This window comes from Prionailurus viverrinus, chromosome F2 (genome assembly GCF_022837055.1).
Source record: "Prionailurus viverrinus isolate Anna chromosome F2, UM_Priviv_1.0, whole genome shotgun sequence".
NCBI lineage: Eukaryota > Metazoa > Chordata > Mammalia > Carnivora > Felidae > Prionailurus > Prionailurus viverrinus.
In genome coordinates this window covers 23,710,927-23,783,015 of record NC_062578.1, presented here as the reverse complement: position 1 = coordinate 23,783,015, position 72,089 = coordinate 23,710,927, and the positions used below count along the sequence as shown (strand labels likewise).

The 72,089-nt window shown below is 39.0% G+C and overlaps 1 protein-coding gene and 1 pseudogene across 1 annotated transcript; one reads left to right on the top strand and one right to left on the bottom strand.

The window, feature by feature from the left end:
- Window positions 1-28,044: 28,044 nt before the first annotated feature.
- Window positions 28,045-29,079, top strand: LOC125156183 (L-lactate dehydrogenase B chain-like; annotated as a pseudogene).
- A 12,559-nt stretch (window positions 29,080-41,638) lies between these two features.
- Window positions 41,639-68,917, bottom strand: LY96 (lymphocyte antigen 96). Its single transcript, XM_047842742.1, has 5 exons — window positions 68,672-68,917; window positions 58,477-58,566; window positions 51,505-51,633; window positions 42,733-42,785; window positions 41,639-41,768 (listed from the first exon to the last, which is right to left on the bottom strand). The coding sequence occupies exons 1-5, from the start codon at window positions 68,781-68,783 to the stop codon at window positions 41,670-41,672; spliced, it is 483 nt and encodes a 160-aa protein (XP_047698698.1). The 5' UTR covers window positions 68,784-68,917; the 3' UTR covers window positions 41,639-41,669.
- Between the last annotated feature and the right edge of the window lie 3,172 nt (window positions 68,918-72,089).

Sequence of the window (72,089 nt, the reverse complement as noted above, 5' to 3'; positions counted from 1 at the left end):
AACCTTACATTTGCAAATAACCAACTTGCCCAGAAAGGCATTTATTAAAAATCAAAGTCAATCATTTACTTAAATAAAAAAGCAATTTCCTAAGAAATGTATTTCAATGTGTTGATTATAAAAACATTATGAAGTTTGGCTAAAAAAAAAAAAAAACAAACTATACACACACACACACACACACACACACACACACATCCCTAAAAGTTAAGGAATCGGTTTCTAGTGTCCAAGACTTACATATAGTGAAAAGAGATTACCAGATGACTTTTCAGTGGAATACTAGCCTAGTTGTTTTAGCTATCTATTACTGAGTAACAATGACCCCAAACCTTAGCAGTCTTAAAATACATTATATATATTTATTTTTTCTACAGGTCATAAATCCAGGAGAGGCTCAGGTGGGTGGTTCTACCTCAGAGTCTCTCATGAGGTTGCAGTCGAGGGGACAGCCTGGGCTTCCGTTATCAGAAGGCTTGGCCAGAGCCAAAGGAGCATTTTCCAAGATGGCTCATCCATGACACTGCTGTAGGAGGCCTCCGTTCCTCACCACCTAGGCCTCTCCATAGAGCTGCTCGAGCGTCCTTACAACACAGTAACTGGCGTCTCTGTATGATTAAAGTTGGTCTACAACTTGCTATCACTGTAAACTGACTGAAAAGTCGAAAGGGGATATAGAACCATTACCACCATTACTTTTTAGAAGCTACTACGATTTATCAAAAAGAATTTAAGGGACCTAGGGGAATTCACCACTAACAAGTGGCAAAAACACATCAAAATCCTATCCATCTGACATCAAAGACTATGTTCATTCCTCTACCTGACACTGCCTTACAGAATTATCATTCTGAGCTGTTTTCACTATTGCTAAAAACATTTCCTAGCTGTTCTTTGTGAATATTTCTGAATCTTGTGATTTTCATCTTATACAAGCTCAGTATATGAAAATCTGAGTTTTTCCTAAAAAATAAATGGTGTAATAAGATTTTGAGATTCTTCATTTTTCAAAAGGTCTAACAAGATTTGTTTCCTTTCAAAAGAAAGTTTTTTGGGCTCATTTAAAATGTGATGTAACTTATGAAAAATTAATATACAGAGAACATGAGCAAAGACAAAGTAGAAAGGATAGGGTGTTGAAGGAAGAACGAATGATCTAATTTGGCTGGAATATAATGTATATGTCAGGAAGTGTGAGAGATAAACCTGGAAAGGTAATTTATTATAATTATTTATATATAATATCACATGTGACTGTGCCTTATTAGGTGACATCTGCTTAGTCTCAGAAGTATCTAATCAAAAGCACAGATACAAATCTAATTAAGAAGGTATTGATGTGTAACGTAAAATTTTCAAAAATGACTTTGCTCTAATTTAGATATTGTAAAGGACACTTATCTTAATTGTATAGCTAAAAAGATTTTATGCGTTTACTCCCACAGATCAAAATACAGAACAATTTTGGGGCGCCTGGGTGGCGCAGTCGGTTAAGCATCCGACTTCAGCCAGGTCACGATCTCGCGGTCCGTGAGTTCGAGCCCCGAGTCGGGCTCTGGGCTGATGGCTCAGAGCCTGGAGCCTGTTTCCGATTCTGTGTCTCCCTCTCTCTCTGCCCCTCCCCCATTCATGCTCTGTCTCTCTCTGTCCCAAAAATAAATAAACGTTGAAAAAAAATTTAAAAAAAAAATAAAAAAAAATACAGAACAATTTCAACACCCCAAAAGGCTTCTTCATACACTCTAGTTAAAACTCACCCCCCACCCCAAAAAAGAAACTCAATATTCTGACTTGTATCACCACAGATTAGATTTCTTGTTTGTTCTTTTTTTTTTTTTTTAATAATTTTTTTAATGTTTATTTTTGAGAGACAGAGCAGGAGAGGGGGAGGGGCAGAGAGAGAGAGGGAGACACAGAATCCGAAGCAGGTTTCAGGCTATGAGCTGTCAGTACAGAGCCCCACAGAGGGCTGGAACCCTGAGATCATAACCTGAGCCAAAGTCGGATGCTTAACCAACTGAGGCACCCTTGCATGCTCTTGAAGTTCATATAATTTGTGTGTCTTCTTTCACTTGCTTTTATGTCTGTGAGATTTACCTATGTTGTTACAAGCAGCAGCAGTTCTTTTTTTTTTTAGGTTTATTTATTTTGAAAGAGAGCATGAGTGGGGGAGGGGAAGAGAGAGAAAGAGACAGAGGGAGGGAGAGAAAACCCCAAGCAGGTTCCACACTGTCAGCACAGATCCCGATGCAAGGCTTGAACTCACAAACCAAGAGACCATGACCTGAACCAAAACAAAGAGTCAGACACTTAACCAACTGAGGCATCCAGGCACCCCAGCAGCTGTAGTGTTTTATTGCTGGGGGGTTCTCCAATATATGGATATGTATTTACAATACTAATATAGTTAACACCTCCATTCAGCTGTTGATGAGTATTTGGATTATTTCCAGTTTGGGACCATTATACATTTGCAACGAACATTCTTTCACATGTGTTTTGGTGTGCTGAATGTTTATTCTTGTTGCCTATGTACCCAGGAATAGAATTGCTGGATTATAAATGATATCTGGTTAACTTTAAATGTCTTCTACCGGGGTGCCTGCGTGGCTCAGTCAGTCAAGCGCCCGATTCTTGATTTTGGCTCAGGTCATGATCTCACAGTTTGAGGATTCAAGCCCTACATTGTGCTCTGTGCCGACAGCACAGAGCCTGCTTGAAATTCTCTCTCCCTCTCTCCCCAGCTTGCCCCTCCCCACACACACTCACACACTCTCTCTCTCAAAATAAATAAAATAAAATAAATGAATGAATGAATGAATGAATGAATAAAGTGTTCTACCAGTTTATACTCCCACCAATAATATAGAATTCTGAATGTTCCACAGCTTCCCCCAACACTTGTTATCATTAGTCTTCTTATTTCAACCACTCTGGTAGAAGTACAGAAGTACCTTGTTCTGTTTTTTGTTGGGGTTTTTTTTTTGTATTTATTTATCTGTTTTTGAGAGAGAGAAAAAGAGAGCACAAGCAGGGGAGGGGCAGAGAGGGAGAGAGAGAATCCCAGGCAGGCTCTGTGCTGTCAGCATGGAGTCCAATGTGGGGCTCGAACCCACAAACCATGAGATCATGACCTGAGCCGAAATCAAGAGCCAGACACTTAACCAACAGAGCCAATCAGGCACCCCTTTCATTCTGGTTTTAATTTGCATTTTCCTGATAACGTAGAGCACTTTTTCATGTTTCATGTTGCCATTAAGCTATCCTCTTTTGTGAAGTGTCTGTTCATGGAATGTAGACTTAACCCAAGGTTTGTTTTTTTTTTTAAAGAAATAAAGGTGTAGGCTTTTATACAACATAAAGTAAGCCCTCCCCCAAAATCCCCCTTAAGTATCTTTCTTTCTTCTCATGGCAGTTGCTTCATTTTTTCCCCCTCTCCTCTGTCTTCACATAAAGATAAAACTACATATAAGATCTTCTCAACTTCTCCCCCACACTTCCACTAAAAAAAATTCTTCATTCCTGCTCTACAAGATAATAGCTAATCAAACTTTACTCAGCAAAATGCACACTTGGTTCACATCTATTGAGTCATAAACTTGCTGCCTAGGGAACCTCAATACAGCTCATTCATAACAGGTCTTAAATCTACTAGACTATAAACCCCTCCCTTCAAACTCAAGTTATCTTGTTTATAAGTTAATTTACTTAATTTCTATCTGTTCTCAGTGGAAGTTGTTTTGTTCAATGTTGAAACACAAGTGCCTAGAAAGAGTGCCTAATACATAGTAGGTGCTCAAACACTTATTAAATAAAATGAAGATTAAAAAGAAAGTACTGATTACATGAAAAGATGCTCAACATCACTAATCATCAGGAAAATGCAAACCAAAGCCACAATGAGATGTCACCTCACACCTCTTAGAATGGTTGCCATCACAAATAAGCCATACAGAGAAAGACAGATACCATATGGTTTCACGCTTATGTGGTTGCTGAGAAACTTAACAGAAACCCCTGGGGGAGGGGAAGGAAAAAGAAAAAAAAGAGGTTAGAGTGGGAGAGAGCCAAAGCATAAGAGACTCTTAAAAACTGAGAACAAACTGAGGGCTGATGGGGGGTGGGAGGGAGGGGAGGGGGGGTTGATGGGTATTGAGGAGGGCACCTTTTGGGATGAGCACTGGGTGTTGTATGGAAACCAATTTGACAATAAACTTCATATATTGAAAAATAAAAAATAAAAATAAAAAAAGAACGGTTGCCATCACAAAGACTAGAAATAACAAGTGCTGGTGAAGATGTGGAGAAAAGGGAACACTTGTGCACTGCTGGTGGATATGCAAACTGGTGCAGCCACTGTGGAAAACAGTATGGAGTTTCCAGTAAAAGTTAAAAATAGAACTACTGTATGATCTAGCTATTCTACTTGTGGGTAATTACCTAAAGAAAATAAAAAGAGGAATTTGAAAAAATATGCACACCCCTATGCTCATTGCAGCATTATTTACAATAGCTAAGATATGGAAACAACCTAAGGGTACATCAATGGTTAAAGATGTGGTATGTATATTACATGTGGTTTTTTTCAGCCATAAAAAGAAGGAAATCCTGCTGTTTGTAACAACATGGATGGACCTTGAGGGTATTATGCTAAGTGAAATAAGCTAGGCAGAGAAAAACAAATGCCATATGATTTCACTTATATGTGAGAACCTAGACAAAGAAAAAGCTAAGCTCATAGATACAGAGAACAAATTGATACTTTTCAGAGATGGGGGAGGGGGAGCAAAATAGGTGAAGGGAATCAAAAGGTATAAACTTCTCATTATAAAATAAGTCCTATGGGAATGCAAGCTGGTGCAGCCACTCTGGAAAACAGTATGGAGGTTCCTCAAAAAACTAAAAATAGAACTACCCTACGACCCAGCAATTGCACTACTAGGCATTTATCCACGGGATACAGGGGTGCTGTTTCAAAGGGACACATGCACCCCCATGTTTATAGCAGCACTACCAACAATAGCCAAAGTATGGAAAGAGCCCAGTGTCCCTCGATGAACAAATGGATAAAGATGTGGTATATATATACAATGGGGTATTACTTGGCAATCAAAAAGAATGAAATCTTGCCATTTGCAACCATGTGGATGGAACTGGAGGGTATTATGCTAAGTGAAATTAGAGAAAGACAAAAATCATCTGACTTCACTCATAGGAGGACTTTAAGAGACATAACAGATGAACATAAGAAAAGGGAAACAAAAATAATATAAAAACAGGGAGGGGGACAAAATAGAAGAGACTCATAAATATGGACAACAAACTTAGGGTTACTGGAGGGGTTGTGGGGGGGGGTGCTAAATGGGTAAGGGGCACTAAGGAAACTACTCCTGAAATTGTTGCACTATATGCTAACTAATTTGGGTATAAATTTTAAAAAATAAAACTTAAAAAAATGGTAAAATAAAAAGCTGTATTCTATGCAGATCTAAAATAATGACATTCATTCACAGAAAAAAAATATATTAAAATCCAATACTTAACAAGAAGAGGAAGGCAAAGAATGGGTACAGTTATTGGAATTTGTGTTTTTCTTTTTTTTTTATTTATTTTTTTTTTTATGAAATTTATTGACAAATTGGTTTCCATACAACACCCAGTGCTCATCCCAAAAGGTGCCCTCCTCAATACCCATCACCCACCCTCTCCTCCCTCCCACCCCCCATCAACCCTCAGTTTGTTCTCAGTTTTTAACAGTCTCTTATGCTTTGGCTCTCTCCCATTCTAACCTCTTTTTTTTTTTTTCCTTCCCCTCCCCCATGGGTTCCTGTTCAGTTTCTCAGGATCCACATAAGAGTGAAACCATATGGTATCTGTCTTTCTCTGTATGGCTTATTTCACTTAGCATCACACTCTCCAGTTCCATCCACGTTGCTACAAAAGGCCATATTTCATTTTTTCTCATTGCCACGTAATATTCCATTGTGTATATAAACCACAATTTCTTGATCCATTCATCAGTTGATGGACATTTAGGCTCTTTCCATAATTTGGCTATTGTTGAGAGTGCTGCTATGAACATTGGGGTACAAGTGGCCCTATGCATCAGTGCTCCTGTATCCCTTGGATAAATTCCTAGCAGTGCTATTCCTGGGTCACAGGGTAGGTCTATTTTTAATTTTCTGAGGAACCTCCACACTGCTTTCCAGAGTGGCTGCACCAATTTGCATTCCCACCAACAGTGCAAGAGGGTTCCCGTTTCTCCACATCCTCTCCAGCATCTATAGTCTCCTGATTTGTTCATTTTGGCCATTCTGACTGGCGTGAGGTGATACCTGAGTGTGGTTTTGATTTGTATTTCCCTGATAAGGAGCGACGCTGAACATCTTTTCATGTGCCTGTTGGCCATCCGGATGTCTTCTTTAGAGAAGTGTCTATTCATGTTTTCTGCCCATTTCTTCACTGGGTTATTTGTTTTTTGGGTGTGGAGTTTGGTGAGCTCTTTATAGATTTTGGATACTAGCCCTTTGTCCGATATGTCATTTGCGAATATCTTTTCCCATTCCGTTGGTTGCCTTTTAGTTTTGTTGGTTGTTTCCTTTGCTGTGCAGAAGCTTTTTATCTTCATAAGGTCCCAGTGATTCACTTTTGCTTTTAATTCCCTTGCCTTTGGGGATGTGTCAAGTAAGAGATTGCTACAGCTGAGGTCAGAGAGGTCTTTTCCTGCTTTCTCCTCTAAGGTTTTGATGGTTTCCTGTCTCACATTTAGGTCCTTTATCCATTTTGAGTTTATTTTTGTGAATGGTGTGAGAAAGTGGTCTAGTTTCAACCTTCTGCATGTTGCTGTCCAGTTCTCCCAGCACCATTTGTTAAAGAGGCTGTCTTTTTTCCATTGGATGTTCTTTCCTGCTTTGTCAAAGATGAGTTGGCCATACGTTTGTGGGTCTAGTGCTGGGGTTTCTATTCTATTCCATTGGTCTATGTGTCTGTTTTGGTGCCAATACCATGCTGTCTTGATGATGACAGCTTTGTAGTAGAGGCTAAAGTCTGGGATTGTGATGCCTCCTGCTTTGGTCTTCTTCTTCAAAATTCCTTTGGCTATTCGGGGCCTTTTGTGGTTCCATATGAATTTTAGGATTGCTTGTTCTAGTTTCGAGAAGAATGCTGGTGCAATTTTGATTGGGATTGCATTGAATGTGTAGATAGCTTTGGGTAGTATTGACATTTTGACAATATTTATTTTTCCAATCCATGAGCAGGAATGTCTTTCCATTTCTTTAAATCTTCTTCAATTTCCTTCATAAGCTTTCTATAGTTTTCAGCATACAGATCCTTTACATCTTTGGTTAGATTTATTCCTAGGTATTTTATGCTTCTTGGTGCAATTGTGAATGGGATCAGTTTCTTTATTTGTCTTTCTGTTGCTTCATTGTTAGTGTATAAGAATGCAACTGATTTCTGTACATTGATTTTGTATCCTGCAACTTTGCTGAATTCATGTATCAGTTCTAGCAGACTTTTGGTGGAGTCTATTGGATTTTCCATGTATAATATCATGTCATCTGCAAAAAGCGAAAGCTTGACTTCATCTTTGCCAATTTTGATGCCTTTGATTTCCTTTTGTTGTCTGATTGCTGATGCTAGAACTTCCAGCACTATGTTAAACAGCAGCGGTGAGAGTGGGCATCCTTGTCGTGTTCCTGATCTCAGGGAAAAAGCTCTCAGTTTTTCCCCGTTGAGGATGATGTTAGCTGTGGGCTTTTCATAAACGGCTTTTATGATCTTTAAGTATGTTCCTTCTATCCCGACTTTCTCAAGGGTTTTTATTAGGAAAGGTGCTGGATTTTGTCGAGGGCCTTTTCTGCATCGATTGACAGGATCATATGGTTCTTCTCTTTTTTTTTGTTAATGTGATGTATCACGTTGATTGATTTGCGAATGTTGAACCAGCCCTGCATCCCAGGAAGGAATCCCACTTGATCATGGTGAATAATTCTTTTTATATGCCGTTGAATTCGATTTGCTAGTACCTTATTGAGAATTTTTGCATCCATATTCATCAGGGATATTGGCCTGTAGTTCTCTTTTTTTACTGGGTCTCTGTCTGGTTTAGGAATCAAAGTAATACTGGCTTCATAGAATGAGTCTGGAAGTTTTCCTTCCCTTTCTATTTCTTGGAATAGCTTGAGAAGGATAGGTATTATCTCTGCTTTAAACGTCTGGTAGAACTCCCCTGGGAAGCCATCTGGTCCTGGACTCTTATTTGTTGGGAGATTTTTGATAACCGATTCAATTTCTTCACTGGTTATGGGTCTGTTCAAGCTTTCTATTTCCTCCTGATTGAGTTTTGGAAGAGTGTGGGTGTTCAGGAATTTGTCCATTTCTTCCAGGTTGTCCAATTTGTTGGCATATACTTTTTCATAGTATTCCCTGATAATTGTTTGTATCTCTGAGGGATTGGTTGTGATAATTCCATTTTCATTCATGATTTTATCTATTTGGGTCATCTCCCTTTTCTTTTTGAGAAGCCTGGCTAGAGGTTTGTCAATTTTGTTTATTTTTTCAAAAAACCAACTCTTGGTTTCGTTGATCTGCTCTACAGTTTTTTTAGTTTCTATATTGTTTATTTCTGCTCTGATCTTTATTATTTCTCTTCTTCTGCTGGGCTTAGGCTGCCTTTGCTGTTCTGCTTCTAGTTCCTTTAGGTGTGCTGTTAGATTTTGTATTTGGGATTTTTCTTGTTTCTTGAGATAGGCCTGGATTGCAATGTATTTTCCTCTCAGGACTGCCTTTGCTGCGTCCCAAAGCGTTTGGATTGTTGTATTTTCATTTTCGTTTGTTTCCATATATTTTTTAATTTCTTCTCTAATTGTCTGGTTGACCCACTCATTCGTTAGTAGGGTGTTCTTTAACCTCCATGCTTTTGGAGGTTTTCCAGACTTTTTTCTGTGGTTGATTTCAAGCTTCATAGCATTGTGGTCTGAAAGTAAGCATGGTATAATTTCAATTCTTGTAAACTTATGAAGGGCTGTTTTGTGACCCAGTATATGATCTATCTTGGAGAATGTTCCATGTGCACTCGAGAAGAAAGTATATTCTGTTGCTTTGGGATGCAGAGTTCTAAATATATCTGTCAAGTCCATCTGATCCAATGTCTCATTCAGGGCCCTTGTTTCTTTATTGACCGTGTGTCTAGATGATCTATCCTTTTCTGTAAGTGGTGTATTAAAGTCCCCTGCAATTACCACATTCTTATCAATAAGGTTGCTTATGTTTATGAGTAATTGTTTTATATATTTGGGGGCTCCGGTATTCGGTGCATAGACATTTATAATTGTTAGCTCTTCCTGATGGATAGACCCTGTAACTATTATATAATGTCCTTCTTCATCTCTTGTTACAGCCTTTAATTTAAAGTCTAGTTTGTCTGATAGAAGTATGGCTACTCCAGCTTTCTTTTGGCTTCCAGTTGCATGATAAATAGTTCTCCATCCCCTCACTCTCAATCTAAAGGTGTCCTCAGGTCTAAAATGAGTCTCTTGTAGACAGCAAATAGATGGGTCTTGTTTTTTTATCCATTCTGATACCCTGTGTCTTTTGGTTGGCGCATTTAATCCATTTACATTCAGTGTTATTATAGAAAGATACGGGTTTAGAGTCATTGTGATGTCTGTATGTTTTATGCTTATAGTGATGTCTCTGGGACTTTGTCTCACAGGGTCCCCCTTAGGATCTCTTGTAGGGCTGGTTTAGTGGTGACAAATTCCTTCAGTTTTTGTTTGTTTGGGAAGACCTTTATCTCTCCTTCTATTCTAAATGACAGACTTGCTGGATGAAGGATTCTTGGCTGCATATTTTTTCTGTCTAGCACCCTGAAAATCTCATGCCAATTCTTTCTGGCCTGCCAAGTTTCAAAAGAGAGATCAGTCACGAGTCTTATAGGTCTCCCTTTATATGTGAGGGCACGTTTACCCCTTGCTGCTTTCAGAATTTTCTCTTTATCCTTGTATTTTGCCAGTTTCACTATGATATGTCGTGCAGAAGATCAATTCAAGTTACGTCTGAAGGGAGTTCTCTGTGCCTCTTGGATTTCAATGCCTTTTTCCTTCCCCAGTTCAGGGAAGTTCTCAGCTATTATTTCTTCAAGTACCCCTTCAGCACCTTTCCCTCTCTCTTCCTCCTCTGGGATACCAATTATGCGTATATTATTTCTTTTTAGTGTATCACTTAATTCTCTAATTTTCCCCTCATACTCCTGGATTTTTTTATCTTTTTCTCAGCTTCCTCTTTTTCCATAACTTTATCTTCTAGTTCACCTATTCTCTCCTCTGCCTCTTCAAGCCGAGCTGTGGTGGTTTCCATTTTGTTATGCATTTCGTTTAAAGCGTTTTTCAGCTCCTCGTGACTGTTCCTGAGTCCCTTGATCTCTGTAGCAAGAGATTCTCTGCTGTCCTGTATACTGTTTTCAAGCCCAGCGATTAATTTTATGACTATTATTCTAAATTCACTTTCTGTTATGTTATTTAAGTCCTTTTTGATCAGCTCATTAGCTGTTGTTATTTCCTGGAGATTCTTCTGAGGGGAATTCTTCCGCTTGGTCATTTTGGATAGTCCCTGGCATGGTGAGGACCTGCAGGGCACTTCCCCTGTGCTGTGGTATATAACTGGGGTTGGTGGGCGGGGCCGCAGTCAGACCTGATGTCTGCCCCCAGCCCACTGCTGGGGCCACAGTCAGACTGGTGTGTGCCTTCTCTTCCCCTCTCCTAGGGGTGGGATTCACTGTGGGGTGGTGTGGCTCCTCTGGGCTAGTTGCACCCTGCCAGGCTTGTGATGCTGGGGATCTGGCGTATTAGCTGGGGTGGGTAGGCAAGGTGCTCGGGGGCAGGAGGGGCAGGCTTAGATCGCTTCTCCTTAGGTGATCCACTTCAGGAGGGGCCCTGTGGCAGCGGGAGGGAGTCAGATCCGCTGCCGGAGGTTTGGCTCCGCCAAAGCGCAGAGTTGGGTGTTTGCGCGGAGTGAGCAAGTTCCCTGGCAGGAACTGGTTCTCTTTGGGATTTTGGCTGGGGGATGGGCGGGGGAGATGGCGCTGGCGAGCGCCTTTGTTCCCCACCAAACTGAGCTCTGTCGTCAGGGGGCTCAGCAGCTCTCCCTCCCTTTGTCCTCCAGCCTTCCCGCTTTCCGAGCAGAGCTGTTAACGTATGACCTCCCAGACGCTAAGTCGCGCTTGTTGTGGGAACACAGTCCGTCAGGCCCCTCCGCTTTTGCAAGCCAGACTCGGTGGCTGTGCTTGGCCGGCGAGCCGCCCCTCCGCCCCGGCTCCCTCCCGCCAGTCCGTGGAGCGCGCACCGCCTCGCCGCCCTTCCTACCCTCTTCCGTGGGCCTCTCGTCTGCGTTTGGCTCCGGCGACTCTGTTCTGCTAATCCTCTGGCGGTTTTCTGGGTTATTTAGGCAGGTGTAGATGGAATCTAAGTGATCAGCAGGACGTGCGGTGAGCCCAGCGTCCTCCTAAGCCGCCATCTTTCCGCTCCGGATGTGGAATCCTGTGTTTTTCTTTTTTAACTCACCAACCAAAACTAAGGTACTACCCATAGTTTAATGCTATATGGACAGCAAGTTGAACTCACATTAGAATTAGCCAGGTTTTGAACTGACAATCCAAGGACAAAGCAAATCTGATTGTCTGTCTGAACTCAGCTTTGGTTTCTATGTCAGTTAATTTGCTGTTGACTTTGAAAACTTTAAGTTGTTGCCATCCTCAAACCTTAAGAAATGAGTCATTTGTTTCTGTCAAGTGGATAAGGACAAAATCAGCAAGAAAGGAAATAAAATAAAATAAAATAAAATAAAATAAAATAAAATAAAATAAAATAAAACAAAATAAAATAAAACAAAATAAAATAAAACAAAATAAAATAAAACAAAATAAAATAAAACAAAATAAAATAAAATAAAATAAAACAAAACAAAACAAAACAAAACAAAATAAAATGTCCTAGGTTGTAATGTACAGACTACAGTGACTATAGGCAATAACGCTACATTACATGTTTAGAAGTTGTTAAGAGTAAGTCTTAAAAGTTCTCAGCACAAGAATTATAACTATGATGATAGATGTTAACTAAACTTACTGTGCTCATTTTGCAAATAGACAAATATTGAATCATTATGTTGTACAGCTAAAATAATGCAATGCCAGTTATACCTCCATAAAAAAATAATCCTAAAGCTTCAAGCTTTAAAAAAAAAAAAAAAAAAAAAGTACTGAGAATATTATTGTATCCTTCCTGACATCCAAACCCCTCTAATAGGAAGCCATCTCAATTTCAGACTAAGTATCCACATGTACCCAGTGAAGCCCATATCCTACCAGAGAACCCAATCCCACCCCTCTCAAGGGGAAGTAGGTAGCACTCTGAACCACATAATCCTATCGTCTGGCCATAGCTAATGGTCCTATGTCAGCTAATGGGATTGAGGGCAACACCAACTGAAGAATTCTAGATAAGAGTGTTCCTTGCTGTTCGAGAGACTTTCTGGAAACCATCTGCTCTCTCCCCACCATACAATTACCTCCACCTCAGATGTGGACAAGGAGGCAGGTAACTCAGGGGTGGTCAGCAGCTGTCTTGTAATGCCAGCCTTGGAATGAAGAGGACCCAATAGAACATGGAAAAGGAGAAATAGGGGTTCTTTGTGACATCACTGAGCCACTGAACCAGACCACCCCTGAAGCCTGTCCTACTACTTACATAAATCAATAAATCTTATCATTTAAACCCAGTTTGAGTTGGGTTTGTGTTTCTAAGAACAGAACACACCTGGTACAAGAAGGCAAGGGCATTCACTGTAGGTAAGAGGAACAGCAAGAGCAAAGGTAGAGAGGAATAGAATAGCATGATCCTTAGGGGAGCTATAGGGACTGCAGTATCTGAGCATAGAATAGGAGGAAAGCGAGGCACCTGGGTGGCTCAGTCAGTTGAGCATCTGACTTTGGCTCAGGTCAAGATCTCACAGGTTGTGAGTTCAAGCCCTGTGTCAGGCTCTGTGCTGACAGCTCAAAGCCTGGAGCCTGCTTTGGATTCTGTGTCTCCCTCTCTCTCTGCCCCTCCCCTGCTCACACTCTGTCTCTCAAAAAATGAGTAAAGGTTAAAAAAAGGAATTAAAACAAAATAAGAATAGGAGGAAAGCAAAGTCAGAATGAGACTGAAGATGTAGACAGAGGTCAGAATAGGACACTAAATGTGTGCCATGCCACAACACATTGATTTCATCCTATAGGTAGTGGCTTAAAATGAAATTTGAGGGGGCAGAGCTGTTGCCTCAGTTTTTATTTGAGATAGGTCACTAGCAGGTTTGAAATGGGTTAGCTAAGAAAGAAATTGTGAAAACCTGAGCAAAGACAGAGTAGGGAATGTAGATTAGGGAACAGGTGTAAGATTTCAGAAGGTTGAGCCTACCTAGTTAGTTCACCTAATGGATGGGAGTAGTAAAGGAGAGGGAGGGGTCAGGGCTCATGCCCACCTTTCTAGCTTGAATTTCCTGGCTGTCAGTGGCATCATTTACTGAAATGGAGAATACAAACTAATGAGTTCCTCTTTTTGCCAGATTGAGTTCCAGGAGTTGTGAAATATGCAAGTGTTGTTTGACAGGTATGATAATGTCCTGCATGGTGCTTTTAGCTTTTTAAAATCAATTGATGGCACTCTCAACAATAGCCAAATTATGGAAAGAGCCTAAATGTCCATCAACTGATGAATGGATAAAGAAATTGTGGTTTATATACACAATGGAATACTATGTGGCAATGAGAAAAAATGAAATATGGCCTTTTGTAGCAACGTGGATGGAACTAGAGAGTGTGATGCTATGTGAAATAAGCCATACAGAGAAAGACAGATACCATATGGTTTCACTCTTATGTGGATCCTGAGAAACTGAACAGGAACCCATGGGGGAGGGGAAGGAAAAAAAAAAAAAAAGAGGTTAGAGTGGGAGAGAGCCAAAGCATAAGAGACTGTTAAAAACTGATAACAAACTGAGGGTTGATGGGGGGTGGGAGGGAGGAGAGGGTGGGTGATGGGTATTGAGGAGGGCACCTTTTGGGATGAGCACTGGGTGTTGTATGGAAACCAATTTGACAATAAATTTCATATATATAAAAAAATAAAATAAATAAATAAAATAAAAGATCTTACTGCTATCAGAATAAACATGCCAAAGTATTTTATTTTAAACAAAAAAAAAACAAAAAAAAACAAAAAAATAAAATCAATTGCTGATATTTCATGATTGTATTTTTAGCATAAAAATCCAAATTAACCCCTTCTCTTGAAAAATCAGAAGATCTGACCACATTGAGCCAGTATCCCCACATGGTAAATTTAAATTGTGCATGTGCCCTTCCATTAACCATTATAGCATGCGTCCCATTGTCTTACACCCAGCCTGCTCCAACTGCCCCCCCCCCCCCCCCCCCCGCTTAGGGATCTGAACTCTCAGCCCCTCATACTGATGCAACTGATGTCAATGGAGTATCACCCCCTGAAGCAAGTTTCCATCACTCCCATGTACCCCACATTCTAGGTACATTTCTAGTGGCATCTAAAGCCCTTCCAGCAACAAACTCTCTGGTTACCACGTACTGCCACCTTCTATAGTTGGGTTTGCTACTACAGCTCTCTCCCAAAAAGAGTGCCTGGTTTCCAGGTCCCATGGCCAATACCTCTAAGCTCCCATCCAGCATTTCCCCCTTCCTTTGTCTTTTTTTAGTTCTTGTTCCTTCTGATAGCAGAAGGGTAGACCTCTGTCAAGAACAGAAGAGGAAGGGTCAGAAATGTATCAGCCTACTCAGGACAAACTGAGCTAGATTGGAGGAAACTAAAGGTTTCCAGGAAACCAGCCTCCCAGGAAACCCACGGCTGCCACTTTAACGGAAACGGTAATGGAGATGATAACACACTCACATGGTACTCTCCTGTGGCTAAAATTACCCATCCACCAAAATCTCCTCCCTTCCTCCAAAATGACTTCTTCTCCTATCAACTATATTATCAAGTACTTTTTCTTTTTCCTTTCTTCTTCCTTTTTTGCACACTCAGCATCTTCCTTTTTTGCACATCTCAGTCATCTACATGACTAAACTTTACTCAAGACAATAGTTGAACTTGAAAAATCAAGTAATTTGCATCAAGAAGTGAGTAAAATTGAACTCTGCTATGGATTCTGGCATTAGGAAAAGAAGCTTCCTAGCTTAGATGATTAGTAGGAAGTTGTGTACCTTGGGGGCCCACAGTCAAGTGCATTTCTGAGCAGCCACAGAGCAACTTATTAAGAGGCTATTCTCAGTTATGCCCAGCTTATACCAAAAGGAAAACAACGGAGTTCTTGGTTGCTGGCATTGTACTGATCCTGGGTTATCTGCACAGGGAAGCCTGGCATGTGCTCTTTGTCTGAAAACAGGCTGTTCTCATTAGCACTAATGTCCACATCCGGCCTGCTCATGAACACTAAGGAAATAGAAGCTCTTCACTTCCTTTGCCTTGAATTATTGCTTCCTCTCTTGGCTTTCAGAATTGTAAATTGAATGTTATACAGGAAAATGTGTCTTCCGCACACTGGCCACATGCATGCTTATATTTAGAACAGCTCCCCCTACTCTTCTCTATACCAGTAATATAGGTCTTATGTATCTTGAAAAGGGCACCGCTAAGAGAATTATTGGTGGTGGTGATGGTACAGGGGCTGTGATTTAGCTTCATTAACAATATTAAAGAAAAAAATGTTGAAATAGTAATAAAATCTAAATCCCACTACACTTACATGTTTTCATTTTTTATATAGCTTCATTTAGTGTGTCCATATTAAATATATTGTTTTATAATGTTTATATTCTTATCATTTAACATACATTTAAGTACCTAGTGGTGTGTAGTTTGTTGGGTGATTGTGAGTGAGATGACCATCATTCTCACCAAGTCTTAACTAGATATTTTCATTTATCAATACAACATTAATCTTTTTTTTTTTTCAACGTTTATTTATTTTTGGGACAGAGAGAGACAGAGCATGAACGGGGGAGGGGCAGAGAGAGAGGGAGACACAGAATCGGAAACAGGCTCCAGGCTCTGAGCCATCAGCCCAGAGCCCGACGCGGGGCTCGAACTCCCAGACCGCGAGATCGTGACCTGGCTGAAGTCGGACGCTTAACCGACTGCGCCACCCAGGCGCCCCTACAACATTAATCTTTACTGGCTACCAGAGCTCATGGATATTTCCTTAAAAAGCAATTGAGAAAAAAAATCTCAGATGTGTTTTTCCACACCACCAAGCAATTAACTAACTCAATCTTCCAAGGGCACGGACCGGGTGTCCTACGAATTTGACTCCGTCTGACACTACCTGCTTGGAGATAGCCACTTCCAATGCAAATTGAAAGTCCAAGTTATCTCCTGTGCTTCTGACCCACTGGCTAAAAATCAGAAGTTCCACAACCCACTCTTTGAGTTTAGTTAATCTGCCAGAGCAGCTCGTAGAACTCAGGAAAACCATTTACTTACCAGATTACCGGTTTATGACAAAGGATACAAATGAACAGCAAGAGGTCCCGAACACAGGAATTTCTGTCCAGGTGAAGTTTGGGACCCGCCACGTAGATGTGTTCCGGTTTACGATCCCGGAAGCTCTCTGAACTCTGTCCTTTGGGTTTTTAATAGAAGCTTCACTACACAGGTGTGATTGGTTAAATTATTAGCCATTGGCAATTGATTTCACCTGGAGACCCTCTCCCTCTTCAGAGGTCAGGGGGTGGGACTAAACTAGTCACAAGGTTGGTTCCCCTGGCAACCAGCTCCACCCTTAGATGCTTTCCAATAGTCATCTTATTAACGTAATCTCAGGTGTGGTTGAAAGGTGCTTGTTAGGAATATCATGAAACTTTATCACTTAGGAAATTTCAAGGATTTTAGGAGTTCTGCACCAGAAATAGGGACAAAGACCAAATATATATTCCTTATTATAAATCACAGTATCACCCTGAGGTGATATTCTAAGGAAGGCATGTAACCTTTAACTCTTTGCTTCCCGACCCTTGTGGAAAGCTCAAACTTGAGAAATAACATCCACGTAGAATTGCATGAATGCCCTAATTCAAGCATTACTTTATATTCTACTCCTCGATCAAGCAAGTCCCTGAAGTTGCTACCGAACTTGGACTTTATTTGACTGAAATCTACTGTGTTAAACTCTTAGTGTACCTCAAGAGACATTGACAGAATTAGTCATATCAAATCTTATAACAAGAAGTATAAATGGAAATATATGAAAATTTGTGTTATCTCAAAAGTCACCAAAGAAATTTAAACAGTGAGATGACTATTTTTGCTTATCAGATTAGCAAAGTGTTTTTTAATGGATAATGAGTACATTACTAGATAACCACAAGTGTTTTGATCTAGGTGGAGCATCAAGCATGAGACAGGAACACAGGACATAGTCAGAGATCCAATATATTCATTCCTGCATTCAACAAATATCTTTTAAGGTCATACTGATGTGGGAAGCAAAGGTAAAAGAAAAAATTAAATTTCTTTACAGTGTACAGCCCACTGACAAGTCCTTGAGACAGGCAGAGTGACCTTCCTCTAGGAACGCAACTGCCTTGGTGTTAATATTAATACTTAGCCAAAGGCAAAAGCAAAAGCTTAACATTATCCTGACCCCAATGGGATCCTGCAAGCCTCCTTTAAGATACAAAAATTCCTATGGAAACTTCCTTTATCTCTACCCCCCAAGATAAGTGTTAGCAATCATCCTCCAAACATATAGCCCGTTGATATACATCTCATGGTCTCATAACTAAAGGTTTATTAGACAGTAATAAATGACCTTTTCCTAACAATAGCTAGCCCCCTCAAGGTCCTGGAAACCTTGCTTCCAAAATTCCTTAGAGACTTATGCCATGCCTAACACACTCCCAACTTGAAAGTACATAATCAGTCACCTATCACAACCCCAGTTCAGCTCTTTCTGCCCATGAGTCCTCTCCCTGTACTTTAACAAAACCACGTTTTTGCATTGAACACATCTCAAGCATTCTTCCTTGGCCATCAGCTCCAAATCCCAATGTTTCCACATCAATACTATGTACCGCACACTGGGATAGATGATGAGGACATAATGGTGAGTGAAACAAATATGATACCTGCTCTTGTAAAGATTACAGTCCTAGGGGGATAGATAAATAACAATCAAATAATCACACTAATTAGTGTATCATTGCAATCTGGGTTGCCTGTACTGCCACAGACACCACTAGGTGTCCCCATATCCATTCACTCCATCTACAGTAACAGATCTCCAGGTTTAAAGCTGGGCATATGGCAGCCAAAATAAAGACTACTTTTCCCAGCCTCCCTTGCAGCAAGATGTGGCCATGTGACCAAGTTCTGATCAGTGAGAGGTGAGTAAAAGTAATAAGCACAATTCCTGAGTCATGCCCTTACAAGGAGTGATTATGCCCTCCCTTTCCTCTTTCTCCCTTCCACTGACTGAAATGGAAATATGGTGGTGAATTGTCTTAAAGCATGCTGGTGAGGGTAACTTAGAGATGTTCACACAACAAGGTAGAAAAATTCTGGGCTCCCAACATCAGAGAGACTCTAGAGAAATCCTGGGCTGCTAAGGCCAACATTATATTGTCAGCAAAAGATAGAGACTTCTGTCTTATTAAATTCACCATGGTCTCTGTTTCAGCAGCAAATCTATGTTCCAAATAGAAGAGCATTTGAGAAGACACAGTAAAGTGTCCTGACCTACGCTGGTCAGAAGGTGGGCTTCTCTGAGGAGTTGAGGCTAGAACTTGGATTGATGGATGGATGGATTTAATCAGGCTGGAGGTTGAGGTGGGGTAGAGAGGAGTCCTGGAGGAAAGCTTGTTTAAAGAACGGAATAGAAGGCCACTGTGGCTAATTAGCCTACAGAAAGGATGTGTAAGAATAATGGTGGGAGCTGATGCTGGCTTAGAAGTACTTAAAGCTGTATCAGAGATATGGATCTTGATTCTAAAAACAGCAGGAAACCATTAAAATGTTTCAAGCAGGGAAATGAAATGACCAAGTCTGTGTTTCAAATACATTGCTCTAGTTGGGATGAGGGTTAAGGTTGGTGTTTGGATAATATTGCAGAAGTCGAGAGAAATTATGGTGCCTTTGTCAACTGTTGTAGGCCTTGTGAGCACAGGGTACACATACAAGATTGTTCATGGCAACATTGTTTGTAATAGACAACATGAACAACATCATGTGGCCACAAAATGAATGAGTCTTACAAACACTGTGCTGACCAGAAAGAAGACAGAGGTAAAAGATTACATACAGTATAATTCTATCTGCACAGTTCAGAAACAATCCAAAGTAGCCTGCATTAAATCTAAGGTGCCATTGATTGTAAAACACTTCATTATTTTATATTTCTGTATTTATATTTTATACCTTTTCTCATAAAGAAAAAAATGCTGCAAATTAAACCATGACAAGCCATCATCATAAGCATATCTCAACTTCAGATATGCTAAAATATGAAAAAGAGATCTTCTTGGATTTGGTAAAATGAGGCATAACGTTTAAAGATTCATACACGGGGGGCGCCTGGGTGGCGCAGTCGGTTAAGCGTCCGACTTCAGCCAGGTCACGATCTCGCGGTCCGTGAGCTCGAGCCCCGCGTCGGGCTCTGGACTGATGGCTCGGAGCCTGGAGCCTGTTTCCGATTCTGTGTCTCCCTCTCTCTCTGCCCCTCCCCCGTTCATGCTCTGTCTCTCTCTGTCCCAAAAATAAATAAAAACGTTAAAAAAAAATAAAAAAAAAAAAGATTCATACACGGGAGGTAAAATTTAAATGCAAAAACACTGGGCACCTGGATGGCTCAGTCTGTTGAGCGTCTGACTTTGGCTCAAATCATGATCTCACGATTCGTAAGTTGAGCCCCACATCAGGCTCACTGCTGTCAGCACAGACTTCAGTTCCTCTGTCTCCCTGTCTCTCTCTGCCCCTCTCCCCTCATGCTCTCTATCTCAAAATTAATAAACATTTTTTTTAAAAAAGCAAAATGCTATCACAGAAATCAGGAGAGTGGGTACTTCTTGGAGAGAGGGCTGATTGTGTAATCAAGAAAGGGCACTCAGGAGTGGGGAGGCTTCTAGAAAACAGCAATGTTTAATTTCTTAACCTAGAGAGTGGTTTATGATTATTCCCTAAACTGTGCATGCAGGTTTTGTACACTGTTCTGCATGGCACACTGAGGCTTGTGGGGGACAGGCTGATTCAGATGTGCTAAGGGTGGAAGGTATGAGGGCAAAAGACCCAAGGCTGCAGAATGAAGGACGGGTAAGAGAGAAAAGCCTAAAAGCACGAAGACCAGTCAAGAGGTATATAAGCCTGACCTAAGTAGCAGCATGAGTATAGAAGAAAGGGAACAAACGGGAAAGATGCTTGGACTTTAACATAACATGGTCTTGGATCTGGCTAGATATACTGGTTGATTGGATTATGGTTACATTGACACAGTCTTGATTATCATTACCATAGGCATCATTTGGGGAGAGATTACTACATTTCAGACAGTGGCATTTTGCACACATTGTGTTATTAATCTTCACAACCATCTGAAGTGTTAAATATTGTTATCGCCAGTATTTTAGAGATGAAAACTGAGGCTTAAGTCACACGGTTAGTGGCTGAGCCAGGACACAAAGCCAGGTATGACCAGCACTCCCACCATGTCTTTACTAGTCCCCTATCATTGCACTCCAGGAGCAGAGTAACTTTTCTCTTCCGTTGTGTGCACAAAGATTGTGTTACTGGGCTCCATGCTTTATCCAACTTTCTTTCTTTCTTTCTTTTTTTATCCAACTTTCAAAGTGAAACAAGCAGCCTGATCTTCCATTCACCCCTTCTCTACCCCTGCTGTGTGCACTGGCCTGTGAGACTGTGACAACTAGCCCCTTTGCATTCTGGTTTCATTGGGTTCAGTCAGTGGAGAGCCCAGCAGGAGATCTGAGGGAGGTAGCAAAGTGCAATCCCTCCCTGTGGGGCTACTTCCAGCTGGTCTAGATGCACAAAGGAGGTAGGGGGTCTCAGCATCTCTCAGACAGACACTCTCTGTCTCCAATTCCTGTACGTGGTCCCCTACTCTTGAGGAATAATGGAGTCCACTGATCCTAACCCTGGGTACTGCGCTATTCTGCATGGTTTCCTTACATTTGGTCCTCCATAAATAGTTCTTTATTAAACCCTCCTTAAATTATCCTAATTTAAATGTGTCATCTGTTTTCTGCTGAGACCCTGCCTGACACAGTAATAATACCTTACAGCTAAAGGCTTTTACAGTTTCTCATTAGTTTATTTGTACTTGAATAGCACTTTTTCAAGTTTTCTTTAAACAATAGACCTAGAAATGCAAGTGTCCATGTTTGATTCTTAGTCACTCTGCTGTAAGTAGAACTGAACAATCTCTTTGTTCTTGTCACAGACATTTTTATAGACTTTGTGTTTGTATTTCCATCCGTTGTTCCCTGAGAGGTCTTTATACTTATATAATATTAAGGCATGAAACCGCTCCTTCCCATTTGATCTTTGCTTTTTATCCTCTAACCTCTGGACTCAGAAGCCTGTGCAGGCCTCAAAGACAGGGAAGTGTTTTTCTATTTGTATCCTCTGCATCAGTCACAGAGCCTGGCAGGGAATGGAACTCAGGACGGACATTTTGAATGAATGGAGAATGATGTCTATTCTGGATCTCAGTTATTGGGGAACAAAACTCATCAGACAATAGTCTCCTGATAGAGCGTTCATGAGGAAGGTAAATAACGCTTGGTAATCAAGTCAGAGAGGGGTGTCTACAGGGAGGGCAAAGCATATGGAGAACTTACGGGCAATCAGAAGTTGAGGTAGCTCACAGACTTACATTGCCTTATACTTCCCTTCTTCAAAAATTCAAAGATGACCAATTCTTTTTCTCTGAGCAAATTATCCCATTTAAACATTCGTGAATTAACCACATTAACTTACTTCTAACGAAGAGAAGAGATAGTTTCTGTCTCATACATTTCAGCTATCTTGTACTCAGGAGATTGTCAAGTTGAAAGATTTCTTTTTATGTTCCTCTTAATTCACGCTTTCCCATGAACAAAAATTTACTTCAAACTGGGAAGTGAGAGTTTGGGTTCATCTGTAATTTTTGAGTCACATTATACAATCTAGCTCTAACTAAGCTGTAAAAGCATACAACACTCAAGACAAAATGAGAAAATAATAGAATTCTTTGACAGAGTAAATTATGTGTAGGTTTTTCTGTTTCGTCAAGCCAGGACCATTAGAAATGATCCAGTTCAAACCCTTCTCTTGGCAGATGAAGAGAATAAAGCCTGAGGTCAGATTGGTGGTAGATCCAGGTCTGGGGCCATTGTTCCCTGGCTGCCCACCTGAAAACCAACTAGAAATGGAGGGCTCTGGGCTCCTGGGCTAGTCCAATGGTAGAGAACTTGACCCACCTGAGCGCTACCCGGCCATCTTCTGAAGCACACCCAGTAGCTGACAGGGACTGGCCAGACTCTGGAGAATGACAGGCAAAGCTGAGAAGCAGCTGTGATTGGTGACAGCCAAAGGCCACTGAGACAAAGAGGCCTGGAGGGCCAGGCCCTAAGTTTTGTTTTAAAGCATTGCTAGTTTCCATCTTTGGATAGTTTAGTATAAAAAGAAAACATGGAAAAGCAAGGTTAGGGGAGATAAATATCATTTATGTCAAACCTACCACATTCCAAGTTCCCTCATCTTAACCTTTTACCACTTTTGTGAGGTAAATAGTTCTACCCCTAATTTATTTTGTATACTGGAAAATTTCATTTTTATTTTGTGTAAGTATTATGTTAAATTATTTCAAATAACTGGAAGCTCTTCGCCTTTTTTATATTATGGAAATTGCCTGAGGTCATAAAGCTAGTTAATAGCAGAACAAGAACTCAATAAGATATGTTTAATGCCAAAGTCCTGTAATGAGTTCCATCTCCTAAAATTCTAACAAGTTGAATCTTCAGAACATCTTTATTCATATATATTACATTCTTAGTATTTGATTTCCACTAAACTATATGCCTGGCACTTGGTCATTATTTTAACTTTTAGAATGCCAAAATTTCAGTTTTTAATCTTGCCTAATCATCCTTTTCTAATTCAAGTCATAATTAAGAATTCATCCATTTTTATCATATCAGTTAAATTTTGCTCTTGACAATTTAAGATATGTAATGTGTAAATGTGCTTACAAGTATCCCATAGTTGGCTGGGCTGTGAGAAAGCAGGTATATTTATATGTTACAAGAAACAATGTGAATTAAAAAAATAAAACATTAGGATCTTAAAACAAAAAGAAAGAAACAATGTGAGTTAGTTCAACTTTCTGGAAAGCTATCTGGTAATATTTAAAAAAAACAACTATAAAATTATGGATGTCTTTTGTCCATTTTGGAAGAATACACACCAAGTGAGTAAACCACACCTATATATATGTGTGTGTGTGTGCGTGTGTGTGTGTGTCTATATACACACACGCACACACACACACACAAATCTTCATAGTGTTGTTTCTAATTACAAACATTATAAGTAATCTATATGCCCAACAATAACAAGCAGAAAAGCAAAATGAAGCACATCAGGACAATTCGAAATGACAAACGTGTGGGTCACCTAGCAACAACTAACACGAGCAAATTCCAGTCAACCTCAACCGGAAAAAGGTCACTGACAATGGCAGTGCCCCACTGCTGCCACATACCCTCTTCCCAGCCACCCTCATTGAGTATTTCACTTCATTGTTTTCAGGTGTAAGTTTGCATCTTACCTCTCCAAAGCCCTGAATAAAAAAAAAAAACCACCTGAACTCTGACAGCCAGAACCCAGCATCAACACAATTGTGATATACAAGATGTGGTCTTTAATTTCATTGACAGTCACTTCATCCAGCATGTCTCTCCAGCTCACCACCTCTAACCACTCTCCCTTCAGGGCAACCTTACCTCTGGATGACTCTGTAATCTTTTTTTTGAGTTAGTGATCCTAATCTGCAATGATAAATATTCACTGCCATCTACTGTGTGCCAGACATTAGACACTGATGAATGAGACTATTTTAATTTGTGTATTAACTCGCCTATAGGCCATTTCCTCTTTAAAAGGAAATAAACCAAAAGTTGTCCAGATCCTAAGGGCTGAATTTTTTTTTTAATTTTTTTTTTCAATGTTTATTTATTTTGGGACAGAGAGAGACAGAGCATGAACGGGGGAGGGGCAGAGAGAGAGGGAGACACAGAATCGGAAACAGACTCCAGGCTCCGAGCCATCAGCCCAGAGCCTGACGCGGGGCTCGAACTCACGGATCGCGAGATCGTGACCTGGCTGAAGTCGGACGCTTAACCGACTGCGCCACCCAGGCGCCCCAGGGCTGAATTTTCAACATTAACTGTTAAGGACTGCAAAAGTCTGGAAACTGGAACTTTCTACAACCAATATATATACATATATATACACAATATATATACATATATACATGTATATATGTGTATATACATACATATGTATACATATATATACATATATATATGTATATACACATATATGTATATACATTTTTTTTTAATTAAGAAATTGCCTCTGGGGGCAGCTGGGTGGCTCAGCCAGTTGAGCCTCTGACTTTGGCTCAGGTCATGATCTGGCAGTTTGTGAGTTCGAGCCTTGTGTCGGGGTCTGTGCTGACAGCTCGGAGCCTGGAGCCTGTTTCAGATTCTGTCTCCCCCTCTCTCTGCCCCTCCTATGTTCATGGTCTGTCTCTGTCTCTCAATAATGAAAAAACGTTTAAAAATTTTTTTAATAAAATAAAAGAAATCATAAATAAATAAAATAAAAAATAAAAATAAAGTTAAATAAATAAAATTAAATTAAAATTTAAAAATATATTTAAAAAAAACAAAGAAAGAAAGAAAGAAATTGCCTCTGCAAGATTATAGCACTCATTTATCCTACCTAAGTGCCATACTCTTGTTGGAACATACTGGTAAAAAGAGCAGAATTTTGAGTGAGTCCACATCTCAAATTCTATTAGTGTGACTAGAAAGGTATAATGCCAGTATCCCTTTGTTTTTTTTAATTAATTTTTAAATTTTATTTTTAGATACTTTTAAATATCTTTTGTTTTATATTTATTTGAGAGAGAGATAAAGAGAGAGAGTGCAAGCAGGAGAAAGGGGCAGAGGGAGAGAGAGAGAAAATCCTAAGCAGTCTCCATGCTCAGCATGGAGACCTATGCAAGGCTCCATACCACATTCTGTCTCTGTCTCTCTCAAAAATAAATAAACATTAAAAATAAATAAATAAATAGTTTCAAATTTACAGAAAAGTTCCAAGGATAATAAAACTCTCATATACCTATATTAACCAATTTTTAACATTTGCTACCTTTGCTTTATAACTCTCTCTGTAATATGTGTATATATATATATATATATATAAAATATGTGTCTACACATATATTTTTTTTTCTTCTAAACCATCCAAGAGAGGATTGCACATACCATACCCTTTACCCCTTTTAAGCAAGGATATATATGCTTACATAACAAAGGTAAATTCAGGAAGTGTAATAAGGAATTTGAATTTAATCTAAAGTGCACTTTTCAGTCTCATTAAAGGTCCTAAGAATTTTTTTTATAGGCAATTTTTATTTGGGCCAAGATTACTTATTTCATTTAGCTGCCATGTCTCAGCCTTTCCTTGCCTCGTGACACATTTTTGAAAAACACAGGCCAGTTTGTGTTTTTTTAATGCATCCTCCTGATAAGTTTGGTGCTTCTTGGCCACAGTGCTACCAAAGGGTAGTGCATCCTTTCGATGAGTCCCCTCTGGAGGCACATGATGATGCCCATTTACACTTCATTGGTGATATTCATTGTGATCACTTGGTTAGGGTGTTGTTCAGTTTCCCTACTGGATAGTTACTGTTTTTCCTGTTGTAATTACTAATTTCTCTTCAAACTTTCCCTCCCTAGATTTAGCATGTATATTTGATTCTTCCCTAAATTAAATTGGACCATAATGGTTAAAAATGTTGGTTTTGGGCACCTGAGTGGCTCAGTTGGTTAAGAGTCCAACTCTTGATTACACTCAGGTCATGATCTCACAGTCATAAGATCAAGCCCGGTGACAGGTTCCTCACTGGGCATCAAGCCTGTTTAGGATTCTCTTTCTCCCTTTCCCTCTGCCCCTACCCCACTCATGCTCATGAAAATGCATGCATGAGCTTACTCTCAAAACAAAAGAAAAACAAAAACAGTGGTTTTGTAACTCCATTCTTCTTCTTTGTTTAAAAAAGTTTATTTTATTTATTTTGAGAGAGCGAGAGAGAGCAGAGGAGGGGCAGAGAGAGGGAGATAAAGAATCCCAAGCAGGCTGCACACTGTCAGCAAGGAGTTGACATAGGGCTTGAACTCACAAATCTTGAGATCATGACCTGAGCCAAGATCAAGAGTTGGATGCTTTAATCGACTGAGCCACCCAAGCACCCCACTCCATTATTCTTCTAACTCCATTATTAGTTGGCATATAAGAAAGAACACTCCCTTCTCTCCTACTTATTTATTCACTTATTTACTTACTTAATCTGTGTATTACTAGTAAGGACTCCTCGATTTTCTTTTTTCCTCAATGAGTAGTAATCTATTACTCCTTACACATATTGATGCGCTAATTGGCCAGATTGTGGCCAGTGAGCAATATTTCAGGCTGGTTTCTGAGTATTTTTAACATGTTGCCATCAATGGGGGTTGGGAGGAGGTACTTCCTTACTTTTGTGAATAATACAATGTCTTAAGCTTATCAGACTTTCCTTGCCTCAATCCTAAAATCAGCTATTATGTAAAGAGTACAGATTCCATTTCTAAATTGAATTGTGTTTTTTGCTATTGAGTTGTATGAACTTTTTATATTTTGGGATATTAGCCTTTGATCAGACACATGATTTGCAAATATTTTCTCCCATTCAGTAGGTTGCCTTTTCATTTTGTTGATGGTTTCCTTTGCTGTGCAGAAGTTTTTTAGATTGATGTAGTCCCACTGTTTATTTTTACTTTTGTTGCCTTTGCCTTTAGTGTAAGATTTAAATGCTTATCACCAAGATCTATGTCAAGGAGTTTACTGCCTATGTTTTCTTTTAGGAGTTCTATGGTTTCAGGTTTTACTTGCCAGTCTTTAACCCATTTTAACTTAATTTTTGTTTATGGTGTAAGATAGTAGTCCAGTTTTGTTCTTTTATATTTAGCTGTCCAGTTTTCCCAACACCATTTATTGGATAGACTGTCTTTTCCCACTGGGCTCCTTTGTTGTAAATTAGTTAATCATATATGCAATCAAATAAACATTTTTGGGCTGTCTATTCTGTTCCATTGATCTATGTGTCTGTTTTTATACCAATACCATATGATTTTAATCTATAGCTTTGTAATATAGTTTGAAATCAGGGCGCATGATGATCCAGCTTTGTTATTTTTTTTCAAGATTGCTTTGGCTATTCAAGGTCTCTTGTGGTTCTATACAAATTTAGGGCGGTTGTTTCTATTTCTGTGAAATAGAAATGTTTTAATGGGCAGAGGATCTGAATAGACATTTTTCCAAAGAAAATATCCAGATGACCAACAGGCACATGAAAAGATGCTCAAGGAGATGCAAATCAAAACCACAATGAGATATCAGCTCATACCTCTTAGAATGGCTATTATCTAAAGGACAAGAAATAACAAGTGTTCGTGAGGATGTGGAAAAAAGGGAATGCTCATACACTGTTGGTGGGATGTAAATTGGTGCAACCACTATAGAAAACAGTATGGAGGTTCCTCAAAATTTAAAAATAGAACTACCACTCCTTGCAGATACTGCACCAGAGGAGTCACACATAGTTGTCATTGCCCTCTTTGCAGAAACTTTACAGAAGTTTCTCTCTGAGCACATGGCAACTCTTAAGGAAAAACTGATGGCACCAGTTGCAGAAGAAGAGACAACTGTCCCAAACAATAAGATCACTGCAATGGGTGTTGAACAAGTTGGTATGGCATGTGCCATCAGCATTCTGGGAAAGTCTCTGGCTCATGATCTTGCCCTTCTGTATGTTTTAGAAGATAAACTCAGAGGAGAAATCTGCAACATGGGAGCTGATTTCTTCAGACACCAAAAAATTGTGGCAGATAAAGATTACTCTGTGACTACCAATTCTAAGATTGTGGTGGTAACAGCAGGAGTCCACCAGCAGGAGGGAGAGAGCCATCTCAATCTGGTGAAGAGGAATGTTAATGTCTTCAAATTCATTATTCCTCAGATAGTCAATCACAGGCCTGATTGTATCATAACCATGGTTTCCAACTCAGTGGATATTCTCACATAGGTTACCTGGAAACTTAAGTGGACTACCCAAACACCATGTGATTGGAAGTAAGTATAACATGGATTCCACTAGATTTTGCTGCCTTATGGCTGAAAAACATGGCATTCGTCCCAGCAGCTGCCATGGATGGATCTGGGAGAACATGGCGACTCAGGTGTGGCTGTGTGGAATGGAGTGAATGTGGCGTTTCTCTACAAGAACTGAATCCAGAAATGGGAACAGACATTGACAGTGAAAATTGGAAGTAAGTGCATAAGATGATGGTTGAAAGTGCCTATGAAGCCATTAAGCTAAAAGGATATACCAACTGGGCTATTGGATTAAGTGTGGCTGATCTCATTGAATCCATATTGGAAAATCTATCCAGGATTCATCCAGTGTCAAGAATGGTGAAGTGGATGTATGGCATTGAGAATGAAGTCTTCCTGAGCCTTCTGTGTATCCTGAATGATCGGGGATTAACCAGTATTATGATCCGGAAGCTGAAGAATGATGAAGTCACTCAGCCCAAATAAAGCAGATACCTTGTGGGACATCCAGAAGGACCTAAAAGACCTGTTAGTTCCGACTTCTAGGTTGTCGAAATTTAAAACTACAATGTGATTAACTGTGAGCCTTTAGTTTTTCATCCATTTACATGGATCACAGTTTGCTTTTATCTTCCCAAATATATGAATCTGGGCTCACAGAATCAGAGCCCATCTTTGGTTGAGTGCTTGCAACAGAGCCCTTGAACAAATAAAATTAACTATTGTAGTATGCTTCTAAAAAATAAAAATAATAAAAACAATAAAAATAGAACTACCATATAATTCCACAATTCCACCTCTGGGTATTTATGCAAAGAAAACAAAAACACTAACTCAAGAAGATATTTGCACCTCCATGTTCATTGCAGCATTATTCACAATAGCCAAGACTGAAACAACCTAAGTGTCCATTGACAGATGAATTATAAAGAAATTGTGCTATGTACATACAATGGAATATTATTCAGTCATAAAAAAAGAATGAAATCTTGCCATCTGTGACAAAATGGATGGACCAAGAGGGTATTATGCTACATGAGATAAGCCAGACAAAGACAAATACCATATGATCTCTCTTATTTGTGGAATCTAAAAAATGAAAAACAAAACAGTACTAGTCCATAGATACAGAGAACAGATTGGTGGTTTCCAGAGGTGGGTGTGAGGGGTAGAGGGGGGAGGAAATGTGTGGAGGGAGTAAAAAAAAAAAAAAGAGTACCAATTCCTATTAGTAGGGAATTTCATTGTGTGCACTAAATTTAGCCCTTCAATTAAAAGAGTTAGGAAAGATATTAGATATCATAAACTCAACTAATACCAATTCCAGTAAATCTTATAGGGTTCTTCTTCCCACTGTCCATATTTGTATCTCCCTTCTTATGTAATGAGGCCCCTACACTAACTCCCAACGAACTAATATATTTATTCCTTTGGTCAATCCTACAATACACACAAAGTAGCTTTAGAACTGCTATTTGCACCCTACTTTGTAGGGGGAAGAAAGAACTACTAAGAAGAACAGTGTATAGAGAAACTTAACGGAAGACCGGGGTGGGGGGAGGGAAAGGGGAAAAAAAAAGTTACAGAGAGGGAAGGAGGCAAACCATAAGAGACTCTTAAAAACTGAGAATAAACTGAAGGTTGATAGGAGGTGGGAGGGAGGGGAAAGTGGGTGATGGGCATTGAGAAGGGCACCTGTTGGGAGCAGCACTGGGTGTAGTATGGAAACCAATTTGACAAAAAAAAAAAAAAAAAATAGTCCTCTCATCTCCAGCCACTGGCATCCACCATCTTGTCTCTATGGACCTGTCTACTCGAGGGACCTCCTATGAGTGGAAACCAATTTGACAATAAATTTCATATTAAAAAAAAAAGAGACTCGATAGTGAAGAAAAGTAATATTTTAATACAGTCTTTTGAAAAAATCAAAGGAATGCAAAAATAAAATCTATGATGAATAAAATATTAAAAATTTTAATAAAGACAAAAAAAGAACGGTGTATAGTCAAATTATTGTATAGTCAAAAGTTACTTGGATTAGTTCTTTTTTTCTCCCTTCAATGTAGACATGACATTCATTTAAAAATATAATTGGCTTTATGTGTTTCTATTTACATTCCATGTTAGGAAATTTTTGATCCTTGTTGATTTCTTTTATTTCAAAATATCTAGAACATTAACATAACTCAAAGTCAAACTTGTATACAAAGGTGTGGTCAGAGAAGTGTTACTCCTGCCTGTATACTTTTCATGTCTCCTCCACACACACTCTGTATAGGTCACTAAGTTCATTAAATTTTGGCTAGTGAAAATAAGCAGACATATGCATTTTCTTTAATTTCTCCTTCTCTCTTCAACAAAGCTGGGTACTACACATATACTTTTGCAATCTCCTTTTTTCACTTACTATGTCCTAGAAATCCCTATCAGTTTTAGAGGTCATCCTACCTACAACCAGACTGTATGTATGTGACAAAATTAATACAACCAGTCTTCCATGTATGTGACAAAATTTATACAACCAGTCTTCCATGTTTAACCATTAAGGTACTTCCCAATATTTTGCAATTACAAGTAATGCTGCAATGAATCACCCTGGGCGTTTATTTTTGTATTGTTAGAGGCTATGTTCCTGGTGAATTTCTAGAAGTAGAGTGCCGGGTTTGTTAGATATTGCCAAATTCCCCTTTGTAGGCGTGGTACAATTTGCCTTCCCAGCAGCAATGTTTCCTCATAGCCTTGCCAAGAGAATATATCATCAAGCTTTCAAATCTTTGCCAATCCAAAAGAAGAGAAATGGGGAATTTCAATATAGTTTTTTTTCCAGTGTAGTTTTAATTGGATTTTTTAAAGTAAGTTTGAACATCTTTTTATATGTTTAGAGGCTATTTTATATAAATAATTCATGATTTGATTCTCTTCATAAAAACTTGAAGCACTATGGATAAGTCCCTTTTAACCATCACCCACCATCTGGTCCCCTTTTCCTTTACCCAAGGATAACTACTGTGATTAATTTGGTGTATATCCTTCCAGTTCTTATCTAATGTCTTTATATACAAATATATGTCCCCATAGAAAGTACACTGTATACTTTGGGATGTTTTGAATTTTTTTCAATGTATCATACTATACATGTCTATCTATGGCTTAACATTTGTTTGTTTTTTTACAGAGAAGTAAAACACTTTAATGCCTCAATGATTCCAATATTTTAAATTACAGTGTACTAAATATTTGTTTTAATATTTTTCCATTACCCTATATGCTTATAACCAGCAGAGTTTCTAATGTTTTGATTAAAATTTTTTATTGTGGTAAAACTCACATAAAATTATCATTTTAACCAGGAGCACCTGGATGGCTCATTTGGTTAAGTGTCCGACTTTGGCTCAGGTCATGATCTCGTGGTCCGTGGGTTTAAGCCCTGTGTCAGGTCGGGCTCTGTGCTGACAGCTCAGAGCCTGGAGCCTGCTTCACATTCTGTGTCTCCCTCTCTCTCTCTGCCCCTTCCCCACTCATGCTCTCTCTCTCTCCCTCCCTCTTTCCCTCCCCAAAATAAATAAACATTAAAAAGAAAGCAGATTCCCGTTGTTTTGAAAGAGACTCTAAAACTTTTCATTTTGCGAATCTGAAACTCTGTATGCATTAAGCAATTCCCCTTTTCCCCTGACCAAGCTCCTGGTAACTACCATTCTACTTTCTGTTTCTTGACTACTTTAGATACCTCATATAAGTAGAATCATACAGTATCTGTCTTTTTGACTGGCTTATTTCACATATCTTGCCCTCAAGGTTTATGAATGTTGTAGCACTTGGTAGAATTTCCATCCCTTTTAAGGCTAAATAATATTCCACTGTATACACCACATTTTGTTATCCATTTGTCTGTTGGTGACATTTCCACTTCTTGACTATTTTGAATAATGCTGCTATAAACATGGGATGCAAATGTCTCTTTGAGACCTTACTTCCAATTCCTTTGGATATATATCCAGAGATAGCATGGCTGGATTATATGGTAGTTTTCTTTTTAATTTTTTTTAAGGAAACTCCTGTTTTCTATAGCAGCTACACCATTTTACAACCTCACTAACAGTGCACAAGGGTTCCAGTTTCTTCTCATACACGAATAACACTATTTTTTTTGTAGTAGCCATCCTAATGGGTATGAGATGATACCTCATGATGGTTTTGATTTGCATTTCCCTAATGATTAGTGATGTTGAGAACCTTTTCATGTGCTTCTTGGCCATTTGTATATCATTAGGAAAATGTCTATTCAAATCCTTTGCCCATTTTTTAATTGGAGTATTAGATGTTCTTGTTGTTGTGATGTAGGATTTCTTCATATATTCTGGATATTAACCTCTTGTCTGATAAATGATTTGCAAATAGTTTTCACCGCTCCTTAAGTTGCTTTTTCACTATGTGCATTGTGTCCTTTGATGCAAAAAGTTTTTAAGTTTGATATGGTTTCATTTGTCTATTTTTGCTTTGATTGCCTGTGGTTATGGCATCATTCCAAATAAAGCATTGCCCAATTCAATCCATGAAGCTTTTCTTACAGGTTTTCTTCTAGGAGCTTTAGGTCTAAAACTTTAGACAGTTTTAGGTCTTACATTTAAGTATTTAATATATTTTGAATTAATTTTTATACATGGTGTAAGGTGAGTGTCTGACTTAATTCTTTTGCATGTGGATATCATTTTCCCAGTACCATGTGTTGAAAATACTGTCCTTTCCCCATTGAGTAGTAGCCTTGGTACCTTTGCTGCAGATCATTTGACTATATGCACAAAGATTGATTCTTAGGCTATTTTATTCCATTGGTTTATTTGTCTGTCTTTATGGAAGTACCACACTGTTTTGATTACTATTGCTTTGTAATGTTTTGAAATCAGTAACTGTGTGTCCTCTAACTTTATTCCTTTTCAAAATTGTTTTGGCAATTCAAAGTCCCTTGAGATGCCATATTAATTTTAGGATGAATTTTGCAGCTTAACTTTTTAATTCAGCAATATTGCTTTATTTACCCACATTAGTACAAATACATCTACCTCATTCTTTTAAACTGCTGTATAATGTGTATTAATTGTTCTACAATTTCCTTTGAACATTATCCAAAATGATTGTCACTTACATTGTTCCCAATTTTTACTGATTTTGATTGGAATTTTCTACATGTTCCTTTAATTTTAAATAAGTCAATGGGTTTAAGTGATTAATAATGAAAGCATTCTTTTTTAAACTTTTTATGTTTATTTATTTTTGAGAGAAAGAGTCAAGGTGCAAGCAGGGTAGGGGTAGAGAGTGAGGGAGACACAAAATCCAAAGCAGGCTCCAGGCTCTGAGCTGTGAGCACAGAGCCTGAGGCAGGGCTCAAACCCACCAACCGCGAGATCATGACCTGAGCCAAAGTCAGACACTTAACCAACTGAGCCACCTAGGCATCCCTTAAAGCATTCTTTTTAATGTCATTTTAACTGAATATAAAAATCAATATGTACTCAGTATTAAAAAAAATGATGCAGAAAAATACAAGGACTAAATCTAAAACACCTATAATCCTACCAAGATGCCAGGTAACACATCACAGAATGGAGGGATTTATAGTACAGAGATTAAATCCTAGATCCTCCTTTAACAATGTGACCCTGGGCAAGTTACTTAACTTCACTAACCTTATTTTTCTCACCTTTAAAATGAAGACAATAATATCTACCTGTTGGAAGTTTTGTGAGAATTAAATGAGATAATACTTAGGATATTGGTTAGCACTATATTGTGTATCTATGCTATAGATTCTATAGGGAAATGGGTGACTAAATTATAGTATAGTCAAACAATAAAAAATTTTATAGCCATTAAAAATAATGAGGTAGCCAAACTATGGAGAGAGCCCAAATGTCCATCAACTGATGAATGGATAAAGAATTTTTTTAAAAATCCAAAGAGAAATTCTAATTTTAAAAAGAAAAAATAACTTTAAAACACAGAACTACTTTACAGAATCATCCACCTTTGTTTTTTTCAAAGTTAACAACACCTTGTGAAAAACGATTTCAAGTTAAAAACAGCAAAAGCAAATAGGCCACCTAAAACCTTCCAACTATGTTCATCCTGAAGTAGTATCCAGAAAGGTTTACAGGAGCGCCAGGGTGACTCAGTCTGTTAAGCATCTGACTTCAGCACAGTCTGTGAGTGCTGCTTTCAGCACAGAGCCTGGTTTGGATCCTTTGTCTCCCTCTCTCTCTGCCCCTCCACTGCTCATGCTCTCAATCTCTCTCAGTAATAAATAAACATATTTTTAAGAAAAGGAAAGGTTTACTTAGTGCAGTTCTGCAGGAGAACTTGTGAGATCAATCTGAACCTTCTGGCCTAAAATGATCAATCTCAGATAAAATAAGCATCTTCTACATTTCCCCTGGCTTTTATTAATGTAGGCCCCTGGCTCATTTGAAAATTGGCTACACCAGCTTTCTTACACAAAATAGCAATCCATGTAAATCTTTTAGCCTCAGCTGCCCAGGGCTATACAAGTAAACCATTACAACCATGGTCTTTTCTTAATTCCTAAAGGAAATCAATGGTGAGGTGAAAAGACTACTTCCACAAACTGTGGGGTTTTCCATTATATGCTTATGATGGTGTAATAAACTAATCAAAATATCAGATTTGCTATTTTCAGGATATGCTTGAATTATGTTTGTAGATTAAGGAGAACTTTCTAAAAACATATTTACTATAATAATTTCTATAAACATATTTATAAAAGGGATGAAAACTAAAAAGAACAAAGGGTGTAATTTTATTTTTTAGTTTATTTATTTTGAGAGAGAGAGAGGGAGAGATGTGTGTGAGCAGGGGAGAGGAAGAAAGAGGGGGAGAGAGAGAATACCAAGCAGGCTCCATGCTCAGCACTGGGCTTGACACAGGGCTCAGTCCCATGACAATGAAATCATGACCAGGAAATCACGACCATGAGATCATGAACTGAGCCGATATCAAGAGTTGGACGCTTAACTGACTGAGTCACTCAGGTGTCCCCAAAGGGTGTAATTTTAAAAGAGCTTCAGAAAGCCAGCGCAATGTAATAGCTACAAATTACTTTTTACTTTCACAAATGAAATTTACTCTTCCATAAGCAATGTAGAAATCCTTAAGAACAATTCTGATAAAGCTCAGTTGAGGAATTCATTGAAAGGTAAAACCAATTATTTGAGGGGGGGGGCAGGGAAATTTATTGATAGGAGAGATATGAGATTATAAAATAGTTCAGGCACAAGGAAAAGTTTCCACTCCATATATTTTTTTCTTAATAATGATATGTTATGGGATGAATTGAAATCTAGGATTAATTAAGCCAGTTAGGATATTAAAAATACAGTGAAGAAATTGAATGTGCAATTAAGTTGAAAAATCCCAAAATGATTCCGAGAGAAAGAATACAAGATCCACATCTAAGCAATATTTTTATCATTAACTCTTTATGAACAATGAAAGATCAGTAATAAACTAGAACTAAGAGAGTAGTGTCTGATAATTTTACAAAATTGTCTATTAAGTGGTATTGCTATAGAATAGAAAGGTACTATCTGGGTCACAGTACCATGAAGATCCATTTTGACCTTTCAGACCAAGGCCAAATAAAAGGTTCCATGTCCTCAAGTTATCATATCAGTGCCAGATGAGACAGAAATATGCTTCTATTTTATTTAAGTCACTGCTATATAGGGTCTTTGTCCCATAAGACAAATTTGTATCCTGACTAATATTGATGACATCTGATTGAAATGAAAAATATTGAAGTTTTTTTTTTCATCTGCTAAACAAAAAATCATACCCCCAGAATGTGGTGATCTCAACAAGACATTACCATCTAGTCAGGTGGCCTACCTCTAGTCAGGACGTTTCTCTCCAAAGTCATCTCCTACACTGCAAGAAATGCTTGTAAGTGCAGCCAATGAAATCAGGATGGATCCCAGTATTCAAAAATCAAGCTAAAATACAGCTGAGAAAGAGCATTTATATGTACAATAGTCCCCCCCCCCATCTGTGGTGGACACCTTCCAAGATTCCCGATGGACACCAGAACGGTAGATAGTATCAAACCCTACATATACTATGTATTTCCCTACACATACATACCTATGATAAAGTTAAATTTACAACTTAGGCACAGTAAGAGATTAACAACAAAAACTAATAATAAAATATAACAATACACTGTGATAAAAGCTATGCATATGTGGTCTCTCTCTCTCTCAAATATTGTATCGTACTGTACTCACCCTTCTTCTTATGATGATGTGTGATGACAAAATGCCTATGTGGTGAGAAGAAGTGAGGGGAATGACTTAGACATCATAATGTAGCAGTAGGCTACTGGGCCAGGAGGAGGATCATCTCCTTCTGGACCATGTTTGACTGTGAGGAACTGAAACCATGGAAAGCTAAACTACAGATAAGAGAGGCTACTGTATATCATAAAATCCTTCACTATTCCTTTAAAGTTAGCTCCTCCTTCAGATTGTCCTATTCATGTTTGTGGCACCATGATCCTTCCTCTTCAGAAATCTCGGAGTTATCTTTGAATTCTTCTCCTTTTCCCCTATAATAAGCAGTGGTTGTATTTGTTAGGACTGTACTTGCCTGCATGTGAGAGGAATCCACCTAAGGCAGCTTAACGAAACAGAAGTATATATTCCCCTCAAAACCAGAAGACAGGGGTAGGCAGTCTGGAGCTGGAATGGCATCCAAGTCAATGACAGTAGCAGAGAGTCAGGCTCCTGGCTTTTAACTACCAATCTTTGCATGTGACTTTCATAGAGCTTGAAAGATGGTGCCTCCTCTCTGACACCTTTTGTGTTTGTCTTAGCCTAGGAAACAGAGCCCGAGGCAAGGTAGAAATGCTAATGCTTTATTGGGTGATATAATCCCCAGGCATAGAACAATAAACAAAACAAAGTCCCTTCCCCCAGGGAGTACATTTTAGTGAGGGGATTCAAAAATAAACAAATAAATAGATATATAAACTAGAGAAGGTGACAGAAAGTAATAGTTCTATTTTATATAGACTCTCAGAGAAGGACATTCTGAGGAGGTTGTATTTGAGCAGAAACTCAAATGAAAAAAGGAATAAGTTATGCAAATATCTGGAAGATGTACGTTCTATGTTCAAGGAAGGATGACTGCAAGGGTCTGAGATAAGAATGTACTAAACATAGTGAGGGAAGAGAAAAGAGACCATGTGGTTGGAACCAAATGAAAGATGCCAAGAGAAATGTCATGAAATTGAAAGGTGGTCTTTTGGGACTAGATGGTGTCAGATCTAATGGGCCAGAGTGAGAGATTTCATTCTAAGGATGATTACATAGGCCAATGGAGGGTCTAGGGAATGAGAAGCAAATAGAAGAGTAGACATCATTAAGAAGGCAACTGCAGGGTCCAAGAAGAGAGGGTGTGGTGGATGTGGTGACATGAACATGGAGGTCAAGAAGAAGCAGGGCTCATACTCAGAGTCTGGATTTCAGGAGTAGGACTATCCAGCAATGCAGTGCTCTTCCCTGCCTCACCTCCAACAACTCTCTTATCTTCTGCCTTCCATCTGTATCTGGAAAGAAGATGAGAAATCTAAGCCTGGAGACTGACTGTCAGGATCCAACCCCAGCTCTGCCACTTGCTACATATATGAACTTGAATAAGTTACTTTTATTTTCTATACTTCATCTTCTCCATCTTCCTTATCTATAAAATGGGGATAATAATAGTATTTCTTGCTTAAATTCTTGACATGCAAAATGCCTAGAAAAGCACCCACCACCTGACATGTTTAGCATCAATAACCAATACCTAATATCACTACTAGATGTTTTCAACATCTTAAATGTGCTGTATCTCTCTCACTTCTAAATTTGTCACCTGCTCTTCTCTACAGCTGGAATGTACTTTGTTTAATTAATTCCATACTCATCCTCCAACACTCACCCTAATGTCACTGCCTCTAGGGGGCCTTTTCTGATCCCATAGATGATGTCTCTTACCTCGTCACTCCATACTTAACCCTCATCATATTTTCCAATAATCATTTGTTTTGTTTGATTTTCCTACCAGATCAAAAACTCTGTGAAGGAAAGAACTGTTCTTGTTTTGTGCGCCTCTGTATCCTCAAGGCCTTGCATAGTGCCTGAAAAACAGTAGGCATTCAATAGATATTGAAGAAATCAATTCACCTAGCAACCTGGTAATATTAGCAAAAAACAGAGTATGTAGTAGCCAAGCACCCAGGGCCACCTTATGACTTTCATGGGTCCCATCGTGCACAAATATATATATTTATAAATTTAAGTACTGTGCCCACTGTGCCTAATAGATAAGTTGGCCCCATAAGCATCAGCAAAGGATGGGTTAAAAGCAATGGAAAAAGTCAGCAGGAAATAGAGGGCCAGAACTGGAAATTAGCCTGACTTCTGAGATGTGGTAGACAAGGTAACTGTAAATCACCTAGAATGTTTTTAACTGCAAGTAAGAGAATCCTGACTCCAATTCACCAAACCAGTAACAGAGAAGTCCAGATATAGGGCAAGGTCCGGGCTTAGTTGATTCAATGACTCAACAGTGTCTGCAAAATTTCAAGTTCTTAAATGTTTATTTTTAGGAGAGAGAGAGAGAGAGAGAGAGAGCGAGGAAAGGGCAAAGAGGATCCAAAGCAAGCTCTGCACTGACACCAGCAAACCCTATGTGGAGCTTGAACTCAAGAACCGTGAGATCATGACCTGATCTGAAGTCAGATACTCACCTGACTGAGCCACCAGGCAGCCTTCAGTTTCTAAATCCCCATCCTTCTGTCCATAGCATCAGCTTCATCCCAAGGCTAGTTTCCCCTTATAGTCATCACATGACTGGCAGCAGAAAAGAGGCCACATCCCTCTTTGTTTTCATCCAGTGAGACAACCAAGACATTTTAGTCCTTCACTGTAGTCTGATTAAGCCAACATCAGACATGCATCCAATATGAACCAATAACAATCCTCTGGGGAATACCTCACACTGGCTGATCTAGCAAGTCAGGATCCTTTCCTAGAGCTAGGGATGTGGCGTGCACCAGAACAAAATCAGGGAACAGGAAATGTCTGTAACCCATTCACAACTCTTAAGCCCCTCAAGAATTCAAGAGATGTGGAATGAGTTATCAGATACCAACTACATAAAAGTATATAAAGTGTTTACAACAAGTAGTAAAATGTATTTGCATCAAGTAAATAAAAAGGTCAAGAGACCATTTAATCCAAGGGAAGATCTTTAAGGAGAAGATCTGTGGAGGGTGCTTTTGGAGAAAGCTTTCCTGTGAGCTGCCTCCCCAAACCCTTCCCCTTAAAGAGGGAGGGAAACTGAACTAAGTAAGGACCTGCCTACCTTAGGGGATTCCACCAGGCTTCTCAGAGAGCTTAATATATGAGCTCTATATTGGAGCGGTGCACATTGGAACTGATGCCTACTAAATTTAGAGGGCTCTCTATTGGTAACATTATCAAATCACAAATGACCTCCACATTGCTAAATCAACACTCAGTCTTCATCTTATTTAACCTATCAGCAGAGGAAAACAGTTGAAACTGGCTTTTCATAGACCAACATTCCAGATTTTCCCTCTACCCTCATGATCCCTCTACCCCCCTGATACTCCTCGTTTGCTGCCTCCTCCTCACCCCCAATGCCTTGATGACAGAGTACTCCAGGGCTCTGTCCTTGAATCTGTTATTTTATCCACCTACACTTATTCTTTCCATATGTTAGCAACTTCCAAATGTTCACCTCCAGTCCAGAACTCTCTTCTGAACTTCAGACTCCTATATTTCCTGCCTTTTCAAAGTCTCCACCTGTATTTCTAATAGATATCTCAACATGTGCAAATGCAACTTCCTGATTTTTCCCAATAAACCTGTTCCTCCTTGACTTTCCCATCTCAAGTAATGGCAACTCCATCCTTCTATCTGCTCAAGCAAAAAGGCTGGAGACATTCTCTCTCTGTCTCATATTCTACATCCAACCCATCAACAAAAGTATTTTTGCCATTGTCTCTGCTTTCAAAAAATATCCAGCATAGATCAGTTCACATCATCTCCTCTATCATCTTTTGCTCAGGATTGCCTCTTTTCAGCATCAAAAGTATAAGAGTTGCACTCCATACTACCTATTGATGATTCCCTGAGAAAGTAGTACCTGACCGAGAAGGATCCACACTCATTACAGAGGTGAAAGGGTGAGGGCAGAATGGAGTGGAGGAGTGGAGTCAAGACAGGAAACAATGGCTGAAGGTTCTAGAGGGAGAAATGTGGCACATTCTGGAACACAGAGAGCAAGGGGAGAGTGGTGGGAATAGGGGCTAGAAAGGGAAAGGGTGGGCAAGGCCTGGCAGGCTTTCCAAAAGATTCCAACTTTATCCTAAAAGGAATCAGAAGCCACAGGAAGGATCTTGTTTGGTTTTGCTTCATTTTGTTCTATTTGCATTGTGGTGACATGAATGGACCTGTATTTTGACAGTATTATTGAAACAATCCTTATGAAGAATACTTCATCAAAGGCACCTGACCAAGTACAGGAAGATCAGTCAGGAGGCAGCAGAGTAGTCCAGGGAAGCAATGCTGGTAACTTGCCCCAGAGTAGAGAGGCAGGAAATGGAGAGAAGTCAACCAGTTCAAAAAATTTTACTGCCTATGTGTTATGGGCTGAATTTTGTCTCTCCAAAATTCATATGCTTAAAGCCCTAACCCCCAGTGCCTCGGAATGTGACTGGATTTGTAGGTAGCATCTTTAAAGAGGTAACTAAGGTCAGTAGGGCGGGCCCTAAACCAATGTGACTGGTGTCCTTATAAGAAGAGATGAGGACACACACACAGGGGGAAGACCATGTGAAGACATAGGAAAGGCAGTCATCTACAAGCTAAAGGGAGAGGCTCTAGAAGGAACCAAACCCATCCACACTTTCATCTCTGATTTCTAGCCTCCAGAACTGTGAGAAAACAAATTTCTAATTGTTCAGGCCCCCCCCCCCCATCTTTGCTATTTGTTACGGCAGCCCTAGCACACTAATACACTGTGGGAAAAAAAATTGAAGTCAGCAATAAGACTTTTGAAAAATAAAAATATACTCCATTTATTCTAATTGAAATTAGGGTCATGTATGACAGTAAAATTCAGACAAAAGAGCATTTCTTCAGTATTTCCAGTGATGGCTTCTGCAACACATCTGTATCGTCCCTAAAATGAGGAATAAGAAATACAAGTAAATAAAATGTTAGATGCCTCTATTTTATAAGACTTTTATAAGAATTTTGTCTTATTAGGAGGAAGCCATTTAAATTAAATTGGTTATCATTTTCTCAGTTTCCTAAGGAGATGAAATTTTGTATGCCTTTTGAATCCAGTGAGCAGAAACCTATTTATTTCCCAACTATAAAGGGATATTATAAGGGGATATTTTTTTAACAGTTTTTTGAAACTAGTCTGTGAGATTTTCAAACATACAATATCCTTAGAAAAATAGGTAAGGATATGCATTTTAAATGACTATTTTAAAATAGTCACCCAAGGGTGCCCAGAGGGCTCAGTCTGTTAAGCTTCTGGGCCCCGCGTCAGGCTCTGGGCTGACAGTGCAGAGCCTGCTTGGCGTTCTCTCTCTCTGTGTCTCTCTCACTCTCTCCCTCTCTCTGCTCCTCCCCCTCTCACACTTGCTTTCTCTCAAAAAATAAACTTTCAATAAATAAATAAATAAATAAATAAATAAATAAATAAATAAGATAGGTACCCAAAGTGAAACATATCCAAAATTTCTTTGCCAGGCATCTAATGCAAATATCTAAAATTACATCATTACTATTCATGGGGTCAGTTACTGAGTTATACATGGCGGTCATTCAGTGCTTTTACCCAAAGGTATTCAACATATTAATTATGAGCATTTGCATTACTTTTAGCCATGGATGTTAGAGGAAAAAAATGAAGTGAAAAAGAGCTTTTTTGTGTGTTACTTTTCCATATTTCCATATTCTACAGAAAGAAGAAATAGCAAAACACCCCAAACTAAATAAAAGCAAAAACCAAAATCTTAAACACCTTAAGGTTGAATAGCTATTTTTGAAGTTGTGAATGGCTTGTTTCAAATTCTTAACACATCTGTTACTGCAAAAGATTAAGAAAGTACAAAATGACTCTTGAACAATACCTTAGAAAATCGTATTCCCCTGAAGGAGAAGCCTACTGTTGTATTCACAGTCTCTACAAACAAAATACAAAATACAAAAAATTATGTTGGTCGTCATCGGGTGATTTTGTTTTAATATAGTATGGAGTGTACCTTTTATGCTGCTACTGGCAGCAGCAGTCCCAAGCGAATTGTAGAGGAGTAACAAACTTCCTACCCCGGCTATGGGTCTCCTATGGCTTCCTCGCCACCCCAAGCATCTCTCAGTATCAGCCTATATTTCATCCCTTAGGGGATACAAAATTTTAAGGCCTACTTGTCTCAATAGTGAATGAATGAATAAGCCAGTGCTAATATGCTTCATCCCAAATTACATGTGTGCATATTTAATACTGCTACTCCTTCAACAGAGTAAAATAGATCTTTATAAAGGTGGAGGAGAGTTGGGAGGCAGCCAGGAAACCAAATCTCCTTCCAATCCCACCACTGAGAAGCCTAAGTAGTCACTGCTGAAATGCACAGCCATGGACCTGGCCCTGCAGAAGTTGTGGACAGAGTCAGAAGTGCAGGAAAAAACATACTCTACTCTCCCACTCAGAAACACCAAAGGAGTGAATTTACAGGGTGAGGATAGAAAAGTAGAAATGTTTTGAATCTCTAACAAAAGCAATAGTGGCCAAAAATATCTTTTAAAGTAATATAAATGGTCAAATGCAAACTATAACCATTCTTGTTCTCCTAACTAGCCAAAGAAAATCCTTAATAGCAAATGAATAGATTATGTCTATTTTCACAAAAAAACATCTATTTGCTTCTAGATGTGAGAAATAATCCCACTGCCCCAATCAAAGGAGGGACACAGAGACTTGGAGCACAGTGAAGCGAGGCTTTAACCAACATTCTTGAAAGAGCAGGTATCTGATGGACAGGCACACTTGGGGCAGTTGCAACAGACAATGTATCTCCTAGCATGCAAGTCCCTCCCCTGATTCCTCATTGGCTGAGGACTACAGAGGTTATAGCCTTGCCTGGAAGTTGCCTATACCCTTGTAAGGCCAAAAAGTAGTCTGACTGGAACAAATGTATATTCCTTGAGGTAATTCAGAGACTTCAGTTCTTTGGCACATGGTCATTGCAAAGTCTGTGAAAAATAAGCCCAGGAAATGAAGAGAGGAAGAAGAACCAGGAAGTGAAATGTCTAAGGGTTTGGGACTCCATTGTGTGATGGGGAGGGCTTTGTACATATTTCCAACAGGTTGTAAACCTACTGTTAACTAGACAGCACAGCTTTTATTTGGCATTTCTGAAAATGAATCATCTCACTTCTCACAAGGGTATATCCTTATTAAGGGTGTTAGCACACGGAGATGTTATTTCTTGAGCCTAGTAAAGTGATCATGTCTTCATGATATTCTGATTTTTCATTCAAGACCAATCCAATTCAAATGTAATAGTTCAACAAGTATTTATTGAAAGCTACTATATACCAGGGATTGAGGAGACAAGGGGCAAGAGTTAAAGTCTACTGGGGATATAGGCATGCAAAGAAGCCATTCCAATGCAATGCAATGAAAAGATGCAGTAAGGATTAAGGGAATATAGCATTTTGGTAAGAGTGATAGTTCCAGATCTGAATCCCAGCTCTCCTACTTACTTGGAGTGTAGCCTTGGGCAAGTCACTTAACTTCTCTGTGCTTCAGTAAAATGGCAATGGATAGTAACACCTACCTTTTAGGAGGATCATGAAGGCTATATGAGTTAATACATGTTAGTGCTCAACAATGCTTGGAATGTAGCACTCATTAAATGTTACTAACAGTAAAATCTTAGTTGTTATAACATTGTTATTCCTTCTCCTTTCTAGACCCTCTTTCCATGGCATCTTGTGAATAACAATGATCCATTAATATTATCATTGATATGATAATGACTGTTATTCAAAAGATGCTGGTGGGAAGGGAATCTAGAAAAGAGAAGGAAGTGGGCTGAATTGTCATAAAGGATGGGAAGGAAGGACAAGGAGGATTTTCCAGGTGGCAGGAAAAAAAGGAGCAAAGGCAGGAAAGTGAAAATCAGTATGACTAATGCATACACCTGCAAGAGGCTCAGCGTTATTAAAGCAAAAGAGAAGCAGGACTGCTAAGAACTACATCATGTGCTAAGAAGTAAGCAAAAACGGGCTCAAGTTCCACATTTAAGAGAATGGAGGCAATGAAAGAACAGCCAAGAGTGTGAAATGATCACATTTTATTTAGAAAGGTGGGTCACATGACCATATCACACATGAATTTAAGGGTGGCACTAAGAGTCAGGGAGACCAGTTACAGGCCAGGAGGTGGTGACAGCAGTGAAGAGAAGAGGTAAATGCCTTCCATGACCACCAGCTCAGGTGCCCTCCCCCATTATGATCTATCTCATTAGCCTGCTGCTCTCCTTGAGAGCACTTATCAGAAACTGAATCTTATTTCATTTTTGTCTTATTTCATGACTTAGTAATGATCTCGTTTACTAGTTCATGAGCTCCATGAGGACAGGGGCTTTGCTTTGGTCACTTCTGCATCTCCAACTGCTAGTACCTGGCTTCAGGAACAGCTATAAAATTTACAAAGCCCAGTGCAAAATGAAAATGGGGGCCTCTTATTCAAAAGGCAGGAGAGACATCCTATGAAAAGTACTGAAATATAAAGCCTTTTCTTTTCCTCTACTGTCTCTCTCTAGACTTGCCATGATATTTTTTATTTGTTATTTAATCTCATTTGAAGTAAAACAAAATTTTAAATTATCATTCATCTTAAATTGCACAATGACAGGGTTTTTTTTTTTAATGTTTATTTACTTTTCAAGAGAGACTGTGAGTGGGGGAGGGGCAAAGAGACAGAGAGAGACACAGAATCCAAAGCAGGTTTCAGGCTCTGAGATGTCAGCACAGAGCCGGACGCGGGGCTCAAACTCACGGACCGTGAGATCATGACCTGAGCAAAAGTCAGACGCCCAACTGACTGAGCCACCCAGGCATCCCTGCACAATGACAGTTTTAAATACAAATATCAGAGCTTTTAACTCTGAGGCAGAATCACTGAAATTACACAGTTTGTATTTGGTGGCTCATCCCCAGAAGGTGCTTCAAGCTGACCAGAGAAAACTAGCACAAGCTTGACATCAGACATTTGAAAGAAGGAAGAGAAGATATGGCCAGGCATGGAATGATCCAAGGGAATGGTCTCTTGGCTCAGAGTGAAAGGTGAGTATAGAAGCTCAGGGACACCCAGGGGGCTGCTTCATGAGTGGGGCACTTATGCGAAGCGTGGGCCTGAGAGCTGCCTGATGGGGGCCTCCCTCCCCTGTGCTGCCAGGTGCCTCATGCCTCAGTTTGGGGCAAAGAAGACAAGTTAGGCCTCTTTCCTTCCCAAAGGCCCACTGTCACATGAGTTACCTTCAAGCGTTTTGCAACTTCCATGTAATACCTCCAGGAGCTACCTGTTGGTGGGGAGGCAACCCACTGATGGTTGGAAAACCCATGCACCCATGGTGCTGCCAGTCCAGGTGGGGTGGGTCATGGCCACATTGCACTTCAGACACTGCAGGGCACCTGCACCTGATCCTGACCCTCCCTGCATACAGGCCCTCACCAGCGATAGAGGGCAGCAGGGGTCACTGGCTGTAGCTGGGAGGGGGTCCCAAGCAGGGTCCAGGGTGCCAGCAGAGGAGTGGGCAGCTGGGAGCCAAGAACCCATCTAGGGGAACTGCATGCATGCCCCACTGTCCCATCAGACTTCACTTATAAAACACACACTTAAAGATAAAATTAATAAGAATCTCAAGTCTATGATCAGAGAATATTAAACTCCAAATGTGAAGCCCTTCTAAGTATGAGGTCCTGGCTGTGAAGCCAATCCTGAAAACTTTGTGTGAGAGAGGAAGGTAAGGAGATGGATGAGAATTTGAGAAAGAAATCAAGAGTAACTCTGAGATTTCTATCTGAGGAGACTGCCCAAATGTTTACCAGGTCAGGTGGGAAGAAGGGGCACTAACCTCTTCTGTACAGTAGTCTTCTTTTTCAATTGTTTTGTCTCTCTTAGAAAGCTCATAGGTTGCTCATAGATCCCATTCTATTCTTATGGGAAGTTAGCTTGAAGCTTCTGCCCACATTCAAGAAGCCAGGAGAGAACTAAGGCAGGGCCAGAGAAAAGGAAGACAGAGCCCCTGTTTAGGCCCCTCTCTACACTTCCCATGCAGCTCACTTGTGGTCCAGCACAATTTTCCTACCCACCATGTAGAATGTAGGACCCAAGCCTCAGATGGTGTTTTATTAGTTGAATCATGTCCCTCAAAAAGATGTTGAAGTCCTAACCCTGAGTGCTTGTGAACATGGCCTTATTTGGAAATAGAGCCTTTGCAGATGGTCAAGATGAGGTGGTCTCTAATCTGACTATGTCCTTATACAAAGGGGAAATTTAGACACAGAGACAGAAATGCATAGAGAGAAGACTATGAAATGGCACAGGAAGAAGATGGCCATCTACAAGGCAGGAATCGCCTGGGGCCTTTAGAAGCTAGGAGACAGGCCTGGAACAGATCCTTCCCTCACGCCCTCAGAGGGAGCAAAGCCCTGCCAATACTTTGATTTTGGACTTCTAGCTTCCAGACAATCAGATAATAAATATCAGTTGTTCTAAGCCATCCAGTTTTTGGTATTTTGTTACAGCCACTGAAGCCAAACCCTGGAAACAGGTCTAATGGATAATTAAGTTTAAGATGCCTTTGAAATAGCCACTTATTTATTTTCAAATGTGTTTTTAAAAAGAAACAAGGGTGTGTGTGTGTGTGTGTGTGTGTGTGTAAGATGTGGTAATACTGTGGGTAATTTTCATTTTATTTTTGCTTGCCTATATTTTCTAAATATCATATCCTAAAAATATATGACTTTTGTAACAAATACCAAAAGGAAAACTATTTTAAAAGTAGATATGTATGGTACTTACTAATTTGATTCCCAAATTTTCAAGGGTCTTGATAGCATCAATGCTTCTTAAATCAGAATGTCCTGAGCTCTGAGCCCATATACTCAGCTACCAGATGGACATGTTTACTTAAATGTTCCAAAATTACCTTGAGCTCAATATGCCTAAACCAGAACTCATTGCTTTCTCTTTAAAAATCTGCCCCTTCTGCACACATCATTTCAGATAATGGCACTTCCACTAATCCCAGTCACTGGCCGTCCACCAGCCCTTGATTTTACCTAAACTTTGCCTGCCACATCAAATCAGTCAGAATGTCCTGCCAGTTCTATCTCCAAATATGCCCTCTTTCTTCACCTCCCCTCTGTTCCCAGGCCGCCATCTTTGTTCAGCCCTTGTGGTCTCTCACATAGCCTCCTGGCTACACTTCCTTCCGCCCCAGCTTCCTACCTCAGCCAACCCCCGCCTCCTTCCATATGGACACTAGTTATCTGCAAAACTGAAAATCTCAGTGGGTCATCCCTACCCACTGATGACAAGATGCAAGCCAATATCTTGTGCATGACTTACATGCTCGCTCCTGTCCCCTTTCCTAGGCTCATCTCCAGCAATTCCCTACAGCACATTCTGCTCCAGCTACAAAAAACTACTCTCCAAATAAAGCATATTCTTTCAGGGTTATATGTGTTTGCATATGCTGTTTCTTCTCCAAGGAATGTCCTTCCTCCTCCTCTCTGATGTTCTCAGATTCAAGACTTTACTAAAATACTCTCTGAAACCTTATCTGAGTTCTGTCATAGTAAATTGGTAACTATCTAGTTAAACTAGGAGCATATAATTCTATCAGCATTTATGACATTTTATTTTAATTTTTGTCCAGGACTGTCTTTCCCAGAAAGAGGGACCTTCTGAGGAAGGACCCTATCATTCAACTTTGGATCGCCGGAGCCTAAATCATGACTTGCTCAAATTAGGTTCAGCAGATGTTTGTGGAAGGAAATGCAGGAGGGAAGGAAAAGCCAGCAGACTGGGTTGAGTCTGACACATTTTAGATCTCAAGAAAGTGAAACTTTGAAAACTCAGACAAAATGTCAACATAATCTATCAGAGATTAGGTGGGATTGTGAAACAGTTGCTTTAAAAAAAAAGTAATCTGCCAAAAGGGTTTTTGTTTGTTTTTTGTTTTTTTCCCAAGAGAAAGCATGGTACACTGGAAGACTGGGCCTTAAGAGTCATGAGGCTACTCTGTTACTAGCTCTCCAAATGGCGAAGGACATGCTCCTGAACCACTGCAGGCATCAGTTCCCTCACTTGTAAAAATGACAGGACTGTAAAATCAGGAACCAAACGACTCCTAATACCCATACCAATATCTATTATTCGACAACTATAATTCTTGAATTCTTATTCTAAGTACTGCACTAACCTTTTTATATACATTTTCTAATTATAGCCTTAAAACCATGTACAATAGGTTTCACGGTCCCTATTTTACAGGTGAGGAAAATGAGGCTGATAGAGGCTAAATCACACACACAAGCTCACATTGCTGGTAGGTGGAAAAGCTGGGACAGAGCCTCAGATCTTTCCAACTCTGAGCCGAGACATATAAGCAATGCCAACTCCATTATTTGCATATGGTTTGGGGGTGGCAGACAAGTCAGAGCTGTGGAGTGATGGTCAACTGGAAGACGTATCTTGAAGTTTCACTTGCATAGCAAAAAAACTAATGTACTTAGAAGCAATTTTCTTAGTGAATGCTAGGAAACACAAGATCAAATTGATGTCCATGTTAGAGCCGGTATAAGCCTGTTATGAATTTTTATGCTACTCTCATTCCATTCATTCCCAGCCATTATTTTCCAGTTTTTGTCCCATCTATATCTAATTTATGCTGTGTTGCTAAATTTAATATATTCATGTAAACTATCTCTTTTTTTTTAAACAAGAGAGGATACAAGTTAATGGTAATTAATTATATAAGAAAATATGCAACTGCAATAGTAATTTTTAAATGTTAATAAAACAATTGGGTTTTTTTTAAACCTAATAGTTGTTTTAAAACTTCTTTTTTTAAAAATGATAATGCCCACTATCAACAAGAGCTGAGATTCAACTACAGAGATTAAAATACATACATGTTGATGGTGACATAATGTATAAAAGGGTAGATTCCTTTAGAAAAGCGATTTGGCCTTATGTAAACAAAACCACAAATACAGTCAACCCAATTAAGCTTGGATATTTCCCTGGCAGTTATATGTAACCCCTGCAAACATATTCAAATCTAAAATATGAGAAAAATTATATACAAAGATATATCTATTACAATATTATTTATAATAGTAAAAATGTCAGAAGGAAAGTAATTAATTGTCCAATAGGAGAATGGTTAAATAAATCAAAGCATACCCACTAAGGGAGATGTTTCACTATGTAATGTTTATACTTCAATTTTCGAACCACATGAATTATCTAGTCAAAAAATGAAATACATTAACTTTTAAAAAGAAAATTATTGGGGTGCCTAGGTGGGTCAGTTGGTTAAGCGTCTGACTCTTGCTTTTGGCTCAAGTCATGACCCCAGGGTTGTGGGATAGAGCCCTGCATCGGGCTCTGTGATGAGTGCTGAACATGGAGCCTGCTTGAGGTTCTTTTTCTCTCCCTCTGACCCTCTCTCTCTCCCCCGACTCTCTCTCTCAAACAAAAAATAAATAAAAAGAAAATTATTGGGGTGCCCGCCTGGCTCAGTCAGTAGAGCATACAACTCTTGATCTTTGGGTTGTAAGTTCAAGCCCCACATTGGGTATAGAAATTACTTAAAAATAAAATCTTTAGGGGCGCCTGGGTGGCTCAGTCGGTTAAGCGGCTGACTTCAGCTCAGGTCATGATCTCTTGGTCTGTAAGTTCGAGCCCCGCGTCGGGATCTGTGCTGACAGCTCAGAGCCTGGAGCTTGTTTCAGATTCTGTGTCTCCCTCTCTCTGACCCTCCCCCATTCATGCTTTGTCTCTCTCTGTCTCAAAAATAAATAAATGTTAAAAAAAATTTTTTTAATTAAAAAAATAAAAATAATAAAAATAAAATCTTTAAATTAAAAAAAAGAAAAAGAAATGATTATAGTGTAGCATAGTTATAAGTACATAAACAATGTACATACATTGAAAACTCAGAAGGAAATACTCCAAAATGTCTTTGGAAATAAGATTCTCTGACTTTTTTTTATACTTTCCAATTTTTTGGTAATGTGACAGTCTAATATTTATAAACATTTAAACTATTTAAAATACTAGTTTAAAAATTACTTGATTTACAGTAAGTGACCTTTAAGGTCCTGAACTCTGAAATTTTCTTATTCTGTGAATATTATCAGGGCAGAAAAAAGCAGGGGAAGATATTGAGGAAACCACTGTAAAAAAAAAAAATCGAGTGAGTTTCTTTTCTTTTTTTAATAAAATTCTTAAAAAGTACTTTTTTTTCTTTCCCTGCTGATTCCACCAAGCCTGTTCCCTTGGCTGTGGTTTAGTGAGTTTCTATAAAAAATAGTAAATGTAATGTTTAGAAAAAGGGATCCATAACCAAGGATAAATGTACAATATTAATCTGAACAAGGTAAAAATTTTAGTATACCTTTTAACACACTCAAATAAGTACCATCTTAATAATAATTCAGTAACATAATTACAAAATGTTGTTTAAGCTGCTAAAGTAAAAATCTTTGGATAAAAAAAATGATTAGAAAAGGAATTTCACATTTTCAGTGCATTTAACATTCAGAACATTCTCACAAACTATTATGTTCTATTCTGAAAGTAATATGAATCGAATGCTTACCTCCCTTCAGAGCTCTGCAAAAAGAATAAATATCGTCAGATCCCCGGCAAATAACTTCTTTGCGCACTGGCAAATCCATGGAGTTTATGGATAAATAGAGATTGAAATATAACTTTTTAATATCTCTTCCTTAAAAAGAAAAACAAATCTCATTAGTCCCCCAAATAATAGATTCTTTTATAAATAATAATTAACATGTGTTGTACACTTAAAATATGTCTTTTACTTTTCCTACATTATTTCATGTAATCACGACAACTTGCTACATGGGTATTGTTATCCTTGTGTTACAGATGAGAACACTGAAGCTCAGAGAGGGTAATTAGTAGACGGTAATCCAACAGAATATTTCACAGTGAAAATTATGTGCACTAGTCCTAAAAATAGAGGAACCTATGTGTTTGAGAAAACTATCAGGTGGTTATGTAAAATTTCCAGTTCTAGTTCCAGTTCTGCTAGGAAGTTCAAGAAAAAGGAAAGGGAAAGGAAAGGAAATGAGGATAATCAACTCATTCCCATATTTTAGGAGTTTTTTTTAATGTTATTTAGAGAAAGAAAGCATGTGTGGGGGAGCAGCAGAGAAAGAAGGAGAGAGAGAATCCCAAGCAGTCTCCATGCTGTCAGTGCAAAACCTGATGTAGGGTTCAATCTCATGAAACTTGAGATCATGACCTGAACCAAAATTAAGAGTTGGAGGGGTGTTTGGGTGGCTCAGTCAGTTGAGCATCTGACTCTTGACTTTGGCTCAGGTGATGATCTCATGGTTTCCTGAGTTCGAGCCCCGCGTTGGGGTCTGCACTGACAGTGGAGAGCCTGCGCGGCATCCTCTCTCTCCTTCTCTCTCTCTGCTCCCTCCCCCCCCCCATTCACACTCTCTTTCTCTCTCAAAAAAAAAAAAGAGTTGGACTCTTAACAAACTGAGCCACCCAGGCACCCCTTAGGAGTTTTGATGAAAGACTTCTTGGAGAATAAAACTGAACCTTTTGATTAGAAACTATATGTATGAGTTATCTTATTATTCTTTCATGGTTTCCCTTTTACCATTTAACATGGAAAATTCCAGTAAACACTGCATTTTGCTTACCTCTTCTAAGTTATTCAGTTAGCCCAACTGGAAAATATGTACAATCTTTTTTATGATAAAAACAATTATTGTGGGCTCCTGGCTGGCTCAATCAGTAGAATATGTGACTCTTGATTTCAGGGTGATAAGGTCAAGCCCCACATTGGATGTAAAGATTACTTTTAAAAAATTTATTATAACCACTACCTCATTGAAAATATTTTCCTAATAAAGTCACCATGACTCATTGTAGCCATAATCAAAAGAAAATTTTTCCATCTTTAACCTGAACTTGGTGTGCTTAACAGAAATGCCAGCTCCTTCCTCAAAACTCCTTCCTTTGGCATTGGTGCTACCATTCTCTCCCAGTTGTCTTCCAACCTCTCTGACTCCTTCTCCTCATTGACTTCTCTTTCTTAGGGCTGTATCCTCAGCTCTCAATTTTTACTTTGCACACTCTCCTTGGCTTTAAGTGCCACATAAGGTGATAATTCCCAAATCATCATCTTTAGTTTCAACTTTTCTTCTAACCACCTGTCCCACATATGCATTCAATATCTGTCTTCAAGTGTTTTCCGTTATCTCACCCAACAGATCCAAAATTTGATTTCCTCACCTTCACCACCATATAGGCACTAGAATCCCCAACTCCAGTAAATCTCACTAGCCCACTTTTTATCCCCATCGGCAGTCTCTTAATGCAGGCCCTCATCACTCTGAGCCTAAAGTACCACCAACTTCCTAATTTGTCTCCACTTCTCTACTTGTAGGGTAAAATGTAGAAAAGAACATCATATGGTCTGTTCCAAACAGTGGTTCTATGGTCCACTCCATGAACTGTGTCTGGCACCACTCCAAAAGCAGGGATGTGTGCAGAAGTTGAAGAGGTGTCTTCACAGGGAATTCCTTGAGACATGGGTATATGGCAGTACTGCAGTGCTACCAGTGGTGATGCAGGACAATGAAACTTTTTTAATTTCTGCATGGAACACAGCATGATGCCAGTCTTCAGTGACTCCAAGAAAGGAAGTGCTGCTTTGACATCTCAGCAGTTTACATCTTGAGAAGCTTTTTGCCCTTGGACATCACTGTGGTCATGTTGGACACATGAACAATGGTCAAAGTGAAGTACTACTTGTATGAATCAGTAGGCCAGGGATACCAATGTGGGTATCAGAGTGAGAGACAAGAAACATGTATAACAAAGAGAACTGTTTTTGAGTTCAGCTAAGACAACTCCAAGAACTTTCAGATGTAACTTTGAAGGAGGCTTAAAGTCCAGCTTTATTTTTTTACTAATCAGTTAATAGCATATAAATAATTCACCAGAAAAGCTATAAAGCCTCAAAATAAATAATTTCCATCCCTAACCTATTTTTGGTTCAAGTTATTATAAATTTTATTGAATTTAAGTAGCTATAGGCCCATAAAAATAAGGTTGATTTCTATGAATATGGCCCCAAACTTTACACAGACATTCTAATACATTCTAGGAAAACTCAGGTCATAATTGTAAAACATTATAAAAAATATGACTAAATAATCAATGAAACCAGGAGTTGATTCTTTGAAAAGTTTACAAAATTGATAAACTTTAGTCAGACAATTTAAAAAAAAAAAGATGAGGGACTCAAATAAATAAACCCAGAAATGGAGGAAGAGAAATAACAACCAACACCATATAAATGCAAAGGATTATAAGAGAATATTATGAAAAATTATATGCCAACAAATTAGACAACCTAGAGGGATGGATAAATTCTTAGAAACATACAACCTTCCAAAGCTGAATCAGAGAGAAACAGAAAATTTGAACAGACCAATTATCAGCAATTAAATTGAATCAGTAATCAAAAAACTCCCAACAACAAAAGTCTAGGACCAGATGGCTTCACTGGTGAATACTACCAAACATTTAAGAAAAGTTATTACCTATTCTTCTCAAACTGTTCCAGAAAATAGAAGAGGAAGGAAAACTTCCAAATTCATTCTATGAGGCCAGTACTACTCCAATACCAAACCAGATAAAAACACTACAAAAAAAGAGAGAACTACAGGCCAGTATTTCTGATGAACATAGATACAAAAATCCTTAACAAAATATTAGCAAACCAAATCTAGCAATACATTAAAAAAAACATTCACCAGGATCAAGTGGGATTTATTCCAGGTATGCAAGAGTGGTTCAATATTCATAAATCAATCAACATGATACATCACATTAACAAGAGAAAGGATAAAAACTGTACGACCATTTCAATCGATGCAGAAAAAGCATTTGACAAAGTACAACATTCAAAAACTCAACAAAACAGGCTTAGAGGGAACATACCTCAACATAATAAAGGCTTTATGTGAAAAACCCATGGCTAAGATCATATTCAATAGGTAAAAACTGAGAGCTTTTCCTCTAAGATCAGGAACAAGGCAAGGATGTTTACTCTTACCATTTTATGCAACATACTACTAGAAGTCCTAGACATAGCAATCAGAAACAAAAAGAAATAAAAGGCATCCAGATTGGTAAGAAAGAGGTAAAACTTTTACTATTTTCAGATAACATGATACTATATAAAGAAAACCCTACAAATTCCACCAAAAAAAAGTCTAGAACTGATAAATGAGTTCAGTAAAGTTGCAAATACAAAATTAATATACAGAAATATACTGCATTTCTATACACTAATAATAAAATAACAAAAAGAGAAATTAGGAAAACAATCCCATTTACAACTATACCAAAAAAAAAAAAAAAAAAAAAAAACCTAGGAATAAACTTAACCAAGGAGGTGAAAGACCTATACTCTGAAAACTATAAAACATTGATAAAAGAAATTGAAGATGACACAAACAAATGGAAAAATATTCCAATGCTCATGGACTAGGTGAACAAATATTGTTAAAATGTCTATACTACCCAAAGCAATCTACAGATAGCAATCCCTATCAAAATACCAACAGCGTTTTTTATAGAACTACAACAAATAATCCTAAAATTTGTATGGAACTACAAAAGATTCCAAATAGCCAAAGTCCTCTTAAAAAAGAAGAACAAAGCTAGATGTACCACAATTCTAGATTTCAAGATATACCACAAAGCTATAATAATTAAAAGAGTATGGTAGTGGCACAAAAATAGACACATAGATGAATGGAACAAAATACAGAACCCAGAAATAAACCCACAGTTTCATGGTCCATTAACCTATGACAAAGGAGGCAAGAATATACAATGGGGAGAAGACAGTCTCTTCAACAAATCGTTTTGGGAAAACTGGACAGCCACATGCAAAAGAATGAAACTGGACCACTTTCTTACACTACATACAAAACTAAATTCAAAGTGGATTAAATACCTAAATATAAGACCTGAACCCATAAGATTCCTGGAAAAAAATAAGCAGTAATCTCTTTAACATCAGCCATAGAAACATTTTTCTAGATATGTCTACTTTGACAAGGAAAACAGAAGCAAAATTAAACTATTAGGACTACACCAAAATAAAAAGCTTTTGCATGGCAAAGGAAACCATCAACAAAACAAAAAGACAACCTACTGAATGGGAGAAGATGTTTCCAAATGATATATTCAATAAGGGATTAATATCCAAAAAATATAAAGAACATATACACCAACACCAAAAAATATCAATAATCCAATTTTTAAAATATGACCAATTCTTTTGTTGCTGAATTAACATAATGTTATATAAATGTTATATTTAGTGAACAATTAAGGTATTTGTGGTGGCCACAGAGGTAAGGTACTCAAACCTCCCTTCCAAAGAACCTACTGGGAGAAGGGTAGTTGGCAGACAGCCTTCAGCTGCTACATTTTCAGATCTATCTCAGAAGTCATCCCAGAGCCAAACTCCTATAATGCTCCTATCATGACCAAAGCTGCTCCTATAATGACCAAACTCCACAAGGACACTAGAGCCAAACTACCCCTATCTGTCACAGGATACCTGTGATGTGACAGCAATCTTTGCTCTAAGGCTCCCCAGTTACCTGGCTCAGAATATCTCAGGGGTGCATTTTGGTCTGATGACCCTCTTACCAGATACTCCTTCCTTTCCTCTCTCATTTCAAAGGTATCAGACCTGCATCTCAATCTAAATTTGCTCCTTGCCTACTGTGGCTTCCTCTTCACTTTATTTTTCACATCATTTCCCCTAAGAAATCTCTTGTATGTCTAATTCCTTTTTGGTATCTGCTTTCCAGAGAACACTAAGTGACTCTGTATTGTATTATTACTTCAGCCTGGAAGGATACAATCTGCTTCCTGTATGTAAGGGCAAGAGGTTCAATTGAAAATGAGGGCGTTTGTTATGTAAATAATCACTTCTGCCAAATGTGGGCAGAGGGGGATGGTAGATAAAGCACACCACATAAAGCAGTAAACAAAACCTGAGAAAAGAGGAAGAAATTATAGAACATCAGCCAGGCAAAAACTTAGATTATTTCTTTCGCCCATGGCCAAGAAAGTGGAGTGAACAGAATTGATTATTCTTTCTTCTGTGCTACCACTAAGCCTTAATGTTATCATTTCACTTACCGTACCATATTATCTACAGATCTCTCTCTCCCATTGCACTGATTCTTGAGGGTCAAGAGAAAGTCTTATTTATCAATGAATTCACAATGCTTATCACACTACTTAAAATATACTATGCATTTCTAAATATTTTTTAATGAATACATGAATGCAGAAACAAAGTTTCAAAATACAGGTTAAATGATTAGATTCAGGAAAAATAAAACACAAGTTTATCGTGTACTATTTCTGGGTTCTCAGCAACCTTTTGTCTTGTAAACTGAGAACTAAAATCAGGGGAGAAATGTTTAAGTTTATTTATGTGAAAGCATTTTTTTAAAGTGTAAGCTCCAAATATAGGTTAGGATGTAAATGATGGCGATGATGAAAACAACAATGATAATGATGATAATTAGAACTGATGTTTCCTGGGATCCTAGGGCTTACAGGGAACAGAGCTGACTAGCAGGAGAGGAAGCAAATTTTGTGTTTTCACAGACACTCAAATCCATCCTGATGCTATCACCATCACCCAACTTAGTTTTTACTAAACTGATGACAAAGGAAATCATAGAGAGGAAAACAAGACACAACACAAAACAAAACAAAAAATATTGCCTTCTTTTATCCCATCATCATCATAGTTTTTTCTAGAAAGATCATCTTCATATGTTTAAAAAAAAGTTGTGACCTACTCATATACAGACCTTTCACTAGTAAAAACCCAACTTTACTCATGAGCTGAACAGTTAATGGCTGACAAAGGATATATCTATTACATTATTCAAAGTCTCACGTTATTTCCATTTTTACCTCTGTGTCATTATGTAATCCCCTCCCCCATGAGTGTGAGCTAGTCTAGTGCCTTGCTTCTAACAAATGGTATACAGCAAAGGCCATAGAGTGATACTTCCATGATTAGGCTACATAAGATTGTGACTTCTATCTTGTTAGCTGACTGTCCCTCTTGCTGGCTTTGATGAAGCAAGAAGCCATATTGAAAAGGCCCATATGGCAAGGAACTAAGTGTTGTCCAATAGTCAGACAGGAGCTGAATACTGCCAACAACCACATGAGCTTAGAAGTGGATTCTTCTATACTTGAGCATTCAGAAGAAACTCCAGTCCTCGCTGGCACCTTAACTGAAACCTTGTGGGAGATCCTGAAGCAGACACAACTAAGTCATGCCTACACTACTGACACACAAAGCCTGCAAGATAATAGATGTGTACTGTTGTAAGCCACTAAAATTGTGGTAATTTGTTACATGGAAATATAAAATAAATACATGTACATTTGGAACACAATCATTTATCATTAATACTTATTGAATGCTTTTCATTGAAGTACAAAAACAAAACATTGGACTTACTTGGAATGAAGGAAAGATGCAAGTATCCCCGGCTTCCCTTCATTGACATACAGGGTTCAATAGCTATTGAGATAGGGACTTTCATGTTATCTAAATGGAAGAATAAAGATAATGTCAATAAATTATTATAAATCATTTGTAGTAAGTAGAGTATTCTGAATATCATTCCCCAAAAGATGCCATTAAAATTGTACGAGAAAAATTGAAGGCAGTTAAAAACATCTCCCTCCCTGAGGGAATGACATCAGCAAGATGGCAGAGTAAGAAGTCCAAGACCCTCCTTCCCCTCATAAACATACCAATTCAACAACAACTCATGGACAAATTCCCTTTGAGAGAAATCAGAAACTAATTGAAAGTTTTCTGTATCCCAGGAGAATGTGAAATCAGACTCACCAGAGTCAGTAGAGGACCTCCTTTTATCAGAAACCCTGCACCTGGCACAGCACCATCAGGAAAAGATCCCCTACCCTCCAGCTTCACTCAGGAGGCAAGAGGTTGGTTCCTGTATCCAAGTTTCCTCCAAGGTGGATACCCAAGGACTAACAAATTAGAAAGTCTGAACAGACCTAGAACTGGTATGGAGATTGAGGAGTAATCAAAAATTTTCCAACAAAGAAGAGCCTAAGACCAGATAGCTTCACAGGGAAATGCTAACACTTTTTTAAGTTTATTTATTTATTTTGAAAGAAAGAGAGAGAGAGAGAGAGAGTACAAGCAAGTAGGGGAGGGACAGAGAGAATCCCAAGCAGTCTCTACACTGGCAACATGGAGCCCAATGGAGGGCTCAAAATTACAAACAGTGAGATCATGACCTGAGGTGAAACCAAAAGTCAGATGCTTAACTGACGGAACCACTCAAGCACGCCTCTAACAAACATGTAAATAAGAATTAATACCAATCCTCAAACTCTTCCAAAAAAAAATGAAAGAGACCATTTCCAAACTTATTTTATGAAGCCAGTGTTACTCTGATACTAAATCAGACAAAGACACCACAAGAAAACAATGGACCAATATCTCTAATGAATATGGATACAAAAATTCTCAACAAACTACTAGCAAACTAAATTCAACAACAGAGTAAAAGGATCATACACCATGACCAAGTGGGATTCAATCTTGGATGCAAGGATATTTCAACATATGAAAATCAAATAATGCAATATACCACATTAATAGAATGAAGGATAAAAATCACATGATTATCTCAATAGATGCAGAAAATGAATTTGACAAAATCCAACACACTTTTGTAATAAAAACTCTCAACAAACTAGGATTAGAGGAAATGGCTTCAGCATAATAAAGGCCATACATGAAAAGCCCATAACTAACATTACACTCAGTAGTCAAAAACTGAAAGTTTTCTTCTAAGATCAGAAACAAAGCAAGGACACCCACTCTTAACATAGCACCAGAAGACCTATTCAGATCAATTAGACAAGAAAAAAGAAAAGAAAAGCATGCAAATCAGAAAGGAAGAAGTAAAATTTTCCTTGCATGCAGACATGATTCCTTTTTTTTTTTAAAGATTTTATTTTTAAGTAATCTCTACACCCAATATGGGGCTCAAACCCACAACCCCGAGGTCAAGAGTCACCTGCTCCACTAATTTAGCCAGCCAGGCACCCCAAGACATGATTTCATATATAGAAAATCCTAAAGACTCCATTAAAAAACTGTTAGAACTAATCAACAAATTCAGGAAAATTGCAGGATTCAAAATAAATGTACAAAAATCAGTTGCATTTCTATATACTAACAATGAGCTACCTGAACAGAAATTAAGAAAACAAACCCATTTACAATAGCACAAAAAAGGAATAAATACTTGGCATTAAACAAAGGAGGGGAAAGACTTGTATACTGAAAACAATAAAACACTGATGAAAGAAATTAAGCAAGCACAAACAAATGGAAAGACATCCTGTGTTCACTGATTAGAAGAATGAATATTCTTTCTTTTTTAAAAAAAATATTTTAGGGGCGCCTGGGTGGCGCAGTCGGTTAAGCGTCCGACTTCAGCCAGGTCACGATCTCTTGGTCCGTGAGTTTGAGCCCCGCGTCGGGCTCTGGGCTGATGGCTCAGAGCCTGGAGCCTGTTTCCGATTCTGTGTCTCCCTCTCTCTCTGCCCCTCCCCCGTTCATGTTCTGTCTCTCTCTGTCCCAAAAATAAATAAACGTTGAAAAAAAAAATTAAAAAAAAAAAAATTTTATTTTTAAGGAATCTCTACACCTAATGTGGGGCTTGAACATACAAGCCCAAGATCAAGAGTCATAATGTCTACCAACTGAGCAGCCAGATGCCCTAGAAGAATTAATATTCTTAAAATGTCCATATTACTCAAAGCAATCTACAGATTCAATGCATTCCCAATCAAAATCTCAATGGCATTATTTTACAGAAAAAAAAAAACCTCTAAAATTCATATTGAACTACAAAAACCACAAATAGTCAAATTAATCTTGAGAAAGAGGAACAAATCTGGAGGCATCACACTTCCTGATTTCAAACTATATTATAAAGCTACAGTAATAAAAACAGTATGGTACTGGCCTAAACACAGACTTAGAGACCAACGGAATTAAACAGAGTGCCCAGAAGTAAATTCATGCATATATTGTCAACTGATCTTTAACAGGGTGCCAAAAATGCACAATAGGGAAGGGATGGTCCTTTGAAGAAATAGTGTTGAGAAAGCTGGATTTCTACATGCAAAAGAATGAAATTGGGGGTGCCTGGGTGGCTCAGTCGGTTAAGCCTCTGACTTCAGCTCAGGACATGATCTCGTGGTTCGTGAGTTCAAGTCCCACATCAGACTCTGTGCTGACAGCTCACTCTCTGTTTCTCAAAAAATAAATGTAAATTCATTTTTAATAAAAGAAATGGAATTAGAACCTTATAATACACTGTACACAAAAATCAGCACAAAATGGACTAAAGACTTAAACATAAAATTCAAAATTATAAAAACCCTAGAAGAAAACAGAGGGAAAGTTTCAAGATATCAGTATTGACAATGATTTTATAAATATGACACCAAAAGTACTGGCAGCAAAAACATAAGTAAACAAATAGAACGGTATCAAACGAAAAAGCTTCTGCACAGCAAACAATCAACAGAGTGAAAAGGCAACCTATAGAATTGGAGAATATATTTACAAACCACATAGCTGATAAGGGGTTAATGTCCAAAACATATAATTATAATAATTCAATTATAAAAAAAATTAGTAACCTGATTTAAAAATCGGCTGAAGACTTGAGCAGACATTTCTCCAAAGAAGACGTGGAAATGGCCAACAGGCATATGAAAAAATGTTCAATATCATAAAGTATCAGCGTAATGCAAACCAAAATCACAATGAGATATCACCTCACACTTGTAAGGAGAGCCATTTTTTTTTTAATTTTTTTAAGTTACATTTATCTTTGAGAGGCAGAGAAAGACAGAGTGCGAGTATTTCCAATGAAGCTTCCCACATGTCTGAAGTTGTCTGATTATGATGACAAGATCAACAACTCAATACAATCAGACAAATGTTTAGAGAGCCCCTGTGGGTGCTCAGTATGGGGCTAGGCATCAGAGCAGGTGGGCAGGGGCCTCAGGTGTTAAAGAGTGGAGAACAGAGACATAAGGGTTAGTCTTAACATAAGGAAGTCTATGATTTTTCTGGGAAGACAAGACCAACTTACAAAAAATAATTAGATGTAAGAATCAAAAGATTGTATAACACTGTATGGCATGTGATTTTATTATTTACAAGGGTTTGGGAACTATTGGACGATAGCTTCGTTATTTTAGAGTTACCATGTATGTGATCAAGTTCTATATTTGGTTTATTACAGAAAGTGGTAACCAGTTTCAACAAATGCACAGAACAAGAGGCTCCAATTTACCTGCAGCCGTAAAGGCCAGCATTGCTAATTCATCATAGCACTTTTTCCTACTGAGTACTGCCTCAGAATCTTTCTTAACCCATCATTCCAGGCAATGGCAGCTGGCACAGAAAATGAAACTAATGCCACTCTGAGTGCTGGCATTAAGTATTTTTAGAGGTCTAGGGAGGAAATGTTGGCTGGAGTTGAACCATCATGGCACTTAATTTTACCTCTTCAATGGAATTTCCAGTACATAAGTATGCAGTCCCTTTTGACAGGAACGCCCTTGTCATCATCAGTCAATACATTCCTTCTCCTCCTTCAAAATGTATTCAAATATCATCAACACTGTTAAGCCTTCCTGGACTCCCCCACACCTCCTTATTCCCACAGTCACAAACACACAATCATTCATAGTATTTGACCATCTTTCAATGGTCATTTGTAGATCTTTACTACAATTATTCATTTATATATCTATTTCTTCATAAAAACTGCATCAGCCTTCAGGACAGGAAGAAGGTCTCATTTGTTTTTCATGTCTCTGGCACAGAGCACAGTGCCAGGCACATGGCAAATGAGAAATGTGAGCTTACTTACTTTTGCTTGGCACCTATTATGTGACAAATATCTCTCTAGGCACCAAAGAAACAACAACGAACAAGAAGTCATGGGCCCTGCTATTGAGAAATGTACAATGCCAAGGGGCACTTGGGTGGCTCAGTTGATTAAGTATCTGACTCTTGATTTCAGCTCAGGTCATGATCTCACAGTTCATGAGTTTAAGCCCTGCCTCAGGCTCTGCGCTGACAGTGTGGAGCCTGCTTGGGATTCTTTCTCTCTCCCTCTCTCTCTCTCTCTCTGTCTCTCTCAAAAATAAACGTTTAAAAAATTAAAAGAGAAATGTATATGCCAATAAAAAAATCAAATAGGGTCATGGGATAAAGAGTGTGTGTGGTGGAAACAGAGGAGTGGGGACTAGGGATGATGGACTTACTTCAACTACGTTACTCAGGGAGTGACAGGAAGAAACCAGGCCTGTGGAAACTGGAGAAACAGTGTTTTAATCAGAAGGAATTCTAGTTAGTGCAGACTAACTAGAGAGGTGAAATGACTTTGGTATGTCAATAACAACAACAAAAACATACACATACAGACACACACACAGACACATACACACAGGCCATAATATGAGGTACATGGAATAGGCAAATTCACAGAGACAGAAAGCAGAGTGGAAGTTACCAGGAACTAGAGGGAGGGAGAAATAGGGAATTAGTGTTTAATAGGTACAGAGTTTCTCTTAGGGATTATGAAAATTCTGTTAATGGGATAGAGGTAAGGATTACGCAACATTGTGAATGTCCTTAATACCACTGAATTGTACACTTAAAAATGGTTTAAGGGGTAACTCTTATGTTTGCCATGTTGGTAATATAAACAATAATGATAATAAAGGCCAGTGTGAATGGAAGTTATGAAACAGGCTGGGTGGGAATCATAGGGATGAGACAAGTAGGCGGGGGCAATCTTAAGGGGTCTTGGAGGTCTTGCTATAAAGTTGGGATTTCACTCTAATTGCAGTGGAAATCCACTGGACAGTTTTAAACAAGGAGAGTAACATTGTCTGACTTATTTACATTTTCAGAAGACCTCTCTGGCCCCTGTGCCAAGAACAAATTACATAAGAGCAAGAATTGAAGTGAAGAGAGAAGAATCTGAGAGGTTGCTACAAAGGCCAAAGGAGAGACAGGGGTGTGTGTGAGTGGTAACCAGAGGATAGTCATAAGTAGTTGGCTTTAGAGTATATTCTGGAGATAATGAAAATGTGAACCACCAATAATAAATTGAATGTGGAAGATAAGGAAAAGAGATAATTTTTTTTTAATTTTTTTTTTGTACATTTATTTATTTTTTGAGAGACATAGAGACACAGAGCACAAGTTGGGGAGGGGCAGAGAGAAAAGGAGATACAGAATCCGAAGCAGGCTCCAGGCTCTGAGCTGCCAGCCCAGAACTCGACGCGGGGCTCAAACTCACAGACTGTGAGATCATGGCCTAAGCCAAAGTCAGATGCTTAGCCGACTGAACCACCCAGGCACCCCAGTAAAAGAGATAATTAAAAGGTACCCCTGGTTTGGGGCATAAGGAATTAGGTGAATGATAAGATGGGAAATACAGGAATAAACAGGCTTAGGTCAGCATAAGTCAAGAGTTCTAGCTCCAAATGGCTATTGGACTTACCAGTGGCCATGCTCAGTTTACAGAATGAATGAATGAATCCTCAGGTCATGTACAGTTATTCATCCTACTACACATAAGACAAAAGCCAGAAGTTCCTTGAGATACCAGCCATAGCTTACCTAACTTTTGCATTTTCAGTGCTCCTTAGCATAACTGAACTTAATGCCTGTTAAATAAAGCTTGTTAAACTACATTAAATTCAGCTGACTTGACTAGGCTCTGTAGGGCACATAGGGCTTTGGATGGACCACAAAATGGCTGCATGAAACAGAAAGATGAATACAGATATTTCAAGTTACAGAACAGCAGAAGTACAACTAAAGACCAGAGAAGAGGCTGGCCTCCTCAGAGTGGGGTATCATGCAACATACCAAGATATACCTGCTTAGCTGGAAGGGCCATGCTACAAGCACATGCCCAATCAGTCAGTAGGTCCTGTCAGCTCCACCTTCAGAATCCTTGCAGAATCTTCTCATCACCTCCACCACTATTCCTTTGGTCTGAGTCACCATTACCTCTCTCATCAGGGTTATTTCGCAACAGCCTCCCAACACATGTTCCCCCACCCTCGCCCTCTTATAGGTTATTGTCAACACAGCTGCCAGACCAAGGTTTGCTTGCAGTAAAAGATAATCTGGCCCCTGACCTGCAAAGCCCTCACCTCCTCTCCATTTCCCTCTATGACCACATCTTCTACTGCCTTCCCTCTCACTCACCCATCACAGCCACACTGACCTCCTTGCTATCCTTCCAACACACCAGACATGTCCCCACCTCAGGACCTTTGTGTGTGCCCTGTGCTCTACCTCTTCCCCTAGATATCTGCATGGCTCATTCCCTCAACTATTCCAGGCCCTTGCTAAATGTTACCTTCCCAGGGAGACCTTCCTTGGCCATGCTACTTTATAATGCAATACCCTTCCCCATCTGTGCACTCTGTCTCTTCCCCTGCTCTATTTTCCTTACATAGCAACTGCCACCATCTGACATGCTGAATATTTTACTGATAAAAACTCCATGAGAGCAGGGACTTTTGTTTTTGCTGTTTGCTGCTATATAATATCCTCAATGTTCAGAACAGACATGCTAGATGCTCAGTAAATAATTGTTTACTTCAATAACCCATTAATTCTTGGGTTTCTGGACTACCTATAGCTAAATAAATGAATAAATAAATAAATAAATAAATAAATAAATAAAATGAAGGCTAGAACTGAATCAGAGTCTGATGACTTCAGTTACAAGGGGGCATGTGTCCAGGGTCTTTTAGACTGACTTGCACACCCACATCTTCTACCTTTTCCAAAGTTGAGGAACATACAGCTAATTCTTGCCATTTCTGTAGGTTTTTAGCTGAACCCCCCTCCCCGCCACCAAATTCATATGTGGAAATTCTAATGTGACTGTTGGGAGATAGGGTCTTTAAAGAGGAGATTAAGTTAAAAAGAACCTGTTAGGGTGGGCTCTACTCCAGTATGATTGGTTTCCTTATAAGAAGAGGAGATTTAGACACATAGAGAATGTCACCAGGCTTGAGTGCACACAGAGAAAAGACCATATAAGACACCGCAAGATGGCAGCCATACACAAGCCAAGGAGAAAAGCCTCAGAACGAAACAAAACTGATGACTCTTGATCTTAGACTTCCACACCCAGAACTGTGAGAAGTAAAGTTCTGTGAAGTCATCCAGTCTTTGGTGTTTTGTTACGGCAGCCCTAGCAAACTAATACACTGTAAACATCCCATAGCTTCACCAAATGGAAATCATCCTCACGGAAAGACTAAATAGGGTGTTGTTTTTGTTACCAACATCCTCACAGGAATACCTACAGGAATCAGTGCTTCCTGCACATGCATTTTGGGCTCAGCTAGGACAGATTCTCTGAGGTAGGGAAGAAAATGACATGGCAGTGGGCATAGCACTGCTGTAGCTGTGTACTCTGCTTGCTCCCCTCAGTCCCTACATCAGCGAGGCAGCAGGAAAGGACCACAGGATTTCTCAGCATTAGACAGAAAGACACAAAATCCTCCCTCAAAAATCAAATCAAAAGACAAATCGTATTTTTGTTACTAAAAGATTAAAAGCTGAATAATTGGGCTACCTGAGTGGCTCAGTCAGTTAAACGACCAACTCTTGATTTCAAATCAGGTCATGATCTCAGGGTTTGTGAGATCCAGCCCTGCATCAGGCTCTGTGCTGACAAGCTAAGAGTGTGGAGCCTGCTTGAGATTCTCTCTCTCTTCCTCTGCCCCTCCCCGGCTTGTGTGTACTCTCTCTCTCTGTCTAAAAAAAGAAAGAAAGAAAAAAAAAACTTTAGAATGATAATAAGTATAAAGTAAATAAGGACACATGAAACATGGCACAGAGGTAACATAATTGGGGTGCCAGCCTGGCTCAGTTCGTAGAGCCATGAGACTCTTGATCTCAGGGTTGTAAGTTCAAGCCCCATGCTGGGTATAGAGATTACTTAAAAATAAAATCTCAAAAAAAAAAAAAAAAAAAAAAAAAGAAGGTGACATAATCAATGTATGGTACACAGAAGTCAAAGGAGAGGAGAGAGTTGGCCGCAGAGTTCACTGGGAAGGCTTCCTGAAGGGGGAAACTGATCTTCTATGATGGAGAAATTTCAGAGATAAACTGAAAGGGAATTCAGTATAATCCACACATGGAAAAAAGCCACAAGTGTAAAAGATTGATCACACAGCTAAATTGTGTTCTCACACCTGGCAATTACTTTAATGCCCTGGAAGTAACTTTATATTAGCATTTGTCAGAGTGTGTTTTCCAGGACAGTCAATACACTCAAAAAATACAATAAAACAGAAAATCTGGGGATTAAATGGGTTTTTTTTAATTACAGAACTTTTCAGAACTCAGAGTACGTTTGCAAATCTCCCCCAAATGATTAAACCATCAATCTTTTTTCCCAACAGAATCTCAAAGAGCTAGCATTTGTGGAAGGTATCAAACCTTCCCGATATAGCTAATAGGTAGAAAAGGGCAGCCAACCCATGATAAGCAAAGCAATAGAAAGTACCAAACCAAAACAGCAGTCAAGCCCTGATGCTGCGTATTCAGTCTGGCAGACATTTGTGAAGAAATAGGGAGGAAAAACAAAAAAACAGTGATACAGCTAGTTAACAGCATTAGGGTATGGCTAATTTTTAAGTACTCAGTACTGTTGTTTCTATATGGCTATGTGCTAAAACTTTAACGTACAACAATCCTTGTAAAACAGCTTTAAAATCACTTTCACTTCGGGGAGCCTGGGTGGCTCAGTCGGTTGAGCATCCGACTTCAGCTCAGGTCATGATCTCACAGTTCATGTGTTTGAGCCCTGAGTCAGGCCCTGCACTGATAGCTCAGAGCCTGGAGCCTGCTTCCGATTCTGTGTCTCCTTTTCTCTCCCTGCTCCTCCCCCACTCACTCTGTGTCTCCTCTCAAAAATAAATAAAAACATTTAAAAAAAATTTTTTTTAATCACTTTCATTTTACCGATAAAAAAGCTGGGACACAGAAAGGCTAAGTATTTTTTGCTGAAGGTCACACAGCTTGTAACTGACGGAACCAGGCTAACATCCACTTAGGGAGGTAATTCCAAGACCCCTCAAAAGTCACAGCCTGAAACACTTAAAAAGCACTGGTTACATGCCCACTGCTTTGCTGAAGAAAAAAAAAATCACATACCAGAGCAATAATCAATTCCAAAAGGCAGCTAGGATGATTCTACCTTCTCAAGAAGAACCAGTAAGTATGGGTCTGAGGCAAAAACTCAGCAAAGAATTCTGCCAAAACTGGGAAGAATCTGAAACTGGGATCACAGTGGAGAGAGCTGACCACAGGGAGCAACAGAAGCACTCAGAGGTCAAGTTCAACACAGTTGAGAGACTTGGGAAGTCTGTGAAAAATGAAGAAAATCCACATGGACAGTCACCTGCCATCACATTTGCTGCCAGCAGCAGCAGCTGGAACACACTGTCATTTCCTGTGTTCCCGCGACAGCAAAGTGACGTTCGTTCCTGTAAAAACTCACCCTTGAAGCACTTGTTGATGTTTTACTTACCACAGTGGGAATACCAAACACTGGAATCAGAAGAGTTGCAGATCCACTGTAGCTCCCCAGGTTCAGTGAAGGTGGAAGAAAACAGAGTAGAAAAAAGTATAAATGGAAACATGATTCAATATCCCCAAAACTTTAAAAACGCAAGGAGAATCAGTAAGTAATCATCAGACTCTTTCCTTTCAGTAAGCAGAAAAGATTTAACTTAGTCATTGGTCACATGATTTCTGAGCTTCTGTCCAACTGTTTCCTCTTTTGTGTGTCTGTATTTAGTATTTGAGTACTTCCGGAAAGGGGAGAGAGGGAAATGATTTAGAATATACTTTTCTAGAACACTTGATGCAAATGAGAGCACAGACCGTTAAAAACAAAACAAGGTACTTCTCAGTCAATAGTAACAGAACCAGTCTGCAGGTCTCCCCTAGAATCCCAACAGACTGGTACGTCTTTTTCCATCTGTATTGCTGTTCTCTCCTACAAGTTTTTTAGATGACAGTGTCTCATGGCCCAGGGAGCTGGACCTATCAGTCTGAACTGAATAGTCTTATGCAAACTATTTCTGCTCCACAATAGGTGCAGCCACAGAGCAGAGCCGGACTAGATGAGAACCCAGACACGGGATATTACCATAGCTCTGCGCTGTGGGCAGGGGCCACACCAGGCTTGAGAATGCACTTACTTAAGCAAACTGCAGCTCCAGGGAATATTTTGACCCCTGATAATGAAATGGTCATTATTTTGCATGTGGCATGAATTTCTAAGTTCTCACTCTGTTCTAGAAAAAATAGGTGATCTTTTAGATACTTTGCTACTTGAAATCATTAAAAAAAACTTTTTTAAGTTTATTTAAGAGAGACAGAGAGAGAGCACAATCCGGGGGTGGGGGAGGGGGACAGAGGATCCAAAGCAGCTCTGTGCTGACAGCACAAAGCCTGTTGCGGGGTTTGAACTCATGAACCAAGAGATCATGACCTGAGCCGAAGTCAGACACTTAACTGACTGAGCCACTTAGGTGCTCCACTACTTAAAATCCTTCAATGGACATAGTTTGGAATTAGTAGCCAAAATAGCATGGAGTCAAGGCCTAAAACTCTACAAGTTTGGAGGAAAATAATCATATGTTGGTAAAAGCTTCCACTAAAGAACTGGGCTGCTTTCCCATTTTTAGAAAGGCAAAAATCCATGGGAGGATGGGGTAAATGGGAGCAGTTAATGGGTATTGAGTTTCAGGTTTGCAAGGTAAAACCTTCTAGAGATCTGTTGCACAGCAATATAAATATAGTTAACACTAGTGAACTTATGCTTAAAATTGGTTAAGACAGTAAATTTTATATTATATATTTTTCACCACATTTAAAAAGTAAGAAAAATGAGGAGGGGGGTGGGGGAGGAGAAGAACCTGTGAATGCCCCTAATGGTCTCAAAATACCATTCCCCATTAAAAGGAACAAAGACTGGAGAAATTGCTGATTCCAGGTCTGGGGCAGAAAATGCACAAGATGGAGCCTGGAACATCTTATCACATTAGATAACCAATATGAAGACAGTCCCCACTGACCAAAGATAGGTTTCTTATCGATGTTGTAACAAATAACCACTAACTTAGTGACTTAACAATACAAATGTGTTCTCTTACAGCTCTGGAGGGCAGAAGTCTGGAATCAGTTTCATTGGGCCAAAGTCAAAGCTGGTTCCTTCTGGAGACTCTGGGAGAAGAATCTGTTTCCTTTCTCATCTTAGAGAGCTCCAACGTCTGTATTCCTCCATCTTCAAAGTTCAGCATTCCCATCTCTGCTTCCATCATCACATCACCTTCTCCTCTGACCTTCTCACCTCCTGACTCCTTCTTATAAGAACACTGTGATTATACTAGAACCATCTGGATAATCCAGGATAATCTCCCCAAGATCGATCTATAAAATTCTTTTGCCATATAATATGACATTCACAGTTTCCAGACATGAACATCTTGGGGGACCATTATTCAGCCTACTATGTAAACATTAAGATAGTTAACTGCAATGAAGTATACATATTTGTATATAAATGTGAGCTCATATTTTTTTAAAGTCTAATCATCAGATGATGCTAGGAAGCCAGCTCTTTTAAAAACCAGTAAATAAAGGGAAAGAATCAAATATTTATCCTGACTTCTCTATGGAAACTCAGCTACTGGTAACCAGACAGTAGATGGGGCAAGTTTCCCTTGCCTCCTCATACTATTTTCTCTACTTTTAGAAGTATTCAGCTAATATATTAGAAAGTAACAATAGAATATAACCATTTTGCAACACCTAAGGAATTACTTAACTTAGGGACTGAACATCAATGGTTACTAAGTGCACAAAGAGAGAGACAGAAAGACTGTATTTCTTGATAGATGAACACTGGTAGACAGCCTCCAAGATGGTTCCCAATGATCCTTACTTCCTAGTACCCAAACTCTTGTGTAGTAGTCCTCTCCACCAGTGAATAAGGCTGATTGTGTAATATTGCATAATTACTGCATGCAACTTCCAAGATAGATCATATACATCATTGTGGCTTCCACCCTGCTCTTTTGGATCATTTGCTCTAGGGGGAGCAGGTAGCCCTAAGGAGAGAACCACGTGGTGCGAAGCTGAGCCCTTTTGCCAAAAAGCCAATACCAGTTTGTCAGTCATGTGAGCAAGCCATCTTGGAAGCGGTTCTTCCAGCCCCAGTTCAGCCTTCAGATAATAGCAGCGCCAGCTGATATCTCGACTGCCACCTCATGAGAGAAGCTGACTCAGAAGCATTCAGCTAAGCCACTCCCAGATACTGGATCAACAGGCACAATGTGCTATGTTTGAAACCTCTGACTTTTAGGGGCTATTTCTTATGCAACAATAGATAACTAATACAAGTAACATTACCTATGAAATGGTTTTGTCCAAAATAATGAAATCTCAGTATGATGAGGGGCGCCTGGGTGGCTCAGTCATTTGAGTGTCCGACTTTGACTCAGGTCAGATCTCGTGGTCCGTGAGTTTGAGCCCCGCGTCAGGCTCTGTGCTGACAGCTCAGAGCCTGGAGCCTGTTTCAGGTCCTGTGTCTCCCTTTCTCTGACCCTCCCCCATTCATGCTCTGTCTCTCTCTGTCTCAAAAATAAGTAAACGTTAAAAAAAAATTTTAAAAAAAAAGAAATCTCCGTATGATGAAGCTTCAAGTCCTACTACCAATTTACAGGAGATACAGAGGACAGAGAAACACGTTAAACTACACCTCAGGGATACAATCAGAAAATCTAGACCAGGAAAAGATGTAAAGGACAAACAACTCTGTTCCTTCAACTGATAATTTACAAGGGAGAAAAAAACAAAATGAAAGAAATGAAGGGGACTATAGAAGAATCTGAAAAGACATTTTGTAAATTGGTATGAATAAGTATGAACTTTTCCTA

Excerpts from the sequence above, each read along its gene's own strand:
- LY96 (XM_047842742.1), bottom strand. The coding sequence starts at position 68,783 with ATGTTTCCATTTATACTTTTTTCTACTCTGTTTTCTTCCACCTTCACT. Across the intron at positions 51,634-58,476 it reads GCATCTTTCCTTCATTCCAA|GAAGAGATATTAAAAAGTTA; the intron begins GTAAGTCCAATG and ends TTTCTTTTTAAG. Across the intron at positions 41,769-42,732 it reads GGGGAATACGATTTTCTAAG|GGACGATACAGATGTGTTGC; the intron begins GTATTGTTCAAG and ends TCCTCATTTTAG.